The sequence below is a fragment of the Accipiter gentilis genome, chromosome 5 (genome assembly GCF_929443795.1).
Source record: "Accipiter gentilis chromosome 5, bAccGen1.1, whole genome shotgun sequence".
Lineage (NCBI taxonomy): Eukaryota > Metazoa > Chordata > Aves > Accipitriformes > Accipitridae > Astur > Astur gentilis.
Window position 1 is genome coordinate 27278089 of NC_064884.1, and position 71353 is coordinate 27349441.

Below are 71353 nucleotides of genomic sequence, written 5' to 3' on the forward strand. Positions count from 1 at the left end.
ACTGGTTTAACTGCATGAATTTGAAAATGGACAGGCATGAACAAGACCCAGAAATGTCTGTACTGCACTTTTGAAAACCCGTAGTGTGGTAGTGAGGACCCGAAAAATAAGCCTGACTTTCCTCCATAGTACCGTCGCTCCCTCTGACTGCTGTAGGAGCACACTGTACTGGCACAGTGAAAGGTATTTATTTCAGACAGGCTTTTGAGTCATTGAGTCAGTAGTGTGAGGGCACAAACCATGGGAACTTCATCATAGTGCCTTAACCTTGCCCCTGGCCTTTGGAACCAAGTAGACACCTCACAAGTCTTAGCAGTTAAGTAGTTAATCATCAGCTGTGGCTGTGACTCTTAGCTAAGTTGTTTCAGCAGAAGTTTGTAAAACAAAAATACATAACCAACAGGCTTCAAAATGGTTGTCACACATTTATTGTTCACACTTTTCTGGTTGGAGTACTCCTGGGAGATGCCCTGTAGGGTATGTTTCTGTTTAATGTATTTATCAATGATCTGAATGCAGGAGTTGAATGCACCATTAACAAGCTTGCTGATAATACCAAACTGGGAGGTGCTGTTGACTCTTGAGGCATGAGAGGCCTTGCAGAGGGTTCTAGATAGATTGGAGCATTGGGCAATGATTAATGGGATGAAATTTAACAAGTGGAGTAATGCTGGGCACAAGTATAAACTGGGAGAGGAGTGGCTGGAGAGCAGCCCTGCAGAAAGGGATCTGGGGGTGCTGGTTGATGGCAGGCTCAATAGGAGCCAGCAGTGTGCCCTGGGAGCCAAGAGGGCAAACCGCATCCTGGGGTGCATCAAACACAGCTAACCAGCTGGTCAAAAGAGATGATTATCCCACTGTATTCAGCATTGGTGTGGCTTCACCTCGAGTACAGTGTGCATTCCCGGGCCTCACAATTTAAGAAGGATGTGAAGGTCCTTGAATGTGTCCAGAGGAGGGCAACCACCAAAGCTGGTGAGAGGGCTGGAAGGCATGTCCTATGAGGAGTGGCTGAGGTCTCTGGGTTTGTCTGGTTTGGAGAAAAGGAGGCTGAGGGGTGACCTCGTTGCTCCCTACAGCTTCCTGAGGAAGGGAAGGGGAGAGAGGGAGGTGTTGATCTCTTCTCCCTGGGATCCAGTGATAGGACACATGGGAATGGCTCAAAGCTGCACCAGGGGAGGTTTAGACTGGACATCAGGAAGCATTTCTTTACTGAGGGTGGTCAAACGCTGGAACAGGCTTCCTAGAGAGGTGGTCGATGCCCCAGGCCTGTCAGTGTTTAAGAGGCGTTTGGACAATGCCCTTAATAACATGCTTTAACTTTTGGCCAGGCAGTTGGACTAGATGATTGTTGTAGGTCACTTCCAACTGAAATATTCTATTCTATTCTATTCTATTCTATTCTATTCTGTTCTATAGCAGCTTCTCAGTGGTAGGTTGGTATGACAAGACAAAATGTCTTTACAAGACTGACTTACGCTTAACCTTTAAGGATTAGAAAAGACTTTTGCTTGTTTTGTTTTCTCTGGTTGAATGTAACACGCACATGGGTGTGCTTTAACCAAGTTCTTGTGGTGCTGCATTTTTCTTCTTACTAATCCTTGTAACATTTTGCCTGGCAAGTAGGAACAGTACATAGAGAAAGTTCATACACCTGTGTAAATGTTATTGTTAACAATTACTGCTCTGCTGAGGACTTGGAAAGATTTGCCAAAGCCTCAGGAGTAGAACTTTATCAAGTGTAGGAACCTCAGCTTATGGGGGGGTAGGGCCCAAGTAGCTGATGCTGTGTCACACATGCCATTAGAGCTGCAGCTGCAGGGGGGTGAGGATTTTGCATTCCCAGCGGAGCCGGATGAACCCACCTGTTTGCCAGCGGTTGCTCCTCTACTCAGCTGGCAGAGCTGCCTACGTAGGCACAGCCCGAGCAAAGCCAGGTCAAAATGATCTGGTTTGCTTGAGCACTTTCTTAACTGAATCTAAAGCTGCCTGATATATTTTCACCAGGCTGGATTAGGAAATGATCACACAAGCTGGTACACTGGCAAAATCGGTGAGGGGTTAAGCTATGGTGGAGTTCATGGTAAAGTACTGGGAAGACTGGGGGATGAATGGGGAGCGGCGGCTGCTTCACTTGAATAGCAGCAGCTAAAGCAGGCAGGGAGCTCACTGCTGCAGTTAAGCATGTATGTGGGCTCTCTTGTCATGAAATAGGGGTGTCCCATGTCATCTCAACAGAAGAAGAGCTGAGTTTGTTCAGCCTGGAGAAGGCTCAGGTGGAATGAACTGTTGTCTTCAACTAATGATGGGACGCCTTGGAAGACAGTGGTGCACAGCAGCAAGGCAAGAGGCCGAGGGCATGGGCTGCACCAAAGAAGATTAGACGGAAGGAAAAAAATTCACTGTGAAGGTAATCAAACATGGAAACAAGCACCCAGAGATGTGCTATCTCTATCCGTGGAAATATTCAAAACTGACAGGACCTGAGCAACCTGATGTAACTTCAAAATTGGTCCTGCTTCTGTTAGGAAGGGGAGGTGACCTCTAGAGGTCCCTACCAACATAAAATATTCTATTATTATAATTTTTTTATGGCATTTTAAATTAGATGAAAGCAATTAATCTTACAGAGAAGTAAATGTTGCTTGCACTCAAAATAACTCGCCACCACATTCACTATCCGACTTTTACATGCAGGAAGATGAGGCAGACAGATCATTCATTTGTCTGAGACACAGGGTCCCAAGAGCAGGGATTATAACGCAAGAATTGCAGGGGTTTCAGGTACACAACCTGGTGTCCACGTTGTATGTCTCCCTCTGCTATCTACCAGTGCTGACGGGATTCTCCAGGGTGCAGCAAGGATCCCAGCTCCTCCCTGGGAGAGAAGGGCACCAAGCAGAGCAGCAATGTGGCAGCATGTCCCTGCAGCTGTGGTGTTACAAAGCTTGCACCATTAAAATGCCTTACCACAGCTCTGCAGGTCTATGTGCTTCATAGCTATAATAGAACATGCTACAGCATATGATATGTTACATTAATATATAATGAAGATGTTAGTATGGTATATGTTAATTTACTGGTAACTGCGGATGAAGCTGTGTTCCATCAAGAATCTCTGTTGGTATGTGTATAATAGAGATGTAGAAACAGATAATAGCATAAACTGAAGATGTGGAAGGCCTGGGTGGGTTAATGGCAGCCACTGCTCTGCACACACAAGGTAAATGTGATCTTTTATAGAAGGAAAAGTTCACTCTTCTTTCTGGGGTGCCAGCTGAACATACCATGCTGTTGTGTACCATGCTTGTAAATTGCAGTTATTTTAATCTATATTTTAAAGTGTTGTGGGTGTATTTAATGATGCAGAAAATGATAGGTGAAGAGGAATGGGTCGACCGAGGCAGGTGCAGAGAACCGCTGCTGAGTAAGATACCTCTTGAGGTGGGAGGTCCGTCTCTTCCTGACCCTATGGCAAGCTGCCATTTCTGTTGTCAAGTCATTTCTGAACAGACTTTCTAGACGTGCAGAGTAGCACCAGTCAAAAGTGTGGTTTTGCGCAGTGGTCTGGCAGTCTAGCAATGGTCTACAAGCACAAGCTTAAAACCAAAACTGTTGCCAGTTAACGTAATTCAGATGTGACCCTGAGTTTCAGGAGATAACACTGCATTACCAATCCACAAAAAAACGCTGCTTCTAATAAAAATGGCACGGACCACACTGTTTTTTTTCCTTTCTTTGAAACAAATGCCTCATTTTCTTTACATTACATTCAGCGTCTGGTGTACTAGAAAGATGGGTCTTTTGTGTTGTGGGGTGCTGTAGTCTATTTAATAGCATGTTGTAGTACAATAAGCAAAGAAAGAAAGAAACTCAGTACATTCATATTGCTGAAGGAATTTGCTAATTAGGATCTACCAGAATGAGTGGGAGCAGAGAAATGATCCTTGAAATCTGAGCAGTCACCTTGCTGCTGGCACATGACCTGTTCTCATGTGTGAGAACCCAGGGTGTCCGTACAGAGGTGCGAGAGCTTTCATTTTCTTTGTGAGCAGAAGTTGTAATGCACAGTTCCAAACACTGGAGCTGGTCATTATCATTGTGTGTTGGATATTGAGTCTTCCCTGTCTTTTGTGTAGAGGGTCAGACTGAGATTTAAAATACAACTTTTCAATTTCTGTTTTCAGTCCAGGAGATATCTGCTAAAATAGTCAATGGAAAGACTACCATTAACTCTGAGAACAGCATTATGCTCCAGAGTTAACGTCCAAATGTGTGGATTCCTTTATGAGCAAAGGACGGGTGAAGTTCAGTTAGCAGTTATTGTGACCAGAATTCAGGTCATAGTTTCGTGAGATACTGTCAAAAAAACCCCCAACTGGATCACTACAATGATCTGAGTTAAAATTAGCTTGTCTTGGTGGTGGTGGTAGGGTATTTTTAACCTGAATCATTTGAGTGACCCAGTTCAAGTGTAGCCGCACAGCAGCATGCTGGTGAGGGCAGTGGGTGCAGCGCATGGGTGGGAGCGATGCCCTTAACAGGGGTACGGGAAGAAGCTGTAAGTCATGTTACTGCTAGAGCCGTCATTTTATTTTTAATTCTGTGGAAACTGGTGGAAACACCTGGGAAGAGAAAGCTGAGTAACATGATGACTAGCACAACTTGACTCTCCCCTTGGGACTTGCTCAAGGTTTTTTTCCGTGTACTGTTGCAGTGACACTGGAGGTGTTCAGCTTGTGACTTTGATTTTCAGAAACTGAACTAGCTGGCAGTTTGTAAGCTGAAGCTTTCTGGTGTTAACCATAGGGCACCGGGACCACCTAAACTGAGAAAACAGAAATTCCAGAAAACCAATGAATCTCAGCAAATGCTGACTTTAAAAAAGCTGTTGCTTTTTTTGTTGTTTTTTTTTTAGTAATACCGTCCAAAGGGATGGATTGAAAAGAGGACCGTGTATCACGGTGCTCAACTTTAACATTGCTGACACCTGGTAAATGAAGGAACAATAAAGCTAGGAGGGAACTTGAAAGGTTCCCTGTCTGGGTGAGGTCTGGTGTGGTCCATGTGCCTGAGTCGCACCACCCAGCTCTCCCAGCCCTGTTATTTTGGTAAAGTACCGGGCCCTGTGTCCACAGCACGCCTCACTGAGCTGGCACGTGGTGATGGGACCACAGAGATCTCTCCAGTCCCCTGGTGCCTAGACCATAACCCTTTCTTTAAGAGGTCCCTGGTGCTGTATAGCACACCTTTTCCCTCTGGGCTGCAAAGGCAGATGTTGCCACAGCCTGCCAATCAAGGTAGGTTTTTTGGCCTAGAAAACTGCCCAGCTTTGCAAACTGGAAGTGATGTGAAATAAGAGTGATCTGCCAGAGGAGCACTTCACAGCCTGAGTGTTACTGATGTGCAGGGGCACATGGATGCTCAAAAGCCTTCAGCTCCTCTCAGCTTCCGCACTGAGTGAAACACTAGCACCCCAACCCCGTAATAAGCCAGTTTTGGGAGCCACGCCAGCAAAAAAAATATTATTTTTTTCTTTTGCAAGATTGGTTTTCTGTCAGGTTAAACCCCAAGCCAGCCCACAGCTGGGTCAGAGGGGTGCCAGCACCCAAACAGGAGAGGAGGCTGTGATATCCAGCAGAAGCGAGCCAAGGAGGACTTCTTCGGTGTTAGCTAGTCTTTAAGAAATAACAAATACCCTGCTGCTCACAACAGTCATCCACCTGGTCCTGTATTCTGTCTCTGGCTGTGGCAATAGGAAGATCACACTTCAGGTAGCGCTGCAATTAAGTAGTAAGTGAGCAGGATTTTGGTACATCTGAGCTGACCTAGTAGCTTGCCGCAGCCACAAGGAGTGTTCCCACTTTAACCATCGGCACTCTAACATGCTGGAAAAAAATCCTTTTCTCCTTAGTTGGATTACTTTTCTGTTGGGCCAGTGAGTTAGATCAGTTCATGAGGGAGCCTGACAAGCGCTGGAGCAGGGGCAGAGGAGGGTCTGCAGAGCTGTAAGCTGGTGAGAGGAGCAGGACCTGCCCTGTTGTGGAGACAAGGAAGCTGTTGCAACAGCTTAAACGGTATTGTCAGCCCTGACCTAGATCTCATGTGAAATGAAACCTGAATCTAATCATATTTTGTTCTATTTTTAACAAGGACTATCCAGCAAGCTGCAGCAAGCAGAGTAGGTTTAGACCCGTCATTGGCTGGGAGAAGTGTGAGAAAGAGCAAATTGCTGCAGGAAGTAGGTAAAGTGGTTGAAGAAAGGCTGCTCTGCCTTTCACCCTTTCTGAGGAGAGGATGTGAGCTGGAGCACTGCAGCACTTGGTGTTTGAACGAGCTGCAAAGTGGAGGCCACGGCCACTTGTGGTCACTAAAGATTGCTTTTTTGGCACTTTTCCTAAAAGTAGCTTCATTAAATGCAATGTGTTGGCCAAATTCTAATTGAGTAAATCCATTCTGTCTCTCTCAGGGCCCCTGAAGTATCGGCTGGGTAAAACGTTCACTTCATAGGAACAGAGGACTGGCTAATGGCCCAGTAGTTCAGCCCCTTGGATGGGATTCTCATTGGACATCAGTGTGTGGAGCTCAGCTGGCTCCGAAGGAGCTACTCTCATTTACACCTGCAAAGAGCTGGACCTTTATTTTCTGCTGGTGGCAGCGCCAGAATTATCAGGGCAAGGTACAAAACAATAAGCAATTAGGGAATAAACTGGTCATTGAAAAGGTTTCTTTCTATTACCAGACAGTTAATGGTTAGATTCTGCTCTGAAGGTTTGTACCCAGTGAAAGCCTCTGCCCTAACTCTCTGTATTTCAGCAGTGTATTGCTGTTGTGTTACAGAACTTATTTTCTTGATCAGTGAACATGGGCTATTTTCTTCATCTCTTCTTTGTCTCATGGCTCATGGCCACAAGGTGCAACATCTTAGCCCAACTTTAGAATCCTTTTTTGTGCTGAGCATAGAGAGTTTTGTTAAGGCTGCCTTTCTCTCAGGCTGGATTGCAAGTATTTCATCTGCAACTCGAAGCTGAAGCCTACGAACTTTGTCAGAGACAGACTTGCACTTTAGCCTCTCCCTTTTTTTCTTTTAAGCATATAACTATTTTCAATGGGATAAACAGAGAAAGTGTAACATCAAATCAGAGATTCATGGGGGAAAAAAAATAAAAAAGAAAGCTAGGATCCAAATACAGGGAAACGTAAAGCTTTTCCCAGTCTTCCACTCAGGGCCACAAGCAGCTGTGACAGGGACAGAGGATGATGTGGTTGTTGCCTCCTTATGGAACTTCCTTATGGGACACAGAGCACAAGCCTCATTAAGCAACACGAATGGGCGTATGTGCACACCTTCATCACATCCTCAGGGTAAATCCAGGACTGCCCTAGCCTGGATGATGCATGACTTCAGTTGCTCTGTCTGGGCATGTTTATATTATGTAGCTCCCTTGAATAGGGGCAAAGACCAAAGAGCATTCCCTTTAGACCCTTGACCATACACATGTGATTTAGATATTGTAAAATACACTATTCTGGGCTCATTGAACCATTACCTCTTTGGGCTCTTCACGTGCCCTTTCTTTCAGATGATCTCCAAATACAAGGAGTGTGGAAGCTACTTTGCTGCTGTTGAAAATTGCTCACAAATGACATATACTCTGGCATCTTTCTTTGCCACCCCTCTCCCAAGGTCAGGACCGAAACGTAAGAACCTCCGCCACTCCTCGCCGCGCTGGCAGAGGGGGAGCTGGCCCATGGTTTGTTCAGCTGTCTGTGGCCCACAAGCAATTACCACTTGACTCGCTGCGTTGGGTCAAGTGTGATGAGCGGCCAGGGCTGCAGGGTGACCTGAGCTGTCAGCCATGGGAAGCTGTGAGCCGGTGGCGACTGTGGATGTTGACATTTCTGGGTTTCCCTGGGGTCTGAGCACTGGCCCAGCACCGTCCTGCCACAGCCACAACCATCATCTCCTCCTGCATCTTTGAAAGGGATGCGATAAGTCTTTTCTAAGTAGAAAAACCAGCATTGCACGGTAGTGAACCATGTTAGTGCAAAAAATTCAGGGGAAGGGGACCTCGCCAGCACAGCAAACACCCTTTCTCCATGTCTGCCCTTCCCTGTCCTCCCAACTCCCTCATCCAGCTGGCATGTGCTGCATTGCTGGGGAGGCTGACTCGAGGGCAGGGTTATCTCTGTTCCTTATGCTTGCCCCTTGGCTCAGCAAAGGCCATGGGTGAACGTTAGTATGAACAGCAATGCAGGGGTAGTCTGCGGGCCTGGGAGAGGAACAAGTCCTGCTGCTATTTCCTAACAAAGTAAAAAGAAAAGTCTAAATTCAATACTGATGAGTACAATGATGTTCATTGCAAAGAGAGAGGGGCAGTGTGAATCCGGAGACTACTGCATATGTGGTTGATTGCAATCTGATTGAGAAAGTGAATTTAAAGATGACATTAATAGTGAAACCTATAACGAAAGCTTCACTGTATTTTACCATACGTCCCTGTTCTGGGTCACTTGCAGTATTGCTGCAGTTCTGTCATCTGGATTGTATATTCCATGCCTGTGTCTACTTCTGTTCAGTTTTGTGGGAAAAGTTAAGCTGAAACAGGTCAGCTGTTTCTTACTAATCACTCATCAACAAGATTTATCATTACTGTGGTCTGCCACGGGATTCAGAAATTAGGTGAGAGGGTCATGTTAGCATCATGGATGTGATTAAAGCTGTCATCAGGAAAATCCCCTCACATTCAGATAAACTCAGGGTTATTGAAAAATGTTGTATTTTACATATTCAGCAAGGGAGGTGTTAAATTCTTGAGGTGACAAAGGTCAGACATGCAGAAATGGTAAATATTTTTGTTCTTTCCTTGCAACTTTTGCAAATAAAGGCTGTTGCTGGTTTGGAAGCAGCGCAGCAATGGATTGTTTTAGTAAGGAGGATATAGCTACCATGACCACCTTTCCTCACCCCCAAATCTATGCCTGGTGGTATGGGAATAACTGTGAAATAAAAGCAAGACTGAAGGAAGAAACCACAGCACGCACCAGGATTGATGAGACTGGCAGTATCAGTAGGACAATGATGATAAGGATGAACAGCAAGGAAGACGCATGTCTCACTGCTACTTACTGCCTCCGAATGACCACAGAAGCATAGTGGATTTCTGTGTCTTGAGTGTGGAGGTACCTGAGGGAAGTGCAGCAGAGCTGACGTACAGACTGCAGTCCCAAAGGTTTTTCACAAGGACACTGCTACCATGCAGAGGCAGTTTTGTATTGGGTACCAGTACAAGAAGAGAGCAAGAGGAGGCCAGCAATTAATGTTGAAGAGGAATGAGAGAAAGTAGGTTAAAACAGAGAAATCTGTGATGGTGATGGTGGTTTAAATCGCCAGTCTGATGCAAGGGGTGAAAAACAGGTGCATGGTTAAAATTTATGGATTTTCTGCCTCTACTGAGGGTACTCCAGTGTCCCACAGCTATATAGGCCAGGAGGTTACACATAAACCATCCCCATAGTTTGACTCTAAATGCTCTATCCAGTCCGGGACCAGCCAGAATTTTCCCTGCAATTTTTTTCTCCCAACTCTTGCAAACACTTGAGGCCAAATCCTGGAGCTAAAAGCCATCAGGATCACTCTCCTGTGCTTTCAGTGTTGTATGTATGCACTGAGAATGAGGAGGAAACTGCTGGGATAAAATGCAGTTGGTAGATGGTATGGAAGAAGAGAAGCAACAGGTATGTATGTGGGTAGAAACTCACAGAGTAATAGGAGATGCAAGTATGTGAGTGCCTTTTTAGATGCAAGAATTAAAAGGGTCAAAACAAGGAAGGTGTAATAGAGTGGGACTGATTTTCCCAGAAGGCTGTGTAATTATTCATGAGGGATTATGCTGTAAGAATCAATCATGACTATGTAGGAAGATTTTGTCTGTAGGATGCTTGTCTCCCTGCTTGCTGAAGTTGGAAGGTATGAGGCAACAATTATATAATTAAAGATGTGACCATAATGATTATGCAAAATGGAACCAGTTAAAGTTGCAAGGCCATGTCAACCATTATTATTATGTAATTGAATATTTGAATGTATAAGAAAATTTCAACAATTAAAGGCATTCTAAGGGCCTACTTGAAGAAAAAGAAGTTGGTTTCATGCAGGTAATTACTAAAATGGAAACAGAATCCAACAAGACCAAGAAAGAAAAAAAAAACATTAACAGGTATATAAATTGCATTAATTTTAAAAGTCATCCTAACAACAAACAAAACTCATAATAGAAACTATATTTCTACAGACTTAAGTCAATGGAAACTAAAAAAAGTAAACCAGGTGAGTATAACTCTTTATCTTAGGATAAGGTTTTGTTATAGGTTAGCATTTTCACAGGCACATAACCGGCTTGGTTTGCAGAGATGGCCATTCGCTTAGGGCTTGGAATCTGAATGTTTGATGGATTCATCTTGCCTAATTTAGACACCTAATAAAAGACATTTTAAATTTAAGCTAGCTGTCTTAGGCTGGCTCTAGAATCAGTGAAGAGAAATGGCATCTTCAGAGACAAAGGAATTTCTCCTGTCTTGGATGCCAGTCTTACCATGAGATGACTTGTCCTTGAAAGATGCCTATTCTTCTCTACTGCTTGTAAAAGGAGCTTAAGGTAACTAAGACTGAATGATCTACTTTCAGGTGATTAAAGACATGAAATAAATCCCGTCAGTCTTGGTATCTAACACAAGGCATCCACATTTGAAAACTGTAGCTGTAATAGCTACTGGTAAGGCCATATCAAAACAAACTGTTGCAAATCACGCTCTGTATGCTGCAATGGTTAGCTCTCGAAAAGGCTGGAGCAAGCAGTGCAGACACAGACATACTTAACCCGTGTGCGGGCCATGTTGGCAGTAAGCAAATATTCAAACCCCACTTCTGGAGGGTGGTGCGCTGGAAGGACTCTGTGACCACAGTCTCCCACGGTCCGCCCAAGATGCTGTCTTTTCTCTCGGTTCACCTGTATTTCATCTCTGGCTGGAGTAAGTCCCTCTGTCTTTAGGTGCTTCTTGGGATTCGTCTACAAACAGGGGTTGGTTTGTTTGTAACATTTCCCTTTCCAGCCTCTGGACATGTTGTTTAATTGCCCATTTCAAATTCTTAAGCTATCCAGCTCAGATTCCAGAAGGCCTAGACTGAATTCGGAGGAAGGGCATGAGAAACAAGAAATGTGCCGACAGGATTTTTTTTAACCTTCTTCCAAAAAAGCCTTCTTAATCTCCTTGCTTGAGACCATACAGCAGTCTGGGTAGGTACCCTCTCCCACCCAATTCCTTCTTCATCTTTGTCCTTGGTGCCAGAATCAACCAGTTTCTGACAAGGTGGCTACATCATTAAGCAGCGGAGTGCTGGCAGGCAGACAAGAAAAGCTGGTTAGGCAAGAGAGGGGATGAGGATGTAGCGAGTCCTGAAAGGTGTCTGTGAGAGGGATTCCTGCTTTCCTGGTACCTGTTTGCATCTGGGCTCTTTACTTGTGCTCCACTCCAATGAACAGGGCGACGGGCGAGTGCGCTCACCCTTCTGGGAGCATCAGCACATGCAGCAGGGCCAGGAGGAGGCTGTGGCGAAGAGGTTCGTGTGGCTGTGACGGGGAGAGATGGCACCGGTCAGAAGCATGATCTCAGGGGTATCTTCTGGAATGCGTCCTGGTACCTTCCAGTGTAGCTCCACTCTGCTTTCTGCTCCTGGCCTAGAAGCTGGGATCTGCAACCAACTGCTGAATTTCCGACCTCATTTGTGAGCTGGAAACAGCTGTCAGCCCCTCTGTTGGGCTCCTGATCCCAAATAGCATGACAAACTAGCAGGTTTCTGTTGGATGCAGAAAGAGAGTTGTGACCCCTACCTTGGGAATTGCCATCAGTTCAGAAATTGCTGCTGTTTTCAATCAGTTTATGAGGAATCTAGAAAAGATCTCCCCTCCCCTGCAGTTCTGTTGAAAACAAAACCTCTTTTGGAACATGAAGCAGAAAAGACCAATTCAAGGTAAGGCTAAGAGCTTGTGGGTGTTCAGGCCACAGTGCTGAGTGGTAGTTTACTTGTACAAAAATTCACCTTTTGTTATTGCACCTCTGCTTGGATATGGCTGACCACATCGATGGTTTCACTGTTTTACTTTGTAATTACAGATTCACCTCATTTTTTAAAAGCACTATGTGTCCAGGTAGGCCATCTTTTATGCAATGTCATAACAAATAGATACAATTAATTATGAGTCTTTAAATATATGTATGTGAATTGCAATGATTTTTGAAACATGAAACTTCAACACTTTAAAATTATTTTGCTGAATGAGATGACTCATTATGCCTGGGAAAAAAAGATCCTGTAATTTTGTTGTATTTTCCTTTCATTAGGAAAATATTATGCTTCAAGCAGATGAAGGACAGCAAAATTTGCAGCCCCATTATTACTGGAGAGTGGTAGCAAAGAGAAGTGCATTACATTTACCTACAGATATGCGAGTGTGTTTTAGCACCCACTTTTTGTTTCTTTAAAAAAAAAAAAAGTATCAATTTAGAGGACAAAGTAGAGCTGTGGTTTGTGGAAGACAAGCCTGGACACACCAGTGTCTTCAATCCACTGCTTCCATGTCTGTGTCCCCTGTTTGCTCTGCAGATTGACCTTGGACAGACAGCTCCGCTGGTTCACTCACACATTCTGCAGTTTTTGGTGGACTTTTTGTAGGTACTGGCATATTCCCAAGAGGAGCGGGCATGTTTTGTGTGGGTGCTGGCACGTTTTCCGGGGTTGCTGGCAAGCTTTCAATGGGTTTTGGCATATTCCCAGTGGGTACTGGCACGCTCTCGGGATGTATTGGCGAATTTTCTGTGGGTGTTGGCTCCCTTTCTGGGAGTGCGGCCATGGTTTTGGTGGGCTTTGGCACGTTCTCGGTGGGTGTTGTTGTATTTTCAGTGGGCACTGGCGTGGTCCCAGTGGGTGCTGGCGTGTGTTCACTGGGTGTTGGTGTGCTTGTGCTGGGCTGCTCACAGTGATTCCCGGCCTCTGACCGTGGGGTGAGAGGGGAGGGGAGCTCTGGCACCGGGACGGCACTACATGTTTGAGCGTCACAGGTCTCTGGATTGCTGCTGTTGCTTGGGAGGGACTCCTCTGCCTTGTGGGATACCCTGAAAGCTTCAGCCAGCTCCTTCAGCATCCTCTCATCAGTAGCGCGCAGGTCAATGCTCGACTGCTCAGAGGAGGAAGGGCTGGTATCAGCGTCATCTTCTTCTTCTAAGATGCCATTTCCATTCACCTCTTCAGGGAATTGTGCTTGCTTTATTTTTTTGTACAATTCATTCCTCTCTTCCTGCAGAGCCCGGCAAAGGTTCTCTAGCCTCTGGATTTTCAGCACGAAGCACTCATATTCCTTGGACCTCATGGCTTTCTGTGATCAAAGACATCAGACGAAGGTGCCAAGTGAGTTTGGGTGCATGCAATTCATTGGTGGAACTGGCAATTTGGAAAAAATTTGAGATCTAGGCAGCACTCACAGGACTCTGCCAGGTAGCTGGCTTTAACCAACTGTTCTACAACAAATATGGTCCTTTGTACAGAAGCTTTGAGAGGAAATTCACCCCTGTTACTGCAGTGTATTAGCATTCTCCATACAGATACAGATCAATTTCACTCAAAAATATTTGCAGGATTAGCTGTTGATGATCTGTAGAGATGGAAGAACATAGTCGATGTGTGTACAGAAGTCTGCCTGGACTTCTGGTGGGTGTGAATTTGGGGGAAAACAAGCTGTATTCTAATTTTTGCTTATTTTGCTTCTAAGTTCTGCGAGACCAGCCTGAATTGGAACATTTTCTTGCTTCTACACCCAGAGAGGAAACAAGAGATACAGAAACCCATAGAAATGCCAATAGCACAGAGCTACAAAGCTAACCAGAAAGACCTGGTCCGAGTTCAGTGTAACTTTGGGGTGAAATTTCAGGCAGCCGCTTATCTTATTTGAACGCGTTCCAACACGCTTATGAGTTTCCTCTGCAATGCCCCTGTGACAGCATATTTAAAACTATGGTGAGCCACAGTACTTGCTTTTGGCTCTTAGAGTTTGCCTACACAGGAAGTTAATGAAAGGCGTGAATTTAAAGTTCATTAGCTAGAGCACATTAATTCCCTGGGTGGAGGCTCTTATGCAGAAAGAAAGTAGCATGAAGTGAACTAATGCCAATTTGCTTCTGTGTGAGAGCATTAACAATCACACATTTTTAGAGCACTTAAAATTCACAGTTACATAATTCAGTTTCTCGTGGATGTAATGAATGTCTCTGCACAATCTAAAAGCCCCAGCAGTCGGGATTGTATTTTTTCTTTAAAGATATCTAATTATCAAGGTAGTTTGAAAAAAGGACCCTTAGATTCAAGAACAAATTTTTCATTGACTTCTGGCAGTTTCAGGTCATCTCATCTCCTAGTTAAAGCTTTATGTGGGGAAAGAGGTGCATCCTGAGAAGAAAGGTTGCTCACCTCTTCAATCATGTCCAGTAACGCTCTGTTACAGTTCTCAAACCTGGATTTCCATGTAGCAGTATCCTTTTCCAACTTCTTCATTTTCTTTGTCATCTATAGAAGCAGGAGGAAAAGCTGAATCACAACAGGAATTCCATGCTGCAGATGAAATTAGGGCAGCCCTTTTATTCAGGTCTTTGGCTGTCCTCATAACTCTGCTACCAGCAGCTGTAGTGGCTGTGCTAAGTAATAATTTATGTTAAGAGATGGATTTAGTTTTAAGTAGCTGCCACATAACTTTCAGCCTCCAGCCTGTAGTCCTAAAGTAGAACCAGTTGATTATGTGGTTAAAAGTATAGCCATCTCCCAGAGTACAAACTGTCACAAAAACAAAAGGCAAAGAAAAGGTGGCATTATTCTGTTTGTCCCTTTACCAGACCACAGCGTTAGATTGCTGGGAAATTAAAGAAGGGCTTGTATCTTCTGAGCCGGCACTGCCAAGGAAGTTCCCTCTGGATTAGTCACCTCTACACTACCTCCAAAACACACCACTAGCTAAATAGCACCGTCTTTCCCTTTGGTTTTCTGCAGACTGAACTCTCTGTGAAGATCATTAGAAGTTGCCTGCATCAGGGCACCAGGATTTTGGGCCTTGGTGGCAGAGCAGAACATCGTTTATTATGAAAGTGGGTACAACATGTGGGTGTGTTTGGTTTTTGACTCCCATTCATTAAAGGAAATAAGTACACCAGCTGCAAAGAAACAGTCACTTGGGCTTAATGGTGGGATGGTGTTGGTGGGCTTCAGCTCTGCCTACGCGCTCCGGTGGGAAGATGTGTAGCCTGTGTCAACCTTTCTGTAGCACTGACAGTCACCCATGAGGCTCTGGGCACTCCTGGAGACACAGGCTGACAAATCCTGCTCCAGACTCCCCCTTTGGTATCTCTGAGGGGTTTATCTCCGGCCTCCACATTAGGCATATTCACTATTAGGTAAAATGTTTATTCTTGCAGGCAATTTCAGTTTTAGCTGAGAGTGTGAAATGTTCAGCTTGCAGTGCTGAAGTCTAAGCTGCTGTCAGCAGTGGCCGAGTGTGCCCCAGATCTTATTTGGATGTTGATGAGATTGTTCTCCAAAATGTGCAGAAATGGTCCCATCCCAGATAAAATTATTGCAGTGAGAAATATAAAAATCTAAAAGGGAAGTCTCAAGCACTGAGTTCAGGTATGAGCTGCTACTCACTTTTTCCATCTCCTGTTTGAACGTGGCAAACACTTCATTGCTTTTGGTCAATGTTTTCTGAAATTCTTCAAACCTTTCGGAGTAGAGAGTGATCTGCAGTAACAGAGAAAAAAGCCCACAGTAATTTCAGAATCTCGGGGATGGTGAACTTCTACTTTGGTAGAAGATAATAAAATAAGTACTGTGTCTGGATACGGAAATTAGCTTCTGTTTTGAGACCATGAAGCACAAACCTTAGGGAACTGAAACTCTCTGCATCTTTTTAAGACTGCAAACTTTTATGATTCTTCTGTTGCAGAAAGGTAAACTGAGGAAGACTAGAAAGACCCAGGCCGGTGATTTTAAAAAGACCTGGGAATTATAGGTGCCCTATTATCCTGAATGTTGCAGCTATGGTGTCTCTACACAGGGTGGCCAGAAGCAAAAGAATTCCCTAGGAGTGGAGAGTTGTGAAAACATTTCCCTTGGTAACTCTGTGGAGACTTCAAGAGGGCAGCATTAAAGTCTGCGAAGTTTTCCAGTCCCTGCCTTTCCTCACAAGCCCTGTATGCTTCTTTTTTTTTTGTACAATTATGGCTGACATCTACAGGAAAGGACTCCTAGGATGACCTACAGAATGGAAAACGATAATGTGACCCCTGGGCCATGTCCATGGGCAGGGACTAACCTGTGCTGGTCCGACCACTGATGCTGCGCAGGACCAGGCAGTGGGATCAACTCAAGGCGAGAGCCAGCGTGGTCAGAGCTGTGCCTGAGCTTTAAGCCTTGCTTCACCACGCAGACATTGCCCAACTCCACCTTCAACCTGAGGGAGTAAGCTCTGGCAGGCTTTAGCAGAGGAGCTCAGTACAGCCTGGCTGCCCAGCTGGTTACTTGCCTTCTTGATTACCGAACAAGCCAGGCTGGGAGCTGGGTCCTACCCCGGCTATGCTGCTTCTGATGTCTGAGCGAGCTGGGGTGGGGAGAGGCATCCCCACATCACGCTGCAGCCACAGTTTCCCCTCTTCCATCTTTCCAGTCCCCACGCGGTGGCTCAGGCTGTTGCCAGGAGCTGCACCAGGCAGCACTTGTGCTTCACTGGACTGCACCGTTGAAGAGGAGCATTTCTGGTCCCTTCCTATGTTGTCTGGCTTGCAGGGTAGCCCCAGCACTGAGCGAAGCCCACTCTTCATCTCACACCGCTGTGACCCTGCACTGGATTCCTTCAAGCTGCATCCCTACACCGTGGCTTGAGCGAGCTGAGAGGGCACCTTGTCAGCTCTGTTTTGTAGCCTGCGTGTGGACTGCAGCTGCGGGCAAAGCAAGCAAAGGCGGAGAAAATAAACCCCTGCCAGCCTTTTCTGCCAGTTTCACTTCACTTTGTGAAGCAGAGCAGAAAAAAGATCTGTTGCGATGTGCCAGCATTTAGGACTGTTGGGGCTCCATATTTTGCTATCAGTTTACACCTGGTAGCCACCTGAAAGTTCACCTGTGGCTGTATTTTGTCAGTAAACCATATTTTTATATCTAAAATCTGTGGATTTTTTTTTTTTTTTAAAGAAGTTCTAAAGATCTGAGGTTAGTTTTCCCATAAGATTTTCTTGTTTTCTGCTTTTTCCATTTTCTTCTGTGTAGGAAAATCACTTTCAAAGCTCCAAAATCATGCAGAACACTATATAAAGCATGGTTATCTGCTCTTTGCAAAAGAAGACCAGCTCCAACTCATCCACTTCCTTCTGGTGCCAGAGCACCCTCAGCAGTGTTTAGGTGATCAGACATTTAATCTGTCCAGCCTGACAGCTCTCGTTAGAAAAAGAGTCACTGGTGTAATATGCAGTGGCTGAGGCAGGGTGGGCGCAGAGCAACGGGATGTTCAAGAACAGCCTGCAGTATTCAGGCATCTGGCTGGAGGCTAGCTTCCCTCTCCGCACTGGCGGAGAGCTGACTAAATGATTAGCTAGGAACTTTTATTTTGTGTGGTGCCAGCAAACTCACCCCCTCCCCTGATACTACTCTTCAGTTACTGAGGAAAAGACAATTCAGAAAATGTCGCTAATAGTGCGCTGGGTTTAATTCTGATTTTGAAATCAGATATGGTTATATTATGTTTCATGTTCATTCTGGCTAATTGATATTATGCCCCTTGTCACGGCCATAACTGCAGTGTACTGTGGATGTGCCCCGGCTAAGTTTAAACTAGGTAGTTACGGTCTCAGTGGCTGTGAATACGGCACTGGCTGCAGCCCTTCCCTGCTGAGCTGGGTGAAGGCCTGGGAGGTTAATCCATGCAGAGCTCTGCGGTGCCAATATCGGAGCTAGCTGACATGGAGCTCGTGTGTGTGTGTATTTATACTAGGCTGTAGCCAGAGCTGTGACCTATGCATAAACAGAAACTCACAGAGGTTTGTTTCAGCAGCCCGAGTGCCACAGTGTAAGCGGGACAATGATACCAACTGACTCATTGGGAATAGACATCATGGCTCTAAGGAGAAATGCCTGAGCATCCCAAAGCCAGGCAAGAGAGCAGGGATGGAAGCCAGCAAACTGGGGGTCCTAGCCCAGAGCCATTGTCTTAAAAAAACTCACTTCAATTCTCTGTCTCTGCTTTTCCCTTCCAACATTTGCCTATTGTTTAATTAGATTAAAAACCCTTCAGGTCCGAACAGGGCAAGCTCTGATCTCAGCTGGGGCCCTAGGCAGTACCATAGCACCAAGCATAGCTCCTGCAATTTAAGTTGTTGGGGATCGAGTGCGCCCTCAGCAAGTTTGCCGACAACATGAAGCTGTGTGGTGCAGTCAACACGCTGGAGGGAAGGGATGCCATCCAGAGGGACCTGGACAGGCTTGAGAGGTGGGCCCATGCACACCTTGTGAAGTTCAACAAGGCCAAGTGCAAGGTCCTGCACATGGCTTGGGGCAATCCCAAGGACAAATACAGGCTGGGCGATGAGTGGACTGAGAGCAGTCCTGAGGAGAAGGACTTGGGGATATTAGTGGATGAAAGACTGAATATGAGCCAGCAATGTGTGCTTGCAACCCAGAAAGCCAACCGTATCCTGGGCTGCATCAAGAGAAGCGTGACCAGCAGGTCGAGGGAGGTGATTCTGCCCCTCTACTCTGCTCTCATGAGACCCCACCTGGAGCACTGCATTCAGCTCTGGGGATCCCATCATAAGAAGGACATGGACCTGTTGGAGCAAGTCCAGAGGAGGGCCATGAAGATGATCAGAGGGCTGGAGCACCTCTCCTATGAAGAGTTGAGGTTGTTCAGCCTGGAGAGGAGAAGGCTCTGGGAACACCTTACAGCAGCCTTCCAGTACCTAAAGGGGGCCTACAAGAAAGCTGGAGAGGGACTTTATACAAGGGCATGTAGTAATAGGACAAGGGATAATGGCTTTAAATGGAAAGAGGGTAGATTTCGATTAGATGTAAGGAAGAAGTTCTTTACTGTGAGGGTGGTGAGGCACTGGAAGAGGTTGCCCACAGAGGTTGTGGATGCCCCTTCCCTGGAAGTGTTCAAGGCCAGGTTGGATGGGGCTTTCAGCAACCTGGTCTAGTGGAAGCTGGCCCTGCCCATGGCAGGGGAGTTGGAACTAGATGATATTTAGGGCCCATTCCAAACCACTCTATGATTCTACAAAATTTGAATAATAACTGAATGTTTCCATAGTGCCTGGGAACAGGCTGTGAGAGCTGTCTCTCACTAGGAGCATGCACTTGTGCTCCTCAGTCAGGGAGATGAGGACCCTCTTGCTGCCACCCACCCAGTGCCCCTGACAGCGTGGGCAGGGAGAGGGGAGGCAGCGCTGCTGCCAGGTGAGAACTTGGAAGTGCAAGGCTTTGGGAAGTGGGGGCATCTCAGCATTGCCATGCCGCGAGGGTGCTACAGCAAGGATACCCCTTCGGCCCTGTCACGTTCTTCTCAATTGCCATAGTGCAGTGATTGCACTACACCGGCTACTGAAAATTAAAGGCCTCAGCTGACTTTCGTCTTCTCGCTTTGTTTCAAAGCACAAAGCTAAAAAAGTCCACCTAAGCAATATGCCTGGGGAGGATGTGCAGTGTCCTGGGAAGCACCACTGTGGTTTGGGTGTATTCCCTCAGGTGGTGCCCGATCCCTGTCACCATATGAAGGGCTGGATTTGGCCATCTCAGACACACTGTGCTGCCCAGAGAAAGGGTGACATGAAGCTGATTCCTGATTCCCCTTCTGGCTCAAGGAAGCAGTGGGTGTTCATCACCTCCTCTAAAATGGAGTGGTATCTCACCCACTATAGCAGGCAGTGAGGGCTATATTATGGCTTCTCCTTATCTCATTGACCAATGTCTTCTTATAATTTCCATGCAGGTGTTCCTCTGTTAATATCTATTTGTTCTTTTGTGCTGTTTGCATCAAAGGCCTCTTTATGCTCTTTCTGTTCTGCACTTGCACAACACCTTGCACGATGCCATCTGGTCCATGAGGGAGGCCCTTCAGTGCTACCATACTGGAAATAATAATAATAACAATAACAATAATAATAATAGTAATAATAATGTCATTATTCCCAGTAATTCCAAATGGAGGCTGCTGTGTAAGTGACAGAGCTCTCACACTTGAGCAGAACATCTAATGGCGTGTTTCATTCCAGCAAGTGGATCGCTTAATTTTTGTCTACACAAGTCTGCAAGGGGCACATGTATTATCAATGCCTTTACAGACTTGTTTGACTGGATTTTTCTAAAAACAATTTTACCATTTCAAATGTATGCTTAATATATTCTAGCTTTTATCAATACCTTCAGTTTCATTAAACTGGCTACAGAGGTCTGCCTGCATACAAAACTCTTTCTGGCTGAACATAAAAGTTTAATTAAAACCACCCTGAGAAAATTGGGAGCAGGTTTGCAGTCAGGATAGACTCAGCTGGAGGCCTTTGAGGTTTGATTGCAGAACCTGTCAAACTGGTATCAGCAGCAGTTTATGTGATATTCTTCAGTGCTCTACCAGCTTATCTTAGCCTTTGAAAAAACACATGAAGGACCAAACCCCTCTTAGCGTGTTTCTAGGTTATCAGTTTAACACTAGCCTTTCTTGACTGCTCAACAGGTAGGAATTAGACTATCTACAAAGGTGGAGCTGGAACAACTGTGACTAAGGGCTAGGAGGGGGCTTCCTAAAGGGTGAGGAGACGGGCAGCTGCAGAGGCGCTGAAGGACTGACACCCCTCTTCCCCGCAAAGCTCTGTTGGGGGGACCTTTCTCACAGACAGGTCAAAGAAGATAAACCTACATGGCTGTTTCAGTAAGTCTAGGAAAATATACTGATGCTGTCTCTTTTCAATGTGAAAGTCCAGCATGTCATCTAGTGTTCTCACTTGTATTCAAGGTCGACCGTTACTTGGCTCTCGAAGTGTAGTATATACTGCCTGTTTCTTGTTTTTACTGCCTTTCATTCCAGTGTGACTCTTAGTGTAACTTTGACAAGTAATTTTGTTTTATTGAATGTTTCAAATTCCAACTAAACACTGAAATCCTTGAGACCCCTTTGTATAAGCCCTTAGTAGGCAGAATTCCTGCTAAAGTTAATGAAAACGCTGCCTCCACACCCCAGTCCAGAAAAGCACATGCGCACATCAGCTCCAGTGTGGTAAACATGTTTCATGATACGTGTGTACTCCAGTGCTTTGCTGGATTAGAAACCTGCTTGAAGGGTAGTTATAGTGAATAATCAAGCCAAGGCACACACATTGTAGTGTGGCTGAGTACTGTAAACACTCATAAATTATAGCACCATAGAATGATTTGGGTCAAAAGGGGCCTTTAAAGATCATTTAGTCTAACCCCCCTGCCATGGGCAGGGACATCTTTCACTAGATGAGGTCGCTCAAAGCCCCATCCAACCTGACCTTGAACACTTCCAGGGATGGGGCATCCACAGCTTCTCTGGGCAACCTCTTGCAGTGCCTCACCACCCTCACAGTAAAGAATTTCTTCCTTATATCTAATCTAAATCTACCCTCTTTCAGTTTAAAGCCATTACCCCTTGTCCTATTACTACAGGCCCTGGTAAAAAAGTCTCTCACTATCTGTATTATAAGCCCCCTTTAAATATTGAAAGGCTGCAGTAAGGTGTCCCCAGAGCCTTCTCTTCTCCAGATGAAACAACTCACATACCACAGTATGATTTGCAGTATGGGCGTTACCTTACAGTTGTCTTGAAAATAACCTGTTTCCTTTGCAATAGTCTATGGGATGTAGAATGAGGCTAGAAGGAATACATAGCAAGTGGTTTGGATACTTTACCTGGAACATGCCTCATGGGCTAAAAACTGGGAAACAAAGGCACACCATGCAATCACCTCTCCTACTTCACCTGTGCCTGCAGGACAGTCTCTTGTTCCTTTAACATTTTGGCCTGGAGCTTCCATTCTGCAGCTTGGTTCAGGAGCTGTTTTGGGCAACAGAGAGAAAATTGTTAGGTCCCTAGTTTATCAGTTGGAAATCCTCATCCTCCAGCTACATATGCTTCTGCCACTGCTACCTTGATGAGGATTGATCTAACTTTCAGATGAATGTAGTTAGAGGAGTTAGGCAAGCGAGAGTATTTAGTGCTATCCTGAGATGTTGAACAGGGCATTTGGTTTCCAAAGGCATATTTGAATAGGAGTTCAAAACCTACTTGGAATGAAGTGTGCAGTACAGTGGACTCTAAAAAGTGTGGTATTTAACCACATCTTCATCAGACTTCTAGGGGGTGGATATGATACGTTCTGGCACTTTCCTTTTGGCACAGCTCTGGCCAAATTCCTGCTCTCCAATGAAAGGCAAACTCCCTTTTGCATTAATGACCAGGACTTGTCATATAGACATGGTCACAGTCAGACGTGCCTCAAAAAATCTGCGAGTTTTCAGAAAGGGAAAGCATAGTAAATGTCATACATTTACTGGTGTCTGTTATCTTTGGGCTCCATTTGCATTGACATGCCTTCAGTGGAGAATCCCAGCTAAGGGTGATAAATGTCTCACTTAGATCAAGCAGGCAGCCCAGGAAGAGCTCGACTGCAGTTGCGTCCCTGGCTGCTCGTGGGAAGATGTGATTCCCTACTTCAAGGTATTTGGCAAAATGACATTCTGATGTGCAGGCTGCAGATGGGAGAGTCAGTTGAGGCTGAATGAATTGTAGGAATGAGGTGTACAGAGGCTTTTCCAGACTGCAGTTCTGAATCAGCACTTCCAAAGTACGTAGTAATATTCTAGCAATTGGTTTAATCTGAAAGCAGGAAACATTTACTGAAGTGTTAAAGAAATGTGCCTATCGCCTACCAAACATTTATAAAGCATTTTACTGGCTAGGCCAAATGTGTTTTAGAAAAAGAATACTAATGATAGCTTGAGAAATGAGATATAAACAAGTTAGTTTACAGGACTTCCTTCTGTTGGATTAAATTGTACTGTTTAAAATAGCACAGTTGGGCTCTAAAAATATACTGAAAATAAAAGTACTGTGTAAGTCAATAGATCCCAATCTCATATTGGAGGTGAAAGGTGAGTACAACCACATGCAGAAAATGTATTTGAGCCCTAGTAAAAACTTTTATTCTACCCATTTTGTTGGAAATAACACATGTAAACTACTTGGATATCACCTGGCAAGAGCTGAGGATGTACCCTACAAATGCTGACTGAACAACATAATGAATTTCCTCCCTTTCTCTAGCTATTTGTGGCACAAAGACTATCTGAATTAGAATTGTTGCCCATATATATATATATATATATAAGGTCTAGAAAAATATTTCTTCCATCAATTTGGCCTTTTGATATGGACCCATTGAATTTTTACCATCTACAATTTCCTAGACAAGAATGTTTTACAGCTCAAGTATGCATTGTATGAAGAAATACCACATTCTGTTTGTTTTATACTTGCCTCTTAATATTTATTTTGAGAATTTAATTTGATGTTTGGTTCAATGGAGATAAGTCAAATTCTTGACTTGAGATCTTGTTGGCTAAAATTTCAGATAGGTTGTGTCACAGCAAGTAAAAAGAGATGGTATGAGTAGGCCTAGGTTAGATGAGCCTCAGTTCATGCATTTGTTTTCTTGGGAGAGAGTATGTTTTACACACACAAATATAATTAATTTTTTTTTAAGTTAGGATGAAATCTGGGTTTTTAAGTTTCACGTTTCTTTGATATCTAATGAAAAGTGCTTTGAAAACCTTCAGAGCTACCCAGTCTCTAGGCCAGCCATTACTTCCAAGAACTGGGCTTTTATCTGTACTGCTTAAACCTCAGCTAGGGTTACCTTCGTACCCAGTGTGCCTCGGACAATGAAAAGGTCCCACCTCCTGCACCATGTCTTCTGCCACAGCACAAGAGATGGACAGAAAAGGCAAAGAAAAGTTGCTTCTTTTGCCTGGTAATGAAATCCTTCTTCTCTCCTATTGACCCACATAGCTTCTGCAGCCAGTAAAAATCCAAGTGTTAACACACTCTTCTGTAATGGAAGCAAGCCACAGAGAGGCTTGCTCAAATTAGCATGTGCTCTTATGCAGCCTGAGGTCATCGGCAAACACCAAGCTGGGAGAAAACGAATCAGGAGAACTGATACATTTATTAATAGGCTATGAAGTGGTAACAAGGAGGCTGAAGTACGAAGAAATGAATAAATATTGCATGTGGTGTTTACAAAGCAGCACTTCAGTGAAGTGTGGTGATGTTATACTATATTATTAGAGCTGTGATAGCTGCTGGAGGCCCAGACAGTCACATCATGCTCAGGACTAAAACCAGCCAGTCCCCAAGAACATACATTCCCATTTAATGACATCGAGCTAGGGACTGGCTTAATGAAAATTAACCTTCCCTTTTTGCTGCCAGACTCTGCAAATTCCAATTATGGAGAAAGCTGATCAATACCTTCCAGTCATGTACTTGAAAGCCACGGAGGCTTTAAACTGCAGTTAATTTCACATCAAAGTTTGTATTACAAGCGCTAAAAATGTATGATATAGGGAGGAAGTCCTAGTAGTGCTGACCAGTTATTGGATGATAGTAAAATTGCATCCTTACGTAAAGTTGACCCTTTGGGAAGGCTACATAGTATGAACCATAGCTCTTTATATAGGGAATTACATTCTTAGTTGCATGTGTAAGCAATGAGATGACCTGCCTACTGAGATGTGATGTACAGAGGCTGCAGGAGGGGACATCTCTCCTTCTCTGAGGTAAAGAAGATTTATATAGGGGCAAAGATTTCTACGTGGAAGAACTGCGTAGGGAGACATCAAAGTGAGCCTTCAAGAAGTAATCAAATAGATAAAAGAATACAAACAAAAAATTCATTTAAAGACATTTTCAAAATCCTGCAGCAATTGTCATGCAGAGGGATATAAAATAATGGTATAGAAAGAATTGATATATAGTTCTGAAACGCTTTCCCTCAAATGACAGGATGCTGAAATGCCGTGAGGCTCTGACTTTGCACATTACTGAGCTGGAGAGAGATACAGCTAAAGGAGAGGACTCCATCAAAACCACCTTGATTTCTTACATACATATATATACATTACTCCCACAGACACTAGCACAATAGCTGGGCAGGTGGGACTAAGTGCTTAGCAATATGACTGAGGTGGGAGACAAGTGTAGGCCAGCACTCTGGGTGCTGGGCTACCTGTGATAAATCATGACATGCTAATTGTGCCTTGACTCATTGCATGGCTTTTGGCCAGTCACTTCAGTTCTTCAGCTAGATCTACCTTGCTCTGAGGTGACGTTGGCCATACATCACCAGCCTACCTCAAAGGCAGGGTTTTTAAGCTTTAGTTTGGACAGTGTGAAAAACATTCTTTGTACATGGTGCATATCATTATACACCCACTACTTAAAGGCTTTGTAGCTTGTTTTCGAACCTGTTATTTCATAGGTGCTAGTCATACACACAGCAAAGGCACAAAGAAAATCTCCCACTTCCAAATGTGGATGGTGATGACTTTCATTGCTTTAGAAGAAATAAAAATAACAAAACTGTGCATACGAGTTCTGGATAAAATACACAAAGAAGGTTTGACTAGGAACAGGGCCAGTGAGAGGCAACAGGCAGCCCCAAAACTCATGTTCTGTGAGGCACAGCAAGAAAGGTCATTGACATAACGCTTTGTATGTCTCTTTTCCACAGAGCTAATGCACTGTCTTTTGCATCTTTTTCTTTTTATTTTTCTTTTTTTTTTCCCCCCAGTATCTGAAATCTGGTACTCAGTAGCAAAACTCCCAGTGACTGCAGTAAAGGAAGCCCAAATTTGCTTTGTCATTGTAAGGGATTTCTTGGAAATGTTTCCTGGGGTTTGAATCTGCAAAGAATCAACTGTCATGAATGAAATTTGGGGTTTTGGCTTTACATAGGCCCCATAGTGAAATGGAGGACTCGGCTGGACCACAGATTGTCATGCAGTGACATGCAGATCTGCACATGGAGAAGCCCCAGCTCCTCTTCCCCCTCAGTCTTTAGCTGGGAGTAAAGCTGAGCAGGACTGGGTGTCCCAGCCACAACATCAGTGCAGAGAAAGAGGGTAAATGCTCTTATGGGCAATTTTTGGTAAGAGATATTTGCTGTGTTTCCCTTGTCCTCTATCCACAGGGCTTAGAGCCCTGCATTTTCATCCATATTTTATGATACTTTGGCCATGCTTGTGCTAATGCATCTCTTTCCAGATATGGGGAGGGGAGGAATATCCTCTCTTTAGAGCTCTCTCATGCTGCTCCCGAGTTAGCTGGAGGACTGGTGAGAACTAAAGCTTTCTTCCAGCAGATGAGAGTCACTCCCACCAAGGAGTCTCAGCTGCTGTCACCGCTGAGAAGAAGGGCTAGGTGTCAGCGTTGAACTCTGATCCTTTGTAGATGTCAGGATTGCTGCAAAAGTTCCAGGCAGCCTGAGAACACTAATTTTGGTCTGACTGAGTCGCAAAATGTGGGAGACCAGGGAGGGATGCTCTCCTCCTGTCCCAGCTGCGCCTGTGAGGGACATCCTGCCTGGAGCTGCTCTCCCCTGTCCCCCTGCTAGAGGTGTCCCCTCTGCCAGGTAGGGAGGACGGCAGATGAGGCTGCTAAACGGACCCAGACCCTTCCTGCCTGAAAGAGGCTCTAGCAGACCGATGCGGGGAGGGGAATCTCTGCCAAACAGAAGGGCAGGCTCCGTCACGGCAAGCAGCTCCTGTGGCCGCCTCCTCTGGCAAAACCAGACCCACAGAGGGACATCTGGGGAGGCTCAGAACCTGGGGAGATACCGGCCTTCAGCCATCTCACTTTAATCTCCTGTTCTTGGTCTCTCTGATTGTTTAAACGTGCTCATTTATCACGTGGGGAGATGGAGTATCAAATATCAGAGCCGTTTGAAAACTAATGGCATCACCTGACCCAACGTCACGTTGAATCAACTGTGTGGTAACGGTGAGCTGGCTAGAGCAGTCTGTGCTCTAACCTACCTCTCTGCAGTTTGCTTCAAAAACTGTAAATGCCAATGAAAGCAGCCTTTCAGAGGCTGTTCCTTTACATCGAGCATTGACAGTAGCAATAAAAACGTCTCTGCTACCGCATCCCAGCTTGGACCTGAAGAACCGATATATTAGTGAAATACCATGCAGGGCCCGTTTTGGCCCAAAGTTAGATAAAAGACAGACAGATTAGAAGGATAGGTACGTATTCCTTTTCTTTCTGATGTCGCTCCTCAGCTTCCTTCATCATTTCCTGAGACTGCTCCAACTTGGCATCCACCAGTTTCTGTTGAAGTTCTCTGTGCTTAAATATTTTATCAAGGTGCTGTAAAAAAATAAATTCCGCTGAATGTGCAGGTTTAATTATGTATACAGACCTTCATGCTCATGCATGTACAGCTATCTACGGGAACGCTCGTAAGACAAAAATATTGCAAAATAGGAAGGCTCCCAACCTATCGCGATTACTAAAAAGCTACAGCACTGATAAGAACAAACTGTGCCAGAATTTGCATGGGAAGGGAAACCTGTTTACATTATTTATTTTGATTTATTGTAGGAAAAAAAAAAAAAAAAGCCTTAGCATCTTTGCTAGTTCTACCATCTATATATGAAGTCATCAGTATAATCTAATATAACTGAAGATCAAATAATTGCACATCAATAATAAATATGCAGGGGGGGGACACACACTTTTTTTTGAGCTGTTAAGTGGCCAGTGGATCTAAGCCGCTGTGTGGATAAATGCGTAAAGACACATTGCACCTGCACCTGCAGTACTTGGGAGCATGTGCACAGCTCATGCCACGCTCTGTAAATACAAGCCCTGTACATCTCCTTCGCTCTGCTCGCCCATGCACAGCGTGGGCTTGGAGGGCCTGGGTGAAAGTAGATGAGTGGGGATGTGGAGGAGATCAGACCAGATGAACCAGAGGCCTCCTCTGGCCTGCAAAACGTCTGGCTCCATGGTGACCTTCAGGAGGTAAATGTTGCTGATAGCCCTCTTCACTCTTGATTCATTTAGATAAAATTTACAGGACCAAATATTCTGAGAGCATCCCTCTGCTTTACATTTTCTTCTCATAGAAACCACCAGACAGAAACGTACATTTCCTTCATTCAGCGTAAGACTTCATACATGATGCAACAGATTTGGAAATGCACGTCTCGTATCGGGCATTCCAGATTGTAAGGACAGATTACTTATGTTTTATTCAGTATGATAATGTTGTCTGATTGCACTGAGGCTCACAGTAAACGTATTTAGAAACAATAAAAAGACCCATTGTGATATTTGTTAGTGTTTGTCATAAAACAGAAAAAAAAGGTAGTTTGGGATTTTACTGGAGGGATTCTTTTGTGTCAGGATTTTCTGACCAACTCTAATGTTTCCAGAAAGAATAATTTCCCATCTGTCTATTATCTGCTAGGTCTTACGGTGAGCATCGTGCCTGCAAAGAAGAATCTATGCCAACGCAAAGGGCCTCCTTTATCTTTTCTGCTTCTGGGGAAGAGTCAAAGCATTTGCATCGGAGCCCTTCCCAGCAACCTATGTCTGGAGGGAGCAAAAGCACATTTGGTGTCTCCAGCGAGGCGGGCTGTCCAAAAAGATGGGAGCTGGGACGTGCTCGGTGGCGACTCGGGGGGAAGCAGGAAAGGGGTGCTGGGGGAGGTCCCCGGGGATTTGGGGGAGCTCTGAAGGGGCCGGGGGGCAGCTTAGCAGGCGGCTGGCCCGCCTGGCTGCCCGGGTGCCTCGGTCCCTCTCCCCACGGCAGCGAGGCCGCCGTGGGTGCCGCAGGCAGGGTGCTGGCCTGCGCAGCTCCCTGGCCCGCAGAATTTGCCACGCGGGGTCCGGCGGGCTCGCTGCGTGCCTAGTCCCGCTCAGACGGCGAAACGTGGTGGGGGCTACCCTCGTTACCTCCACGAGACACCCGAACGATAGCCGGCCGGGAGGACAGGCCGGCAACGCTTTCTGCTTTCCCCTGGGTTTGCTGCCCGTCCCCACGGGCAGCCGGGGCATTGCTCCCACCTCTTCCCGCAGCTCGTACTGGTCGATGATGCTTTTCAGCTTCTCCGCCAGCTCCGTGTTCTCCTGGCAGAGCTTCATGTTCCTCTCGCTTTGCTGCTCGATCTGAGCCTGGATTTCACTCAGCGTGCCCTGGAAATGATTAGTTATTTCTTTCCTCTTCTCATCTTCCTCCCGTGCCCGCTGAATTGTCTCCTCCTGTTGTTAAATGGGAGAGAACGCAGTCGTGTAAGAAAGACGCATAATAAGCGGTTCCAGAAAGATACTGTTTCAGAGTAGCATAAGGCTTCCCTTTGAAGGATTATATGTGTTTGCATTCCTCTTTGGAGATTTTCTTGCTTTCATTTGCTCCAGCATTTGGCATGATTCTAAATTTACAGAGCGAATTACATAGTGGTCTTGAAAAAATTAGGGAACTAAGAATTTGCATTTATAAAGATGGATGTAGAGCAGAGTTTCAGATCAAAGCAAGCCTGGAAAAGGGGACATACATGCAAGTCTTGATTCATGATACCGCAGCACAGCTTTTGCTTTGGAAGAAGATATTTAGTGGAAGTAGTTAAAAGCTCTTTTATTGAAATTCTGTTTGATTGAATTAAAAAATCACCCTTTAAAATGCCTCCTTTTAACTACGAATCCTCAAATCAAATTTATGGTGTTTGGGTTTTTCATTTTTAACCACCACTTTCTGTAGAATCCCTCCCAATTCCTCAATTTTCCTTCCCTAACTTTTTAACTGACACCAACATTTGCACTAATTTGTTAGGCTGTGGAATCAAGGAAAGCTTGTGGGCTGCTTCTTACAGAAACACAGCAGAGAATCAGAAATTTGCCTGGGGAAAAATCAATGGATTTATTTATTTATTTATTTATTTTACCAATTATTGAAATTCTGTTTTGGATTTGTTTACATAAAAGACAATGCAAAAAGAATATGGATTCATTGCTTTGGATCCAGAAATATGGACTATTTTTATTCCCTACTCGTTTGCTTCCAGGGCAGTCTGCCCTTCTGGGGAATGTAATCCTGGCGTACAGTGGCTAGGACCTTATCTGCCGTAGTTACAAATCATGCCAGAATCACATTAAGAACCCACTCCACAGCATGCAAATGACATACTCTAATAAGGTTTCAACTAGCATAGTCATCTACATAAGAATCTCTGATAACACTGCATATGGATATTTTCTATAAATATACTTGAATAAAGCCTTAGCTGACTCTGAGGTATAATTTAAATCATAAGTGACATAAAAGGTGTTGATTCAGGCCCTACTCTTAAAGTAAGGCGAATACCAAATGACCCAATTTCTACTTGGCATGCACAGCACAATCCTGATCTTGGACAACTGCTGTTCATGGTAGGGGACGTTTGTCCTTTTGCTGACCGGGGAGTGATAGAGGTGACAATGCCTTGGATGACGGGAGGAAAGTATTGGAGCCATTAGTGCTAATAATAATGTAGTACACAGAAATCACCATGAAGCCCTGCTGTGCTCTGCGGTTCACACACGAACACACGTGTGTATTCACAAATAGAGTAAAACAAAATGTGAGCCCACAAGGACTCTCACTGCTAAGAGGAAGAAAGAATTTCAGATGCAGGTGGGGAAAATTACGTGGGGGGGGTCCTGGTTCAGTACCTGGATTGGAAACTGGACACACGACAAATGTGCAGCAGGGTGAAAGAAAAGCAATCTAATTGTTGGTGGGGCTTTTTCATTTATGAGAATGATTTTGATTTAGCCTGAAACATTCTGCTTGGCCAAAAACTGAGCTGTGTTCTGTTTGCAGTTACTTTTTGTTTAACTCTTTTCAGTACAATATTGAAACAGAAATGCTGTTCCAAAGTAGAGTTAAAAATGCTACTCAGAAGGTGTTTTAAATCAACTGCTTTAGCATTCCCAAAATGAAATATTTAATTTTCTTTTGAAAGCAGATGTTTTCAAACAATGTTGTCCTTTTTATTTTTGTTTGAGACTTTGCCAAATTTAACTTGAATTCCTAGTTAGTTTTAACCAAGTCAGAATTCCATTTTACCTCTAATATACTGTTTAAAAAACTGCTCATGCCTCTTAGTTCTCCATTCTATAGGTGCAGCCCTGAGCAGGGAGTGACCAAGTGCTTTCACCTCGAGAAGTCAAAGACAGAGTGACAAATCGAACTTGCATGTCTGGAGTCCTATTTCTATGGCTTCAAAACATCCTTCCTCAAAAATACTTCATTGTTTCAGTGGACCAAATGGTGCTATAATGTGTCCCTGCGGTGATTTAAAGCTCTCTGGAGCAATAAATCCAGCTGAATATAAAACAAAAAAATAGGTGGATTACGCGTACGTCACACCGAACAGTTCTGTTACAAGGTGAAACAAGACATCCTGAGAGTAGCAATCATGCAAATGTAAAAAAAACCCCAACCAACCCACGCATGTGTTACTCAGAGGATCTTATTTCCTGCTCATCCTCTCCTCTGAGGTAGAATAATTATAAAGAACACAGAGACGATACAAAGATTCATGGTTAAAGACACTGAGCCAGGAAGCATTTAGTTGCAGGGCACAGTATTTCTCTCAACCTCTCCTGCTTTGGAGAGAAAGGTATTTGAGGAGGATATTTGCTGGGGAGGGCTGGGGTGTGTCCCAGAGAGCTCCTCAGAGTCCCTCATAAAATGGCAGTGATTTGTTAAATCCTTGAGATCCCAGTTCTAGACTAACGATAGGTGTGGGTGCGAGGAGCTGGCTGAGCAGAAAAGCGACTCTGGCTACAGCACTGTGCAAAGACCTGCAGGCATTGCCTCATCCCTGTGCCAAGGAACAAAACCCTCTGTGCCTCAGTGCCCCTGTGCGCTGGCACAGTCTGGCAAACCCCAAATCATCGGCACCACCCAGGTTTTGTTATCACAAGGCTACAGCCCCAAATCTTTGCTTATACCTGTCCCTGTAAGCTGCGAAAATGCACTTTTTTCCAACAGGTTCCTTAGTCCTTCCCATTTCAAGACCCTGTAGTGTAAAGTAAGATCCTTAAGTTTTCCCCCAAATTGGAGGCTTGAAGACTGACTTCTGTTTTGTGTTACTGCGGTTGCAGCTGAAGCAGCTGTGCGGAGTCCAGAGCTCCCGGCTTGCTTGGCTGTAGGGAGCAGAGCAGAGGGTGTTTGGGGTAGTAACTTCTCAGCATCATCATGGTGAATTCATAACATGCAAACCATGCTTGGCCTTGTCAGCTGGTTTGTTCTGTGCTTATTCTTTTAATAGTTTTAAATTAAGTGTTCAGTGTTAAGTATTCTTAGTGAGAAAAATAAAGCATTGTAAATTCTTTTTAGATTTCCACTTGTGGGAGACTAAACTCCAGCCATAATCTACTGTTCCCTTCCCTCTGCCCTTTCTTAATCTTTGTGCTCGATATCTACCCTATCGAAGATTCATTCTTGTGTCCTACTGCAATACTGCTACCACTCTTGTTTTACTGCCAAAAATGTAAGAACACATTGAGTAAAACCTTGTAAAATTAAGACAAGGATATTTTGCAGTCTGGGATTTATCACTGGAATGTGAGATAATTTGCAAATTAAAGGGCAGAATTGTCTCTGATCCTCATTCCTCTCTGGGGCAACCCAAGAAGACTGCTGGTCTGCTGAAGTCTTATCAGCTGAGACGATATGAGCGTGGACTCCTCAATTTCAATGAACCTTTCTCTACATTCCCAGGCACCACAGTCTGAGCCAGTTTGGAGCTGAGCCCTTAATCGAAGCTGTTGACTTTTGTGACATTTGTATGAAAGTCATTTCTCAATGTCCGGTAGCAGGAAGGACGAGGGACCTGAGATGTTCATGTCACTACAAGATGCTAAGTAGCCACCAACCTGTCAGATAATTGGCAGAACACGAACACCATGCAGAGAAATGAGTTGCTGTTGGTCTTAGCAGAACTACTCCCTATTGCAGTGGGAACGCATTCTGCTATTTCACAAACATTTATTCCACTTTTCTTGGAGACAAAATTAAACATCTGTTTTCTGCTATGAAGTGTAACTTCAAGGAAATAATCTGAATAGCTGGACTGTAAGTAAGTCAGATTTTGAGGCCAGTATCCAATACTAACCAGAAATTTTTCTTCTCTGATCTGCCCTGCGGATTTTCAGCACAGCTTCGCATTGCATATTCATCACCTCTTGGCTGCACCGAACTCCAGTTAATGGGAATTCCACACACCAGATGAGCGAAGATGACATTTACATGACGTGATGTGCATATAATGTACCACATGGCAAGTCAGAGGAGGTTCATGATCTGGACAGGCCAGGTTTCTCCTTTGCCGTTGAAATGACACAATCTCCTACAATTTTTATTTTCCACGCTTTGGAACATAAGCAGAAGTGCTAATCCCAAGTGCTAAAAAATTATGAATCAGCTTCTCTGTCCTGCCAAAACCAAAATAAAAATTACTTAGGCAGGAGATTTTAAAATTAACATTTGATGGATTCTCCTGTTTTGGGCCCTCTCAGTACAGTCACAAGTGAAAAAAATTGCACTCATTTGAATAAACAAAAGATGAGATTCTGGAGATTCACAGATCTCGAGGAGCTAAAGCTTAAAGGCAAATATGCCAAGAATTATGTTAAAATTCTTAGAGAGGCAAAACCAGATAAAGATATTGAATGCCTTTGCTTATTAATTTAATCCTCATTCATTCTGCATACTATCCTATTTAACTTTGGGGTTTTTTTTAAACTGAAAGCACAGGAACCAGAGGAAAGCTAGTATTCAGGGTTTCTTAAAAGATCTCCAAATTCTTAGAAAGAAGTGGCCAAAATTTGAACACTTCTTCCTACTACAAGGTCGGCACAGGTACCTTTCCTGGCTCACCTGGCATAGGTACAGGACAAAAACCAGAACTGAGTCTGAAATTGATAGGTTTATTTAGGGGACCTAATCCCAAAGTAAAACAGTTCAACAAGTGGAAAGATGTTGGAAAGAGACTTCCCCGAACGTAAAGATGAAATGTGTAATGAAGTATTTATATGCAAAGAGAAAGGAAAAATCATGCTTTCTAGTAGTGAGATTAATAAGCATGTGGTAGCTGCAAAATTGTGTGAGGAATTCAACAAAACCTGTTCCAGATATGTTTTCCCAATATGATTAGTTTTCCTCTATACCCCAGTTTCTACTGATTTGTTCCACGGATATGATTTGCTTGGTTTAGAAATCTCAGTTAAGTCTATGCAAAGCACTATACACTGTACTCTTAAATCACTTTAAAATTGGCTTGTATTTCTGGTGAAAGATTTTGCCCAATGACAGTCCGGTAAATAATAGAATCACAGAATCACAGAATCACAGAATAGTTTGGGTTGGAAGGTACCTTAAAGATTATCTAGTTCCACCCCCCCTGCCATGGGCAGGGCCAGCTTCCACTAGACCAGGTTGCTCAAAGCCCCATCTAACCTGGCCTTGAACACTTCCAAGGAAGTGTGGATCAATATCGAGGTATAGCTTAGGTCTGGCACAAATGACAGGCACAAATTTAATTGTCACTACCAGTTTTGTGCTACTATAACTGAGCACACAGAGATTTGCTTCTAGTTTTCCTAACTATCTGTTAAACTGCTTTTGTCCTTCTACTAGTGTACAATTTGAGTGTACATGTGGCCATTGCCCCCCCCAGCTATATTCTTACCAATGTACAATGCAAGTCAGAGCTAGACCCTGAAGGTCTGCTCCTGAGCTGGTGGAAATGAATGAAAATCTGTTACAGTTAAGAAAGGTTATATCAGGTGAAATTCTTGCTGCTGACAATTCATGTGTGTAATTCTATACAAAACTATATCCCCATAAAGAAGGATTTTGAATAGATCAAAGCAGAGGCTTTTTGTGTAATAACAACACCACCATCACTAACATGTACTCAGAAAAAAAGAAAGATCACAACAGAAATATACTTCTTGAACCTAAAAGTTTTCAAGAAGCATAACCATATTATAGATTTCACATTTAAATGGCGTGAGGCACCAAGCAATAGGCAGACATGGCATATGGATCCCAGCCTTTTGGCACTCCTGAAAATTTCCTTTTTGAACTGATTCTCATAATCCCAACAACTTCCACAAACAGTGTTGCCATTCTTCCTGTCTTGAGGTTTGATGTCTTGAGGCAAATGTCCTGATTGACTAACCCTCACAGATCACTTGAAAATGCCCAAGTGCCCAAATTACATGAAAATGCCCACCAGCCTTCTGTGAGCCCCCTGGAGCAAAGCTGGTGTTCCTATTATTCTGTCCATACACATGCATTTGCATCTGCAGTCTCAGGGACCTGGACCAGACCTTAGCACCTCTGCTTTTCCCTGCGCTGGGCTCCCTGATAACACAGGGAGGGCTTACAGCTAATGTGGGCAAACTCAGTGTCGAAAAGTGCTTGGATACTTCCAAATGAGGAATAAAGGGGTCTTGGTGTAAATGGGCCTCAAGACAAGACTGTATATATAATTATATATTGCACATGGAGATGCAAACATGTCTTCAATTTGGTACTACAGCAAGATGGGAAGGCATCAGCATCTTCTCCCCCCCCGCCACTGCCAGGTACCTTGATAAGGCCACCACTGACCTTGAGGTTTTTGTTGTGCCTCTGGAGCTCCCGGCACAGGCTCTCAAGCTTGCTGCGAGCGAGGATGGCTCGGCTGTGCTCGCTCTGCAGCTGGTCCTTCTCCTTGGTGATCTGGGCCTGCCTCTTCTGCAGGTACTTGAGCTTTTTCTGCTCGGCACGATGTTCTTCGAGCTGTGTGGGGAACAGGGATTAAAATGAAACAAAGAGGGACAGGAAAGAAAAGAAAATGAGCTCTTTTGGTTTTGGGAAAGTCTTCACACTTTCTTAACCTCAAAATGTTCTGTATTTATCAGTACTAATGGGAGAGGAGTGAGCAACCTGGAGGGTGTCCTAAGCCTGCTCGCTGCAACAGTCCCAAGTGCGCTGTAGTGTGGGTGGGTGAACGTAATTTTTAATACTCGTCACACCATTTCAGCCCTTCCTTCTTTGGTTTGAATTTATTTGAAGGACATCTGTGAGGTTTTTATTTTTGTTTCAACGTTAGGAACTGGAGCAGCCGGTAGTGCTTTAAGCAGTGAGATTTCTCCAGATCATGAGATAATGTAATAGTCGCTCATTCTGTTTTGCAGCTTCCTGAAAAAGAAACGGCTTCCTAGATAACCAGGAACCTGCTGGAAAAAAACAACAGCAGAAGAGGTGCTGGAGAGCAGGGATGCCATCTGTGTGTGGGCTTTGCTGCTGATGGAGAAGAATGCTCTTCAGGGAAGAGCTCCCCAAAATGACGCATGGGCACCTCCTCTTACCAGGCTCCTCTTGCTCGTGGATGCACATGGGACCGTCCGTCAGTTGCATTTTTGGAGGGCCTATCGTCAACAAGGGTGGGTTATGGTGAATCAAACCTCTTTAGGGCTCTTTGGCTCCATGTAATTAATGAAGAAAACATGAACAGTCCCTGAGGCTCACTTGGGAACCTGCTGTTCTGTGGGTACATGGCTCCTGCCTTCCCCAGAGGGCTGGTGGGGAGAAGGGTGTATTTGGAGAGGGAATGAGGGGCAGCAACAGAATTGCAATAGCAGTCCCCACACAGACTTGTCATATCTTCTGACATGTGCCTATTACCAGCTGTTTTGGAAAAATTTCCTGCACTGCAAATTAAACAGTAACGACAAAGAAGCATATCACCTCTGAAGCTTTTAAAGATTTCATCTCCTGTTCCAACACAAGAGCAGCCCTCCTCGCTGTATCACAGGCATGCATACATTGAGAGATATTTCTGAAGTCCAGATGTTTGCTGGTTGAAAAACAGCAGCACATGAGCTGCAATGTGCAAACCCTAATAGTAACTGTTGCTATTAAAATTACATTATCTAATAATACAGTACCTCTAGTATTAATCATTAACCCCAATATGACTGGGAAGGTCTGTGAGTGCAGGGGAATGATGTGCAGCTCAAACAAGACAATTAACAGGCATCATATTTTACACTTTGTCTGCCTGAGGATCTGTTTTCTGCAGATGTTCAGTAATTTATGCTTACAGTACAGAGCTCTGTGTATTATCAATCAAATCACAGCTAGGCGTACCACAAAACAATGCAATCACCAGCTTGGAGTGTATTTACAGCTTATGCCCAACTTTCAGTATGTGTATTGTGTGTTTTTTACTCTTGTAGATCAGAATAGGAGCTTTTGCATCTAATCAAGCTGCACTAGCTGAAATCGTTTTTCTGGTATTGTAGGGAAAAAATAGCCCCTCTGTAAATAAGGCTGAGATTTGTTTTCCTTTATAAGCTTGATTTTGGCCCCTTCCCCTTCCCTTTTAAAAACACAAAAAAGGTTCTTTTTGCTTCACATTTTGCATGTGCAGCCTGTGCTGAGCAGATAATGATTTATCCAAATTTTAGATGATTCCCTCAAGCTGTGCTTGAGATAGGGGGCTTAGAAAAAACCAGGTCTTAATCGTGATATGAGAAGTCTTCCAAGCATTTTTTTGCTCTTTTTTTTCCTTAAAAATGACTTGCACTATAAACTTATATTTCAAAGTTCTCAGGAACGTCTAAGACATGGTGTTACTTTTGCACTGAAGAAGGGAATTCACTGGTAAATAGGAACGGCAAAAGGGCCGCCAATGATAATTTTTTTAAGAATAATTAATGAATTATTAGCTATAATAGAAGGAATTCTGATTTTGGAAGGCTGACCTAGAGACATAAACTCTCAGTTTAGGAAAATAAGTTTTATCTCGACCCCATCTTGCTTCCCCATCCCAGCAGGTATGGCTTCCTTCAAACCAGCCCGTGCTCTTCCCTGATGCCTTCCATTTTCTGGTGTACCCGTCGCTATAGACTGTGCCAGGGCACGAGCTAACAGTTAAGTAGCATATAGCTGGGGGGCTGTGGGGAAGCACTGGTGCTGCGTAGGGTCCCCGAGGACAGGCAACCCGTTAAGCCACAGCCCACAGCAGCACTATCTAGCGCAGCTGAAGCCATTGCCAGCCCCCGGGTCAGCCTGGCACACGGCTGCGCCTTCCCCTGAGCGGTGCTGCAACAAGCGCTTGTGTCAGCACACAGTTCACCAGACCAGGGAGCTGATCTGGCTGGAAAACAACACAGCAAAGGCAAAAAGTGACCTCAGGTGTGTGATGGGGATGGACACGAGGGAGCAGAGAGTGGTAACTACTACAGCCCACTGCTGACAAGTTATTAATCACACTACACCCCTCAGCTGTGCTGAGTGAGCAGTGTGAGGCTTTCTCCAACAAGCTTTTAGTTGTATTTAGTAAATGATTTATTTTAGTGACATTGCACAGAATGTCAAAACTGAATGCTCTGAATTTATGTTTTAGCACCTTTCTCCTGCATGGGTTACTGGCAATATGGCCCCTGTTTTATACAGTGCTCCAATGATGTTTGAATGCAGGGGAGGGTACGTGATAGAGGAAGAAGATGACCTATTTCAGTTAATCCGTGGGCATGAAGTCCCTTAAAGCATGAGCTAAACCATAAACAGCCTGAGCCCAATTTATGAAATCAGAGAATTTTACATGAAAAAAAAGAAAAGCTGAACTTCACATTATGATGAGACATGGACACATCTGTGCATAAACCCAATTATAAAGTCAATGTTCTGCTTGGCACATTTTTCAGTGCTCTGCAAGCTGTAAAATGCTGCAGCCTTTTCATTTGTAAGATTTCCACAGCTTGTGGCCATAGAGTCCTTTAACTACTTAGAAGAAAATATTTGATCTGAAAATAACTCCTCTTAAGTGTGGAAAGAACAGAGTCAAGGTAGGTGGCATAGTTACAGGGGTGACATTATGGTGGCAGGGTCTTTGACTCTTCACTGTGTTGTGGTTTCTCTCACGATTAGCCTCAGTTCTCTATTTTTCTGATGTTCTGCTTCCTAACATTTTATCCTAAGCCTTGTATTATTTTCATTTTGATTACATCACTGATTGTATTGGGTCTGGCTGAGATGGAGTTAATTCTCCCCATAGCAGCCCTCGTAGTGCTGTGCTCTGCATTGGTAGCTAGAAAGGTGTTGATAACACACCAGTGATTTGGCTACTGCTGAGCAGTGCTGGCACAGCTTCAAGGCCGTCTCTCCAACATTTTTGCCCCCCTCAATGGCAGGCTGGGGCTGGGCAAGATCTTGGGAGGGCACATAACCCCTGCTTCCCAGGAAGTGGCCAGGCATCACCTGCTGATGGGAAGTAGAGAATAACATCATTTGGTTTTCTTTGCTTTCGTGCATGACCTTTGCTTTCACTTGATTAAACTGTCCTTATCTTGACCACGAGCCTTTTGTTATATTTTCTCCCCCCCTGTCCAGCTGAGGAGGGGGAGTGATAGAGCGGCTTTGGTGGGCACCTGGCACCCAGCCAGGGTCAACCCACCACACTGATATGTAATTTAAAGCAATACCTGCATATAGAGGTATGAAAAACTCCTTGCAGAAGGTGAAGGCAGGAGCCTAGACACTAGTCTCCAGTGTGGATCGGTTTGGTAGATTTGCCTTTAAGTACAAATATTCTGCCTCATCAACTTTTTAACCCCAAGTCCAGCTTGTTTTCCTTACTTTTTTGCTTTTTTACTCCTTCCCACCCATAAATGGTTATTTGACCCTCACAATTACTTTGGGATTCACTTAACAGGGCAGACACTACTACTATATGAGGTTTGACCATGCTGCATGGCATATGTTTTTTATCCCTTCCTGCATATACAGTTTGCACAGAAAAGAACCAATGCTGTACTAACCAGCTCAGCATACTTCTTAAATAAAAGGTCCAGCTTCTCCTCTGGAGTATTCAGCTTGTTCAAACTTTGCATCAGTAGGGTGGCTTCCTTCCCTTAAAAAACAAAGAAGCAGAGATTTGATGGTAGAGGTAGTTTGTAGCTGATGTACTGTTATGAAATTGGTTGTTTGATGCATGGATCTGTAAAAACTCAGGGAGAAATGAGGCATTTTGGAAGGAAGGGAATAGTTTTTGCTATGAATGTTTTGGGTTTTCTTCTCCCCATAAGAACAAACATGCTTGATTTTTCCTCCATTTCAGACCTCAGTAATGTGCTGTCTTCTAGGAAAAGCATTGGCTGTGAAATGCTTTTGTCCTGTATAGTCTGATTTTCATTTAATGTTTTTGCAACATGACTGGGTCACGTATATGGCACATTTGACTGAAATAGGATGGAAAGTGCCTGGACCCCAAAGACTCAGAAACCAGATCTCTTTGCAGGCAAAAACTGATCAAAGCTGGCATACTCAGCTCCTGTGCTGCTCAACCTGCACAAGACATAAGAAAATTTAAGTTAGGTATGGAGACTATGTTGTGGGTGGAAACAATCAGAGAACAGGGGGTACTGCCAGCCAGGTCAGGGCTACGTAATAGTGATAAATCAGTTCTCTGACTTCATGAAGAGACTACGGATACAGAGACAGTCTAGTAACTATCTGGGTGTGCATATCTAAATCGCTGCATAGCCAGTTATGTATTGCTTCTCTTCTGATAACTCTTGGTATTAACTTCAGCCCTGAGTATGAGCTGGAGCTTGAACACTGCTTGTTCATCAAATACAAAATGTCCCTGGTGACCCTGGAGATAAGGATGGCGGTGGTGCCAGGGGCTTGGCTGTGCTTTTCCAAATGCTCCTCTTGCCCAAGGCTCTTTCCCAAATTTGCTTTCTGCTTTAGGCTGGACTTTTTCTACTTCTAGTGCAGTCCAGGAGTACTGCCTGGGGAGAAAATCCTCTATTTCACACTAAGTTCCCTCTACAGCACCAGTATAAAGAAGTTGAAGAGAGCTCAAATCAAATCCTGGAGTGAAAACTGTTGCAAGTGCAACTGGAGAACTGTGCTTTGGTAGTGTTTTCACTGATCTTGGAGAGGTACCAATAACTGCACCAAAGCCAAGGCAATAGAAACTGAGGAACTTTCTTTCTCCTGGACGTTCAAGAAATTTGGGGAAAAGTCCCCGGTCTGTCCTATGCTTAGTCCGTTGCCTGTGAGAACGTCCTGCAGTGATTTTTCTATAGGATTCGTCTGTGGCTGGGTTTGGGTTCTCACGAAGAAGGGCTTGAAGATTGGCCCGAGTTAAATGTAGGAAGGGAAATAAATTACATGCTTACTAGATTGGGATGTAACTACATTGCTCTCTAGTGGCTGTCCAGCAGAAAGGACATACTTTACAAAAACTCGCTGAGCCTTGTTTCTAGCTCTGCTAACGGAGCCCTGCCGCGGCCAAAGTGCTCTCTAAGCACTGTGCTTAGAAAGAATAAGTGTATTGGCTTATTTCATATAGTCCATCGCGAGGCTGGAGGTCTGCTAGATGAAAAATAACCTGGGTATGATGGAGAATTTGTTCTGCAGATTCCCATGCCGCATAATAGCACCATTAGCACTGTTAGGACCACTGAGAAGTCATACCTGAGGAAGCAGGGGAAGAGAAAATTTACTGAGGCACAAACGCGAGGCCAGGTTTTCCTTTGTCTACGAAGCAACTTTCTGCAGTGTGTTGTCAGGCTCACAGCTTCGGCTAACTAGTTTGGGTGGCCCAATAGTACATCAGAACTGTGTGATATAATCCTAGATTTCTGTCTTTTTAAAAGGACTAATATCTGATACAGCCTATATGTGTCTGTCAGGTAATTGCTGAAAATAATTATCAATTAGAGAAAAGTTATATTGCAGTTTTCAGTGGTAACTAGAGGTTACCTCCACGGCAGAGGCTTAACACAGGAAAGAGCAAGGACCAGGGAGGTTTTACTTCTGTTAGCAGAAGCGCTGCGTTAAAGTACATAAGTACTTGCCTAGTCCTTTCAGGATTTTCTTCTCCAGCTTTTGCTCCTTGCTGCAGCTGGGCTCCTTTGCTCTGGAAGCATCCCCAGGAGCCAGCTTCTCTTTCTCACTCTCCTCATTCGCATCCTCATACTCGGCATCCTCCACGCTGCCCGGCTCTCCCTTTTCAGGTCTGTCGGTTCCCGTAGCGGCACTTTCCTTCTCCATCAGGCTCGTGGCAGACCCATAGGTTTTAATAATGTCTTCCAGCTGCCGGCTCAGCTCCTCCGAGATGTCGCACACGGCTGCTTCGGGCCGGGGGCTCGGCTGCTCCGTGGGGGCTGTAGCAGGGGGCTGGGAGCTGGGGGCGGCTTTCTCCCCGCTCTGCCCCTGTACGTCCTGCCCGCTCGAGGTGGGAGACTGGTCATTCTCCATACTTGGTGTGGTACCTGACAGCAAACAAATGGAGGGTTAATTTAAAAGCACATGAAATTAGTCTTCTAGCTGTTAGGGAAGCTCGGCCAGCACATGAGTGATTTTGTGTGGAATTTGGGACGGCAGCCCGTCCGTTGGCTCTGGCTTGATAAATATGTCGCACTTAAACAAACAACCAAGGTGATTTGCCTGCAGGGAGAAAAGCAAATTATATACCTTCCAAGAGGAAAAGCCTGCCCAAAGCTAGTACTTAAAAATCAAAACCTCGTATTCCCATTGCCAGCGATAACACACGAAATGACACCCAAGTCATTTATACAATTTCCCTCCCTGAACATACTATTTGCTACATGTTTACTTTTCTTGACCTGTTTACCTGCAATGCTGGTTACTGATATGGGCAGCTTCACTTCAGAGCTGCATCAATTTCATTTCCTATTTCTCCCCCGTTGGCACATCTTAAGTCAATAATCGTGAAAAAGGAATATTTTAAATGAAATCTGTGCACAGAAAATTGCACTGTGCTCTTGGAGGGCCCAGCATGGTGCTTGATCTACAAGAGGCCTGGCTTGGCACTGTCACAATAATGGAAAAGAATAAGATAAACAGCTATAAACCACTCTTCTCTTGTACTTGCTGCTTGCTGCTGACAGCTTGTTTGACAAAATACGAAATACGGAATAAATCACAGAGAAGAAAAACCGACCAGGCGTAACATGGGTTGATAGTCTGTGTGGTTTTCTAGGGTGAATTTCAGCTAATTTGTTGCCAATTTGCAAAGGGAGGCTTCTGTTTTCCCATGTCATTGAGCGGCTGCACGCAGCCAGGTGAATACAGAGCCTCCAACGTATCTGTGTTCCTCCGGAGACGGCTCCAGCTTCCCCAGGACCTGGCAATGAGGGTGCCAGTGAGAGCATCCTGGGCACCTGCTCCCAGCTCCTGCAAGGTGTAGGCCGGCAGAAACAGCATCTCTGACTGCATGAGGCTGGAAAACTCAGTGTAGAAAGGCTCCTTCTTTCTCAGAGGGCCAGCAGAGCTGCTGTCACCACTGCATTGCCCTCAGGAGGTAGTGCAGAGGCACGGGTTGCACAGCTGGGTCTCGCCCTGCAACTAGCATCCCTTTAATGATACGATTTACAGTGGTGCCAGTGGGGAATGAAGAAAGGAAGAAGATTGCTTTCTTCATTCTGTCCCAGTGTCTGAGGTGGTTGCTTTCTTATTTTTTAAAAGACAACTTGTTTTGAAAACGTGGAGCTAACTGGGAAGCATTTTCTTCCCTGTTCAGTTGGCCGTTAACGTCTATCTTCTATGTTGTCTAAATTCCTACAGCTTTCAAAATCATAAACTAACTTGGCCAAGGGCGGTATATGATAAGAGAGATGTAATTTATTGTAATACATGACCCAGTGTTTGTTATTAAACTCTCCCCACTCACAGTGATGTTTGGAAGTACGGTGATGGCCATCGCTAAGGCAATGTTTTTCAAGATTTGATTGTCTAGCTATTTGACTGGGCTTACAGAGAAGATAGATAGTCAAATATTATGGTTTACCATCTCTCAAGCAAATAATTGAAAACTTTGAGTGAGCCTCAGGATGTGCTTGAAAACTGTTAGCTATAAATCCATGCCCCTGCAGTCCTCCCACAGGTACAATTCGCCAGCAGGAACAGTTTGGGAAGGTAGCTGGACCTGGTCTCACAGACCCTGTTGGACAGATGCATCCCATTCTTTCCTTCCTGCTTGTGGCATGGTCATTATATCACTGCACAGTGATTGTAAAATTATATCTGTCTGATTGTATGTCATATTTAGTTTATTTTACATTGAAGGATTAGTCTACATGTGCAATTTACTTAAATAATTCTAGATAGCATGAATTTTAGGCTGCAGTTTATGATCTTGTTTTAACTAGAGTTAATTGACTGCCAATTAATTCAAGGTCAGTAAGATTATTGTAAATGCTAAGCCAGAAGCTCCACAAAATACGTGTTTATCTCTGACATGTTCAGACTAGTGTTTACAATTGTATTAATTAATTTGAGCTAATTGGCAATTGGCGATCAATCAGCTAGAAAACCCAGGATCACCAATGCTTGTCTAGACAGAACAAAAGTCTCACAAAGTATATCCCCAATTTAAACTAGCTATTTTTGTGATACATTGATCACAGAAGGAGAACAGGATCACTAAATGCTCCATTTCCAAATATGAAATTCTCTTCCAACTATCTCCCCCTCTTTGTAAGATGGCACAAATTGACGCGGTTCTCACTGCACCCTGACTCTCTCTCTTGGCTGCCTCCCAACTCCCAGCTGCATCGCTCATGGAGCGGCACCATCCAGCTAAAGGCTTCCTCCTACGTGAATCATGAAGCATGCCTGCAAACACAGTAGGCTTTAAATCCACAGCGGCGATCGATTTATGCACGGTGTTTCTCAGTAACAAGGGAAAAACATGGGTGAATGAAAGAGAAACTAGATGTTTGGAATCAAGGGCATGAGATATTTAAAAGCTGGCCTTGCAGGAAATCTTCCCTAACATACATTCCTGGCTAGGAAGGGATTAGTTATAATCAGTCTCTGAAACCATGGCAATTCACATCTGCTGAGGTTCAGGCCACCATCCTGGAACAGTGAGGAGGCAGGAACCACAGAAATACTCAGTGATGAACCTTTAACCCAAGGTGCACACCTGCTGGGTCATACTGGGGTTTGTATTTACACACACAAATAAGTATTTCAATGTTTTATTCCATTCTCCTTCAGGCTAAACCAGAGGTCTGATAACTACTTTCAAGCACAAACAAAATGCCTGTTAAGCCGTCTGTACTTTGTTTTTCATAACAGCTTCCACAATGTCATGGAGTTTATATTTAGGGAGACAGGGCAGCTATCATCTGCTGAGAGCAGCCCACTTACAGCCTTTGATGCTGGGAGATTTTACTGCAGTTGGCCGCAGTCCTCCCCGTGCTCCAGCCTGTTTAACCTTGATGTACATCAGGAATTCTTCCTTATCAGGCCATAAAAGACTTTTGGCGCCAATCTCAGCAAGACCAAAAGTGTTTACATTATACACTATCTTAGACACAGTAAAGCCTAAAAATTAGGTGGCTGAGCACAGAAGAGGAATTCCTTGGCTCCTTAAGGAATTTTAGACTTGCCCAATTTTAGACTATCCACCTCCTGAGGTCTGCAACTCCTACTACCATTACTGTTGCCTCCAGACACCTGAATTTCCAACACGGCCTTATCCTGTTTTATGGCGAGGGGGAGGACTGACCAGTTATCTGACTGAGTCTGAGCATTGCATCTTGTTTACTCTTTTCCTCCTCCGCTCCCAAATCCCAGACCTGTTCTACAGTCCCGAGGTCAGTATCTTTTGTGGCCCTGGTGTTTTGGAAGGAAGTTTGATCCCAGACACCTTTGGTTGCTGCCTACAGGTAGTCACTCTGGTCCTCCTCTCCTCCAGTGGGAAACATCCCTGAGAGCCAGAGGGTGTTCCTGCCTCCCCACTGCGGGAGCGGCTCCTCTCCATTCTCCTCCTTCCTCCGTTAAAAACTTGGGATAAGCCGGGAGAGCAATGCAGCAACCTGGGGCACGGGTGACCTCCAGTCACAGGTGGGAGGTGACAGACGCCGGTCCCAGGCTGATGCCTTTCTGTAGGAGGACTCGTGGCCATGCCTGCCGTCCCACAGTGAGGTTGGTGCTTGGGGCAGCAGCAGTCGGCGGTTGGCCCCGAAGGCACAAAACAGGGCTGAGCACACAGCACAGCCACAGCTGCACTTAGAGGCAACAGAAAAAGGTGTGCTGCTAAGCTCAGTCTGGTAAAGTGCTGAGTTTGTTTGTCTCTGACCACTTCCCTTACCATTTCACATTTATGGCACGATTTGCCTTCACTGTGCTTTGCAATCAGCCAGTACCTCCGAAGTAAAAGGTCAGTCGGCAAGAGCCAGCGCCTGATTTAGCAGAGCTGCAATAGCCATCCCTCTGCTGCTGGGAAAACCATCCCCGGTGCTGGGCTGCGTCAGCCTGCCTCTCGCACCGCTGGAGCGGACACTGCTGCCAAGGCACTGTCCTGGCAGGAACAAAGCACAAAACAGACGTCGTCTTCTTAGCTTCTCTTGCAGACTGTCTTGCATGCTGTAGCAGAGTTTTGTTTATCTTTTTTAAACAGAGCGCTTCCCCTTCCTTCTCACGGGAATTGCTTCCTCCTTCCCTTCTTGCAGCTTGAACTCCTGGAGGGTTTACAAACTGGTCTATATTTAGCTCTTGCCTCCCCATCTATCCAGCAGAAGGACACATGGCACCTGCTCTGCAGCCAGGAGTTATTTTAAGCGCTTCTAAAATGGGTAATAGTATTTAGCACTTTATGCTCAAAATTCACATACACACACACAATTCTCTAAAACAAAGTGTTCCATACGCTTACACCAGCCAGCATATGCTGATAAACTCTGAATTTTTACCTCAGCATAACACCAGATTGATCATAACACCTCAAAGCAGCACACATTAAACTCTGGAATGGCCCACATTACTGTAGCTCCAATTACCCTCCAGAAAAATACAAGTGCCTTGTTATAGCCTAGACACTGTCCTGTGTATTACTTCAGAAAGCAGTGATAAAATCAGCTTTATCAACTACATGCTACATTTTCACAGCTTTATGATTTATGCACAGTTTTCTAGTACAAAACTGAACAAAGGTTTGGAGGCTTCACGGCAGGTTTCCATACAAGCATGGAAAGAACCAAACTCAGAGACTTTCTGAAGTCTCATGTGGCACCTGAGTCTCGATCACTTATTGTTGTAGCAAACCAGCCATGGCCCCTAGTCTTACTTAAAGGCAAGCTCTACCAAAGTCAGCTGAAATCTTTTTGATCACTCTTTAGAGAAGCATTTCTTACTTTCACCAATAGCCTTAGATACTCACCTGTTTTCCTCACACATCACACAGTGCCCAGGCTTTTAAGGCTATTCCTAGAAAACGTGGGCTGACAGTCCCAAAGGGAAGTACTTAGAATAAAACCCTTGCACCATGCCACCAAGCAGTGACAGCAAGGAAACTGTTCATCAGACTTACCAGAGCAAAGAGAAGAGCTGAGCAGAGAAAAAAAGTCAGGCAGAAAGCTCAGACAAGGGCACGCCAGCAGCAGGACACTGGTACTGTAATCCTGCCACCGAGGGAAGAGGGACGGGAAGACTAAGCGACGGGGGAAGGACAGAATGACACAGCAGGAGCAAACACGGCGGAGACTGAATGCGCGCTTTGCAGGGGACAGGCTCTGATAGGCGAGCAGGGAGGCTGCCTGCTAGCTGGCAGTGTAAGCCAGCTATGTTGGCTATTCCCTGCTCTGACAGAGATAGCATGAGAGATTAAAGACTCGGGCCCTCAGAAAGAGAAAATAAAGGAGGGATTCATACACGGCTCTACCCTTGAAAGTTAGGGCTTAATCCTTCAACGGCTTGACACTTTGCACTGCATGAAATTTGTCTGTATTGACTATGGGTTGGTCAAACTTGGTCTAAGTTTTCTGTCTGCACCAGAAAGACTGGGATGGCTTTCCATAATTTCAGCTCGCAGCTGTGACTGCCCTTTGCAACCTGGGATTTGGGCAGGATTTGTTAAAACCCAGACTGATTCTTAATCATAGACTCACTGTCTGAAAGGGACCACAGGAGGTCTTTAGTTCAACCTCTTGCTCAAAGCAAGCTCACGCTGTGCGCTTAGACCTGGTCTCTCAGGACTTTATATTAGTCTTAAAAACCTCCGGGGATGGAGACTGCATGACCTCTCTGGGAAGTCCGTTCTCCTGCCCAACTGTCCTCGCGGTGGAAAAATTTCTCCTTATACCTAGCCTGAACTTCCCCTGTTTCAGCTTGTGCCCATTGTCTCCTGTTCTCCCACCTTACACCCCTACGAAGAGCCAGTCTCTGTCTTCTTGATAATCTCCTCATAGGTACTGTGGGGCTGCAGTTAGGGGCTCTCAAAGCTGTCTCTTCTCCAGGCTGAACATCCCACTTCACCCAACCTCTCCTCATGGGACAAGTGCCGCAGCCCCAGCCACCGTGGTGCCCCTCCAGTGAATTGACCAGCTTCTCCTACGGGGGCAGCAATGCTAATGGAGATGGCTGGTATAGCTGTCCCCCTGATCCCAGTAGCTCCCAAACAAATGTTCTTGTCGCTGCCAAGGTAACCTCTCTGACCTACTTTTTGCACGTTACTGTACCGGCTCACGTTGGCCCAAAGTCGTTTATACAAACAAGCAGAGCGCTCCCCAGGGAGCTCAGCTGAACGCTGTTTATCCAGCAACCAGCATCTCCCACTTCTGTGACCCACCAGCCACTCAGGCAGCATCTTGAGATGCCAGATGGCCTGAGGACCATCTGCTGCCCACTCCCTAGAGAGAGATGTAGGTCAGTTTAATGCACAAATATGCAAACGACTGAGAAGTGATAGGCTGGTAGCGGAAGTGGCAGCCAGTGCTATAAGAAGGGAAACAGGACTTTGGCTCCAGTGAAAAATAATAATGCTTAGAACAACATTAGGAGGAAAAACACATATATGGTACAATGTTTTGGAGTAAGCCCTCAAATGGACCCGTTGTTGCATGGCACTAGAGCATCCAGAAATGTTTTGCACCGGATTTACGAGAGATATATGAAAAAACAGTACTGGGCAGTTCAGTATCAAGAAGTACTGGCTCAGAAATAGTCCGTAAGTTAGAGCATCCCAGACTTTCACTGGAGAGGACTAAAGGTCCTACAATATTTGTGAAGATATCTGTGTCTGTGGGGCGGAAAGAACATATGTGGTGTGGTTTCTCATTAATCTTATTTATCTACTTGGAAAAGGCAGCTCATACTCTCTGTGGATGCATAGGCATTGTGGCTTAACAAAAAATCAGTTCTCCAAATCTTCTTCAGACACTGTCTGAAGTGTCTCGGTAGTGCTCCTAAGAAAGTCACAGATTTAAGGATAATGAAAGGCAGTTTGCAAGGTGGGGGGCTGCTTCTGTGAATCTTTTGGAGGGGTTTGGAAACTGGCTGGACGTGTTTTGAGAGAAGATAAAGCTCTGGGGTTGTTTGTGACAGGGCAGAGCGAGCCAGCAGAATATCAGGGAAGATAAGAGTGCTTGTGTGGGCTCCTTGTGCTCCTCCTGTTTTGACTGGAGAATTCTCCTGTTCCAGTCCCCTGTTCATTTTTCTTTTGAAATAAAATCAGCTCCAGGGTTTCTGAGATCAAAACGCACAACTGAGCTACCAAGGAGCTAAGCAACAGCCGAGTTGCAGAAAGTTACTCCAGCATATCCTCACTCCTTGGCAAACACAAGGCAAGACACGTTCAGCTTTGCCTTCTTTCACTGGGGCTAAAGCTATTATGTGTTAGCTCATTTTTGCAACAGACTGACAGCATGCACGCAGACTCTTATTGCAGCTCAAATGACATGCGAGGATTCACTAGGCGGTGGAAACCTGGTCATGTCCTTGAGACATGAGAACGTACTGATAACAGGAAATGAGCTGGGGTCGTCATTGTAAAAACTAGCTACAAGAAATGCAGAGCTACATGTTCTGAATTGCTCCTAAATATGCGAGTAAAGAAAACAGTCTCTGGTACAGTCAGGGAACACAAAGGAGCAGATAAAAGCAGTGTTCCTGAGTACGTGGGCAGTATGCGTGTGTAGCTCCAAAAGATTAAAAGGGGCTGGATTTTGGCCTGTGAATTGAAACAACCACCTTAAGAATGGAAAAGGAAACTCAGACTGAGAAATTCAGAGCAGTGTGTTGAAACTGCCATGCCGGCAATTTACATGCTGAGGACAACCGACCAACTGGCATTGGGACTCTGCACGCTGGGATGGTTGCATCTGGCAAGCTGAGGAGAGAGCTGGCTGAAAACACTCTCTGAAACCTGCACTGCTTCTGAGGTTTCTGCTTTTGCAATGCTCTGGGCATTTCATGTCCCTGTTTAGGGGAAGAGAAAGAAAAGCTTTCTCTAATCCATGAGAAAAAAGGAGAAATGCACCTTCCTCATATTAAAGCTAGACCAATCTGAGACTTTGCTGTTACAAGGCTGAATTTATTTTTCAGTTGTGTTCAGTTGTGAGCTTGATTGCATATCCATAACCCTACACTCTCCTTGTTGTGCAGTGGCATTTCAGCTGAGGTCATTGGTATTGTTACACAGAAATTGCCTGTTTCTGGATTAAACATAATCATAGGCAGCATACATCTACTGAAGACATAGGCTTTGCAGGGGAAAAAAACCCCAAACTAGTCAGTAAATTTCTACCTATATTTATGACCTGCTCTATATGATATTCAATGAATTCAGTCTTACCAAGTGGAAGGATAAGTTCATCATTAAGTCAATGCTATTGAAGCTTTTGGGTTTTCTTCCTATCTTTTTCTGACGTATTTTTTCCCTTTCTTTCCCCAGGCCATTTCCCTCAACTGCAACATTCAGCTCTCACCTGCTGATGCTCTCCCCCCTCCCTCAAGTGCTAATGTCATTGGCATTGAAACAGTTACTTACAGGGTTTTAGTGTATTCTTTTTGTGTGCCATGGGAAGGTTTAGGCGAAAGACCGATGGTTCAGGTTTAGAGTCTGTCTCTCAAATGCTCAAGGGCTTTAAAAAATGCAGACTGTCTGAAGGCAATACTGTGTTGGTTAAAAGCACTTTAAAAAGTTTTGAGGGTTTCTTTTTCACCACAAGCAAATGCAAGCCTTAATTCTTCTTCCACCCAAGTGGAAGCTTAATTTCTCCAGAAGCCCTAATATCCCCTGGAAGCCATACAGACTGATTTCGCCTGCAGGCCAGTGTCTTGGCAGAAGGTGAAGAGGATGGGGAGGGTCTCCTGCCTTCTGCACTGTCCAGAAAAGAGCTGTCTGCACCCCTCTGCAAATTGTAGCGGCTCTTCTCTGTGAGACCCTGCTTGCCAGCGGCACAAGAAAATCTGGAGACAACCAATCCTGGTCCCATCACACACGGGGATGCAGACTGAAGTGGACTGCCATAGTCTGCCACTTCAGTGCCAGATCTGTATCAGTGAGAGCATCATTTTTTGATTCTAGCACAGAACCCCCACTAAGAACCCGCAGGAGTACTTCACGACTTTCCTGCTGAACAGGTTTTGGTTAATTTTTGGAAAGATACAAGTCTTTCGAATTATATTGTACCTGGGCAGAACCAATTCCTTTCATACCATTACCTCAGTCAATTATATTGGAAATAAAATTGATCCATTCTGTTTAAATATGTACCATCATATACTTATGCCATTATATAATGATATATTATACTTACAACATGATAATATATAGTAGCAAGCAGACATGTAGGGTATATAACGAAAGTATGCATGTATGAAGAATTTAGAAATGCTTGTAACGCAAAATGTATAATTAGAATTTAGAAAGAACCCTCATAAATGTCTTGAGACACAGAAGCACAGTGAGCTATAAGCAGTAGTCTAGAAGTCAGAAGCTTGCTGAGTCCGGCAGCGTTTCCCTGCAGTGGGCAGCTACAGCTGAACCAGTGTTGGGAGATTCCTATGAGGTCCCAATGCAAAGTCTGTCAAGACTGATCTCCACTGGGTTTAATTTACTTCAATAGAAATGTCGTAAACATCTGGGCCAATCAGACATTTTGCATGGTGACCTCTGGGGAATCATTTCTCTTTTGCTTAGTCCTTTGTCAGTGAAAAAAAAAAGGGGGGAAAAAAATAACATATTTGCATTTATTTGCATACACAAAGCAGGTGTTCCGCACTGCATCAATTTTCTACAGACTTCCTAGCTCCAAATCAATCTCAAAAGGGTTGGGAGGTTATGATTTGCCTTCTAATAAGATTTTATGGCCTGAAGGTTTTGTCATATACCTAAGGTTTGCCAGCTTTTTTTCTTCTACAGCTCAAAGATCCTGGCTACAAATGGCAGTTAATAATGCAGCCAAATTAGCTGACACAGAAAATCCCAATAGGCAACAGACTTAACTATTTTAAGCAAATAATTTAATTCTTAATCTACATCAGTAAGAATATAATTTCTGAATTTTAGCAAGGAAACCATTCTAAGAATCTGGAGGAATTCCCTACGGTTTGCTACTGAACAGTTTTTGATTTATTCTTGGAAAGATTCAAGTCTTTTGAAACCTTAAGAGCAAGCAAAATCAATTATCAGGGTTTCAATTTTCTCCAGGCAATTTCCACCGCTTCAGCTTGCCCAAGAGATAGACTCTTCATAAATACATTATGCTATGTGCTATTTGAAGAATTTGGCAAAGCGGAGAATAGCTTCACTTGAAAAATCACACATAAGGTAAAGGAATCCCTCAGGTGAGGCATGCAGTCACACCTGAATGCATCTCTGCAGTTTGGAAACAACTCTTCTCCAATATATACAGGTAATTTATTGGGAAGGAAAAGAACAGTATTAGCTGTTCCCAGTTATTCTGGTACTGCAGTGAAGTTACTGTTGATTTACACCATTATAAGTGAACATAAAATCTAGCATGAAACTTCAAAAAGGTACTGAATCCTGAAACAGTCTATTTTTTAAGCTAATTTAACTTTAAAATGATGCTCCTCTAGCTAAAAATGATCTTCTATCAACAGACTGTGGGAACAGAGTTGGGCCAAGTCAACCGTCAACCCTGGACGTTTTGTGAACCTGCCAGGAGAAATCTCTGGGCCCAGTTCATATGTGATCATGCTGTAAATCACATATCAGGCGTAATTTGGAAGTCTTTTAAATGCCAGTGGTACATTGGTCAAGGGTGAGCTGTAGAGATTATCTATTCCAGTAAGATAATGTAAACTGACTTGCTTTGTATGATATAGCTTTTTGTCTTTCTTTCCCTTTTCTAGCACCTTCCATTTGCTAGTAATGTTCACTTGCATCAGTTTCATTATCTATATGCAATATTTTTTTTTAGATTGCTGCTAGAGCTGGCTTGTAAAAATTAGAAATGGAAAAGACTTATTAAAGGCTCAGTCCTGCAGCTGCTCCGTGTGTGGAACTGCCATTGATTTCCCAAGCAGCACCTGCTGGTGAGCAGCACAGAGAATAAAGCAAATTAGAAATTGAAGGCTAGCTCTCTCAGCTCTACGGGCTGTACATGGGCGGTAAAGCATCTTGTAATTGGAGCCAAACATCTTTCTCTGGAAAGGACAAGGTCCAAATTCTGCTGACAATCATAAGTAAGCTGAGGGGGCGGGGGGCTGAGCAACACTGAGGTTATGACTAACCTGTCTAAGACTACAGGAGGGAAGAATAGGGACTGACACAATGGGAACGGCGCAGGTGGAGGTAACACTTAAACAACGCTTGAAAATGAGGGGGAGATTTGTGCTTAAAGATAAAGACATGTAGAAAGAAGGGGGGAAATAAGAGAGACAGTGATAGTGAAATAAGTCCTAATGAGAACCTTATTCTATAGGATAATGACAGGGTGGCTGATGAACCCTTAGTTCAGAAGGAACCGCGCGGCGATCTGCAGAGCTGGCAGCACTACTGTGTGATGTCTAAAACTGCTGCTGATGTAAACACCAATGACCTATTTTAAGACATGCGTGGAAAGAGAATCGCTACATGGAAAACGCAAAAGGATGCAAAAGGTATACTGGCATTAGCAGATCAAAACTGTGAAATGGTGTTAATTGGATTTTTTTATAAGGGTTTTCAAGCTGTCTAGGTAGAGTGACCTTATTAAACATAACAATGTTAGTGGGACCAAATGAGTAAAGAAGAAAATAAAACCCAGAGATGAAAGGATGAATAAAGAAAAGATCAGGTGAGAGTGACTTTCATATTTTACTAAGCTGAAAGACAAATATGACAGGTGGCACCAATGTCACCAGTTTGTTAGAACACAGTAAATCTTCCTTTTGTGTACATAAAAAGCCTATGCAAGCCATATTTATTGTGAAAGGCAAATGGGTCTCTAATTTAGATCCTGGAGTTGAATAGGAGTATACAGACAGATATATGCACAGTATTTAGATTTAGGTATCTTCAGATGTGTCTCCAAAACTCTACTACTACTGCTACTACTACGAATTTAAAAAGCGTTTTTCCTCTAATAGCACTCTAAAAGAGAGGATGGGTTAGATTGCAGTGCTTCTCAATAGCCTCAGAGCAGTTACATAATTTGGAGACTCCCAAACCAGGTGGAGAATGGGGAACTGATGAACCAGGGAAAAATCAACTATTTAGCATCCTCCTTGAGATCAGAGAGAACAATTCTAGTTCACTTGGATGCTCTGAAATCATCATCAGTCAATCTGTAATATTGTCTGTGTTCCTACAGCATTGCAAGATACATCACTAGTTACTGTTTACCTATTAATGATTTTTTTTTCTTTGGCTATTAGTTCTGTTTTCTGAGCCCAAAATGTATTTTACTACAAATCATGGTTATCTGTGGTTAAAATATCTAAATCAAACTTTTAGAATTAAAGATGTGGGAACAAACTTCTGTGGCAGTGATTTCCAGTTGTGTAGTAGCTTGTATGCAAGGATCTAATATAATCTATTAAGCAAGATCAACATCAAGAAGCAATGAACTGCAAAAAGCACATTGTACTCATTATTTGAAAGGGTAAACTGAGACATAAAGTGTTACATGTTAATACATAATAAATAATGACATGCCCAATGTCATGCAGATGGGAACAAGATGTGCTTAGATTCTTTTCTACTTTAATTGTGGCGTGCTTCCTTTATACGAGGACCAGAGTTGCATGATTAGAGAAAAGGGGAGGTCCACCTCACAAAAATGTTCAGTGTCTTGATGTGCTTTATGTGCCTTCACTTTCTACAGAGGGTTTGCGTCTGTTGTGAAATTAATAGGACCTGTCTAGTCAGCTTGAATAAAGATGGATTAAAAAACACACTGCTTTGCACAAAGGAGGGCTAAGTCAGGTAAATTATACGACTGGAGGGCTTAAATGTTAGCCAGTATAAAGTCATCTTCCCTATACAAAGGAACTGTACTTTACATGACCATGGAAAACTGAAAATCTGATTTTCATTAAATTCATAAGACATCTGTGAGATCTCTGAGCCATTTCAGGGGTTGTGACTATGACAACCCACACAGGACAATGTAAATAAAATCCCTGGGCTGTCATATTGCTATTCTAATGACTAATAAATGTTACCTTTTCTCAGTTTGTTTTCTTTTTTTCTCATCATTTGGTCTCTCACCTGCCTTCCCTGTGTTGTAAGACAGCCAGTGGGTAAGTCCCCCAGAGCCACTGTTCTGTTGCATGCTTGTACTCTCCTGGCACAGCAGGCTCCTGCTCTCTGGTTGCCCCTCCAGGCTCTTCGGTGTTATCTTCTGTGTGGTAGTCTTTTCTCACTAGGAGATCAGCTAGCAGAGTGGGCAGGAAGGATAGCTGCTACTTGTAAGACTGTGGACTGTTGCACCAACCAGAGAATGGGAAAAATAAAATCTGTCTTTAGTCCTGTTCTTCTTTCCCATTTATCTGCCAAACAATCACAAAAATGAAAACGCTATTGGAGGACACACTGAGCAATAAGTCCCCCAGAAACCTCCTATGTGCCAGTCAGTGGCAAACACGGAGAAGATACAGTTTGTTTAAACCTGACTTGCTCTGTCTTCTCTTTCCTTTTATGTCGCCAGCAATTGGTTGACTAGCTGGGTCCTTGTGAGGCTTTATCAGTTTCAAAGTCCTGTTCTGTCATCCCGTTCCCTTCCAGACTGTCAGGTGTCAGGGATACCCACAGGTCATCAATCTTCCAGGTAACCTTCATCAAAAAGTGGAAGAAGGGAAAAATGCAGCATTTCAGCACAATCATCCATCTCCGACAAAACCGCTGAGGAACCATGAACCCAGTAACTGCTGGCACAAGCAGGCATAAGCTGGCAAGTTACCTTTCTAAAGGCAACTATGAACCTCCCTCGATAACAATGGATGCTTTACTGGCAGCCTGAATTGGTTGGGCCATTAAATACTATATACATCTATTTCTTCCCTGTTTTGGGAGAATAACCAGAAAGAGAAAAGTGTCTATGCCCCTAAGATGTGACAAACATGAAAGTGTACTCAGCATGCGTGTACTTAGGTTTCCTTAAAAAGTAACATGCAATTTCCTCACAATGAAAGAGGCTGGCAAAAGCCACTGACCAAAAGCAGTTTGGAGCTCTTCATTTTTATGGGGGAGGAAAGAAAGTTAGGAAAATGTTAGTCAATCAGATTTAGCAGAAAACATCTAATTCAGCTTTCCATCTACCTTCCTTTCCTTTTCAGTAGTTAAAGGCCACCTACTACCAGGGTGATGCAAAAAGATCCCCCCAAACTAAGAAAGAAGACATTTTCAGGTTATTTCACCTTATGCTGAGGAAAAAAAGTCATCAGAAAGTCCCACTAAATCATTATTAGAATGATTATAACAGTACCAATAAGCTAATGTCAGAGGAAAATACGGATGAGAAAATACCCTAATCCATTCCTGGCCTAAACACCACATTAAGAATATACTCAAATACGTGGTGTTATATTTGAATTAAGTTAATAAGGACCTCGGATAGGCTTCTGGTCATCATAGTGATTGTGAATTCTGCCTTCATCCAATCTGAAATTATCGTTGTAACACGAGGTGTTGGAGTTACAGAGGATGGTGCACGTCTGCACCTGCAGTGTTGTGCTCATGCAGCGCTTTAACTTGGCCAAGCAGGGACTCCAGCAACACCACTCCAGAGTCTCAAGAAGGACTTACAAGACCTGAGACTGATTTACACCACTATCATGTAACCTGGCCAAGCAGTGTATAGTCCTCCTAAAATGAATAATGTGTTCAGAGCACTTCTAGGCCCGCTGACACTGGTGGGGTGACTTAGGAGAAAACTAGAACTGCATTAGACTCAGAATATGCAATGCAGTTTTGGCATAAAGTACTGCCTGCACTCTGAAAGGGACCCCAAGGGTATGGCTATAGAGGGTTAGCCATCAGTCAAACGTTGATTTTTGACTTGGACACCACTGTCCAAGCAGTTACCTAGGTCAGAACTAGACCCAGAGAACCATTGACCTAGATTCTGATGATTAATCTTATCTGGGAAAATCACAGGCAGATAATAATATTAATTCCAGTTTATCTTCACGATTTATAAATCAAGATTGCTGCCTTTTGAAAGCTAACTATAAAAAACCCCAACAAAATGGAGAATGGACCTCCTGAATTTGGCTTACACACCAGGTCTTTTCTTGTTTTGCCTTATCTCCAATCAAAGCGATGAGGATACCATTCAGGGCAAAGCTGTTATGTATAGAAAGAGCTAAAGAGATCTGAAGGTTAGGCAAAGAAGCAAAGTATTCTTCCTTTCTTCCTTAGGCCAAATTACTAACTGAGAGTTCAGCTTTGGAATTTAGAAGTGCTTTGCTTCACTGGTTTCTGTGGAGCCAACCTCCTCTTAAACACAGTCCTTGAAATAGAGCCTCGGGGAAAAACGCACAACCAAACCCAGGTCCCCTAGTAGAGAACTCCATCGCTTGCGATATCTACATGTAAAATGAACAATGTCAAAAAAGACTCCTGGACTAGAAGTCCTGGACTAGAGGAACCAGAGTAAAGAGTCACTGTGCATGTTAACCTAATTTTTGGGATGGCATTGTGGAATTTCCGAGACGTAATTCTTGCATGAGGTAAAGGCTCTACTCCATAAGCATCCATCACTGTTCACTCTGACTACCTTTCATTCGGTTAGAACGTATACAATAAATCAAATTAAAAGGCTGCTCTTTTAAAGATTTTAATCAATAAGAAAGGCAAGGCTTCAGCTACACCTAGTGGGCAAGCTCTCAGTACTGCAGCCTTTCTGCAGCCTTTTATCTGTCATGTGAAGTTCCTCCTGCTCTGTTTCAGTACATAACCCATTAATTGAAACTAAGCACCTCCAAGTAAGTATCAACAATGTAAACAGCTCCTTTCAAAAATCTGTGTGATTACCTGCGCACTGCTGTCTTTCACGTAAAGCGCTTGATTAAAAGGTTGGGCAAGAGGACCCCGTCTCAAAAGGCGAGAGCTAAGAAAGAGAAGAAGAAGCAGCCATGCAATGGGATGGCGGGCTGCCCTGCAGCAGGTCCCTGTCTGTGAAGCCGGGGAAGGGGCGAGATGCCCGTCAGAGGTTGCTCTTGTCCTTACAGGGCAAAGTCACACACAAGGTGACTTGTGACAGACCAGCTGTCACCCTCCCCTACCATCCTGGGGCACGGCTGCAATAAACCACCGCCCCGGCTGACCGCGCATCCCAAAGCAAACACGCTACCGCCTCAAATGCTCGCAACGGCTTATTTTTGCCCTGATTAAACTGAAGTGAGGACATGAGAAAGCACAGGGCCTGTAGTGCTTCCTGGCCACCGAAAGAGAATCCCACCAGATGAGGCTGCGATACTGGATTACAGGAGATTTAAAAAGAGAGAAGGTGGTTTTTAGAAGCAGGACTGAGCACAGGCTTCAAGTCCATGTTTTGGCTACAGCGGCTTCCAGCATGGTGGCTGACTGGGAATGGGACTGCTCCCTACTCGTCTTCCAGGAGCAAAGACACGGATCCAGTGTCCGTCCTCAAAGGCAGAGGACACAGGACTGCAGGCTTCATCGGCTCCATCCGACAGCAGCTTTGCTCACTTATCTCTGCCAGAGCAAATTCAGGTTTATGTTGTCAATAATGGTCTGTGAAGAAGATTAACACGTCACATTTTCTCAAATTCTCCCCTTCTCCAGTGTGCAATGTTGTGCCCCGTCAGACATGACAAGAAAAACCAAGCTGTCCCCATCACTCCACAGACAGACACCTCTTTATAGTTTGTGGGTTAGGGCTGACGGGTTTTCAGACCTATCCCTAAAACCTTCTCAGTGATGATCATAACTAATTCTTTTTTGCCTACTACTTAGAAAGGTTTTATATTAATCTCCGTACCTGTGTTCATACCTTGCCCTTCATCACCCTGTCAGATCACACGCTAGCCTTAGTGCAGCCTGCTGATAAACAACCCAAAAGCAACCCAAAATATCACTATATAATGCTTATAATCCTATAAGCAACCCAAAATATAACTGTATAGCTTCTGTACAAAGCAGATGTGTGCAGAGGCTTGGTGTCACTTCCTATCATGGAAAATCCCAGGAATCCATTCCTGTCTTCAAATACATACTTTACTGCATACAAGGTTGATGGAGGACATACAGCTGTACAAGGTTTGTAAAGATAGTATCAATTATTAGACCAAATAATGTAGCTGGAAGAAAAGAGAAGATTTTGAGTAACAAGTCTTTAAATACTTATCCTGGCAGAGAGAGAGACTGAAATCTGAAATTCTCTGTGTTCATTCTGTTTGAATAGCAGCAGGTAAGACACTTTTACAGACTTTCAGAAACTCCACCCTCTTCTGCACAGTGCACTAGCATTAGCTAAGCAGGCTGCAGTAGAAAACTCACAGTGCAATTGCTAGGAGGCTCGGGCAAAACTGCACACAAGTAGGTGCACCTTCAGCATCTTACTGGGGTGAGCATCTGCTAAATATTTAGCTTTTGAGCTTAAGAAATGCTGTGTACTCACACTAGTAACTTCAGCCATGGTTTTTGGAGCGTGACAATTCTGAAAGTGTCTTTTATTTTACTTTATTGCTGCTAAAATAGGGAGCATCTTGCCAAATGAACACGCCAATAGACAGAGATAACAAAATGTCCCGGTGAAAGAAAAAGGTGAGAAGAGTGGTCAGCATTTTGCAAAGCCTGATAAGCTGGAGAATCTTTTGTTTATTTTCAATATGGTAAATATGTTTCTTCCAAAATCCGTTGCAGCCTTGTGATCAAATTGACCCCCTGTAATTTTTTTAAGAGGAGGAAGGGCACAGCAGATGGAGAGGGAGTGCAATACCTGATCCATCTCTATTAAAAAAATGGTATTGCAAATTTCTTTCTAAAAGGAGGCAAAGAGAGTAACAAGAGAGCCTACCACAACAGTGGCTCATCTGTTCAGTCATGTGAGGTATCTCATTATTGTTGCAGTTACCGAGACGCGGCTTTATCCTGTGTGCGAGCACAATAGTGCCACCATATTGAAATGTGTAAATATATTTTCAGAAACTATGTAAAACACCTCCTCTGTACTGACAAAATGATGCACTTAGAATACATGAAACCCTGAGAAAATGCTGCTGCCTTGGGTTCCAAATTCCTTTGATTCCTCATTTTAGTTTTATTGCACATGCAGTGTTATCTGACAAATATATTTGCCTGACTATCTAAAAAATACTTTGTCTTATCATTTAAATAGCTCCTGCCAATGTTACTTAGTCCTTGTTCACACTGTTATCCCTATGAGTGATGATACAGAAATAGACCAGGTTAAGGTCAGTGTGTGTAGCCCAGATCTGTAACACTGGCAATTCTTATTCCTGTCTGTGGTAGCCCCGCACAGAGTATTTTGGAAGAAACGAGGGCTTCAGAAAGGATAGTTGTACGGTCAGGGACAAGAACTGCTTTTTCCGACTTCATTTCCCTCCCCTCCATGCCCACGCCCACCCTGATTTTGCTGAGGTTTCTAATACGAGGGGCTATCAGTCCCTTGGGTACCAGCTCACAGGTTAAGCCCTGCTGTGCCACACAGCCAGGAGGGAGCGGAGACCGAGGGCAGGAGCAACAGGAGGCCCCTATACCGAGATGTTGATGCAGAAGCTAGCCATGCCCTGAAGAAGTATTACGATGCGGCTCCGCAGACACATGCCGTGGCCTTTGGCCAAACACGAGTGATCTGCCGGGCTTCATATCCAACTTATCTAGCAGATCTGGAGTGTGGAAAACATCTCCTAGGGGAAAAAGAAAAAAAAAAAAAAAAAAAGCAAGCAAAATAAAGGAACAAATGAAAGGAACTCCGCAAATCCAGATGTTGGAATTTTCCGATCCCCCTAGCAAGACAAGATAAGCAGGGGATAATCCTCGTTTATATAACTTTTTTCCCCCCTTTTTTTAAAACAAAACCTGAGACCAACAGGCATGTTTTCCCAAGGTTTGTTCGGTTCTTCTCTAAACCCCCGCCGAGAAATTTCGGGAGGCCCCGCACCCCTCGGGCCGCAGTGCCGTGCCGTGCCGTGCCGTGCCGTGCCCCGTGCCCCTGTGCCGGGGGTGCCGGGCAGCGCCGCCGCCCGCGGGCACCGCTGTCCCGCAGGACCCGCCGGGGCGCCTCGGGCAGGGCTGCGGCGGGCACCGGCGCCGCGAGGGCACACGGCCGGCTCCCCTCGCTGCGGGCCGCGGCGAGGACCGAGCTGCCCGGCTCGGGGGGCGGCTCCCGGCCCCGCGGGTCCCCTCGTCCGCCGCCCCCTCCCCGCGCCCGGCGGCGGCTGCGCGGAGCCCGGCAGCGCCCGCGGGAGGGCGGCGGCAGGGAGGGCGGCCGCCCACGCGGGGGCGCCGTGGCGCCGCCGGCCGCTCCGCGCAGGTGGCTGCGGCAGCCGCCTCGGGAGCCGCGCCGGGCCGGGCCGGGCCGGGCCGGGGCGGGCAGGGGGCCGCGCCGGGTAGTCCGGCCCGGCCGGGAGCGGGGCCGGGAGCCGCGGCGGGACTCGGGCCGGGCCGGGCCTCCCGCGGTGCCCCCGGCCCCGGCGTGCAGGGGCGGAGCCCCGCCGGTGAGGGGGCAGCTGTCCCCCTGCGGCCTCCCGCCCCAGCGCCCACCCGTGAATCCTTTATTCCCGGGGAAGAAAGGCAGAGGATTGCGTTAATCGGCACCTAGTCTTCCGCCGAGCGTGTCTTGCGCGGTGGGGCGGCTTAGGGCTGATCTCCCTGCCAAATAAAGCAGCGCGTCTATTTATGGCCGTGGCTTAAAGAGGAGCAGATCTCATGGACCATGTTGGAAGTTCTTGAAAAACAGCCAAAGTACAGAGGTCAAGTTTCCTGTACCGAGAGCAACTTAATGGGACGCGAGACTGCAACGTCCTCCGTGAGGATCTCGCGGTAGCTGGAAAACTGGGTCGCTGTGCATTTTTCGCTAATCGCTGGTTCAAATAATAAATTACTTCAGCGTATTTCTAAACAGCGTGGAGGCTAGAGAGGATCTACTTGAAGGCCTGTTACTGTTTCAGCCGTGGGAGCGTTGCCAAGGGGTGCACGTTGGGAGGATGAGGGTCAGACCCCCAATATTGCTTGGTGGATGATACTATGAATGAGAAAACAATGCAGTTGTGCTGTCCACTGGGATCTGACTCTTCAATAGAAATTAAGGGACGAGGTAGGCAATATGATTGTTTTGCAAATTTCCCCAGGGTCTACTTTTAAGAAATCGTAAAACTCCTTGACGATGCCTTGCTCAAAGCCAGTGCTTTCAGTAGCTGCTGTTGTTTAGAGGCAGCAGCTCTCAGGAGTTTTACAAGGAGTCGTACGCAAATAGACTCTACCAGCGTGCCCGTGAAACCGCCTATTCTTAGAAAAGCTTATATGGAAGGATTTAATGTTGACAGACTTAAGTAGTGATGTCTCAACTGTGAAGAATCTGTTGTTTAACCAACTTTACGAAGCAAAAGTACTCATCGTTAAAGCGAGAGTATTCCCTTTTGTTTTAGGAGATAGTGGAGGCTTTAAACATCTATGCAATTTGGTATGCACATAATTTGATGGTCTGTTTTATAAGAAGTTGATTAGAATCAGGAAAATCACCCTCCCAAACTCCAGCAGAAGAGGCCAATGCAACGTGTGCAGATCAAACAGCCTTAAAATGGAAAAAGGATTTATATAGTGGGAAGCTGGGCAATGGCTCTTAAAACTACAGCTGTATTCTTCTAAACACTCTTTTACGTTATTGGTGAGTTGGTAAGTTACGATTCACTGCCATTTAATGTTAAATTTACTGTCACAAAACATTAGTGATCACTGGCTGAAGCCAGAAGGTTGTTTTTTTTTAAATTCTTGGGTGCTGAGAGTTGTCTAAGAACAGGCTGTTACCACCTACAGGGAGCATTTTGTCCTCAGGTTTTCCCAGAAGTGTATGCTTCCTTCTTTCTACTTTTCCTAAGACTTTAATACAAGCATTATTTTTCTTTTACATTCACAAAACGTATTAGCTGCTGCATGTCTGTAAGGCAAAGAAGGCCAAGTATCACTTTTCTCACCAGCTGGGACAATTTCAGCAATAGTAATCAGTTTAATTTCCCAGCTTGATTCAAAACACTGCTATTTACACTCCCATTGCGTGGTGATATCCTCCCCTGTTTACGTGCCCAGGTTTAAAATTTAACTACATCCACCATGCTGTTTTTCTTCCTAATAAATTCAGAAGACGTGGCTGGAAAAGTAAGCAAGAAGAAAGCACGGTGGTATCACTCCTCTACCGAACTTGGGAAGCGTGGCTAAACGGGATTATGTGTTATTATTAGGGTCCTGATCCCACAGTCCTCACTGAGGTAGTAACTTGTGCGGGAGCTTTGCCAAAGGCTGAGTGGGGGCAGAAGGCTGCAACAGTTGGCAGTAAAGGAGAAAGATGTCAATTGCTTTATAATAATGGGCATTTTTCTCCCAAGTATTTAAAGTAAACCGGTATGGATTTGTCTCAGTGGCCTTAGTTGGTAGCAATTTCTGGGAGAGAGGGGTCAGAGATGTCCCACGAAGGAATATTTTAAGGGTATATGCCCCTTCTCCTAGGTCACTGGAAATGAAACACTATCGGTTCTGGTGCGACGCAGATCTGGATTGATGCAGCAATCTCCTGCGTTAAAACCCTGTGAGGTGAGAGGGCCGGGACGACACCCACCACCACCACCCTCCCTTCCCAAGTTACAAATACTTGCACGTTAAGCTCTCGGTCTTTTTACATCACTCTTCCGGGAGAGATAATAAATGTACAAAAGAACAAAGTCTACTATATAAATGAAAGCAGATTTATAAAATTACAAGTTTAATAGATAAATATAATAAATACTTTATGCATCATAACTCTGGACAACTACATTTAAAGCAAGTATGTTGGCAAGTCACAAAAAAGTTGCGCCTCGGCAACTTTATTTTTCATAAAACCACACTGACAGGCATATTACAATGTTACGTATGAGGCTGTATGCTGTAAGTATGTTCAAATCCCGCTTACCTACCGAGTTCACCATGACATATATATGGGTGTAGTGTACTTTCTATTTTGGAATGTCTTTTTGCACACCAACACGGTTGTACAGATAGATGTTCTACTTACCACGGACAGTGGGGAAGAGTTTTGAAGAAAAATACTGGTAAATGACTTCTAGAAAAACTAAAGCATTTCTTAACTTTTTATTGACATTGGCAAATTAAAATAGAATAAATTAACAATATTTTCTCAAAAAAATGTTTTGTACAAAAATACTGTCAAAATTTCCTGAAAAGCTTTCAACACAGTAGTATCTTTTCATGTACTGAATAAACTATATTAGCACAGTGTCAAAATGCTGAAGACAGAAACAAAATAAAAAAAAATAATCTGTGAAATGTTTGCCACTAGTCAACATTCCATCCACACCATATTATTGTCTGTACATATGGGGGAGGGGGAATGGGTAGCAGACTTAAGTAACAGTATTACTTTTCCTGATCTGGAAAGGTTTGGCCCACATCTGTTAAGCTTCCAGTTTAGCGTATTCAAGGAAAAAAAAAAAAAAAAAATTATTAGTCTGCACTGCAATGCATAGTTAAAAATTAAGCAAGATGGCAGCATTTGTGCAGTAGTATCTGCCCTTCAAAGTTCATGCAACCAACTAATGCAATTTTTTTTTTCCCTGTTCACTCAAAATTTGAATGCAGTTCAAGTCATTGGAAATTATCGTTTACAAAATCCACAAGATTAAGCAATTTGCCAAGATTAATATCTAACAGTTCAGCACTGTGGGAATTATGGGCACGTTACTGCGAGGAAATGAAACGAGCGAGGAGGGAAGGGGGGGGACCAACATAAAAAGGCAGAGTTCGCTAGAAATGATTACTACGGGAGGGGACGTGAATGTCAAAGCTACAAAAAAGTGGCAGCGATTTAAGGAGGAAAGAAAAAGAAAGAAAAAAAAGAAAAAAAAAAAAAAAAAGAATTTATACAAGCGCATAGTTGACTCTGCTTTCCAGATTCTCACCTTTTCAAGCCCTGAAAAGTGAGACACCGTGTCTAGGGGAATGTTTTCATTCGCACCGATAGAAAGTCCTTTGTTTGTTTTAAATGAATCAGCAGCTCACCCTGCTGGGCTGCTGTTTGCAAACGAAGTCTGTCATGAAGTCAAACTCGTTCTGTCCCAACCACAGCTCGGGAAGCTCCTTGATGCGATCCAGCCCCATTTCGATGACTAAGGACATGAGGACCTCCTCGTCGATGAAGTCAGTGTCTATGACATTGGGCGGCAGCATTGCCGCGGGGACGTGGGGGACGGCGGGCGGCAAGCCGCTGCCGCCGCCGCCGCCGCCGCCGCCGCCGCCGCCGCCGCCGTGCTTGGGGTTGCAGTCCCTGAAATGCTGCTGGCTGCTGCCGTTCAGCTGGTGGCTGCCGGGGTGCAAGTCCGGCATGTAGTGGCTGTGGGGGTAGGGGTGGTGGCTGAAGTACTGGTTGTTCAGCTTCTGGAGCTGCATGCTGGCGCTCAGCTGCCCTCCCGGGCTGGCGACGGGGGGGGCCATGAACTGGGAGCCGCTGAAGCGGGCGGGGGGCGGCATGCTGCCGGCCGGGTGCCCTCCGCTCACGCTCGCCGGCCCCATGGCGTGCCTCACGCCGCCGCTCGCGTTCATATTCCCAGCTCCGTAATGTATATGGTCGCCCATCAGGGCGCTGAAGGCGTGCTGCTGCGGCGGCTGCTGCTGCTGCTGGTGGTGGTGATGCGGGGTGGGAAACTGCCCCATGCCCATCCGATGCGCGGGGTGGTGGTGGAGCCCGCCGGAGCCGTCGGGGAATCGCCCGTGGTTCATGGCCATCATGTGGTCTGCCATCGCCCACCTGGAAAGTTAGCGTGGGAATACGTTAGGAAAAGGCACCCTCGGACACGCAGCCGCCCTCGCCCGGACCGGCTGCATCTGCCCGGCCCTGGCAGAAACGACTTCGCCGGTCCCGCCGTCCTCTCTTTCCCGGGGGGGGAGGGAGGGAGGGAGCGAGCGAGGGAGGGAGGCGGGCGGAAAAACCGACCCCAAATCTCCTACCGCGGCTCTGCCGTGGAGTACAAAGGGAAAAATAAAAGCGGAGCCTGCGGTACGAAAATCCCAGTCCCCTCCGCTAATCCGGCGAGCAACACACACGCCCTCCCCACTCCAACTTGTGCATACCTATCAGCGGAAAGTGTTGCATACGGCAACAGCCGCCTCCTCCCCGCACGTTCCGAAGGCGCCGAGCCCCCCGGCTTCGCCAGGGAAGGCAGCGGATTTCCACGGCGCTCTCGCTAACTTGCGGGGAACGAGCAAAGAATCGGGAAGTCCCACCTAGCCGCTGTCAGCAACTTTTGGAATTACGTCCCGATTATTTCGGCAAAAATACACGAATGCACGCACAGGGAGGTGAAGCCAGGCAGCTGAGGAACACCTTTCCTCGCGTGTTTCAACAGTCCCGTTTTTCCTGTTGCACACAAAAGGGACACCCGGCACCAGCTACGAGAACCGCCGCACTCACCTCCCGGCTTCTTTCTTCTTCTGCTTCAAAGGTGGCGGTGAAATCAGTCAGTAAAAGTCACCCAGCATAGAGAGGGCTTCCCCGGCTCTCTCCTCGGCGCTTACGTGACGGTGCTGTGATCGCTGCCGCAGCCCCGGAGCTGTTTTTCACTCCTCTGCGAGGCTCATCGGCACTTGCCAACAATGAGCTGTGTTTCTTACCCAGCTTTGGCCACAGCTAATATAGGATTTCAGAAGGGAGGAGCAAAACCCTTACAGGCAACCAGAAGTAAAACCTGGAGCAAGCGAGGGGAAAAAAAAAAAAAAAAAAAAAAAAGAAAGGGGGAAAAAAAACCCCACCACCCAACACCCAGCGCGCACACGCACAGGGGCACACGCGCGGAGGGAGACACGCGGGAAGGGGCCAGGCGGCTCTGCAAGGCATCCAGGCACCCCGCTCCCCCCGGCTGGGCGACACGTGTGTCCGTGGGTCGCTCGCGCCCCGCTCCGCGCCTCCCCCGGGAACAAAGCGGGGCTCCGCGGCGGGGCGGCAGGGAGCGAGCGGCCCCCCGCGCACCCCGCCGCCGCTCACCCGCCACCGGAGCGCACACGGCGGAGGGAGCCGCCCGCCGCCCACGGCCGCGGCCGGCCCCGCGCCCGGGCATCGCCGGGCTCCCTCGCGCCCCGTCCGCTCGTGTCGCTGCAGCGCGCCGGTCGCGGACACGCGGGGCGCGGGGGTGGGGTGGGCGCTGGGCGCGCCGGCAGCGCTGCCCGGGCAGGGCGAAGTCCCGACCCCCCGGTCCCGCAGCGGTGCAGGTGCCCGGCCCCGCCGGCGTGAGTCCCCCGGACCCGCGTGGGCGCCCCCGGGACCGGCCCCTCTCCCGGAGGCGAGATCCGAGATCCACCTTTTTCCACAGACACGGGCGCTGCATGCGGGAGGTGTGTGGGGGGGTGCCGGCACACTCTCCCCCCCGCCCCCCTCCTTCCATCCCTCGTGTTTGCCCCACAGCCACCCGCGGTGTGCAGGGTGAGTGCCCACCCACTCTTGCCCTTGGCCTGCTTGATGGGCTTTATTAGCGTTATTTATGATTGTTTTTCTTGGAATGGCAAAGAAGAACAGAACATGCGGCGCGCGGGTGGGTCCACCCTTTGCAAAGGTGACCACCCTGGCGGGGCAGGTCCCCTGTCAGTCCCCCGTGGCCGAGAGCACCCTGCCTTGCAGCACCGCCCCGGCAGGGCCACGCGTGTGCACACACCCCCACCCACCCCCCCCCCCCCCCCGCGCTCCTCCCCGAGACCAGCGCTTGCTGCCTCCTGCTCCAGATCATGGGCAGCCGTGCTGAAGTAGCTGGGAAGCGCCGAGGGGCCGGGAAAGGCCTGCCGCAGGGAATCGCCTATTTTCAACAGTGCCTGCACCTGGATTTCTGCTCCCGCTCTCAGCTTTCCCCCTTTCAGCTGCCCACAGGCACGCTGAGGGGGCAGCAGTAGGCAGGATACCCTCCCATGACACAAGGAATTGTGTGCTCCTCTTTTGAGGTCAAAGCGGCCATCATGTAGGCTGAGATGGGGTTCCTGCTCCTCCATGCACTCCACAAGGACACAGTGGTGCAGGAGGTCCTCCCTGGGGAGGCACAGGCGAGGGCAAATGGCATGCTTCAAGATGCTGTCCATGTGGCAGCCTCCTTGCCCCCTTTTGGGTGGGCCCTTACCTGGCTGCAGTGAACTATGAAGGTGAAACCAAAAGGAGGGTTAGCTCCACCTCATCACCCCCTGGGATGGAGGCAGAGCTGGGTTACTGGGTGCAGCGAGGTGGGGCGGATGAAAGGAGAAGGGCAATTCCCAGCACGGCTGGTGCAGTCCTTAGCAAAGCCATGCGGGCGGGCGGCAGTGGGTGGGCACGTACAAGACACCAGAAAAACACACGGCTGACACCCCAGCTGTGAGGGACAGCAGGGATGGAATCAAAGCCCTGAGGGGACAGGAAGCTTTACAAGTGCCAGAGTTTACCTTGAGGAAGTGACCTCATCTTGCAGCTCCTTTTCCTGCAGCAATTAAGTAGGGTGCCCACCAAGATTTCACCTTTTGGTCTTCAAATGCTTGTGAGTAGGTGGACGTCTGGGAGTTGCCATTGAATCAGGACCTCTAGTATGGCCAGGGATGGTCAGAAAAGTGACAGTACCTTTCTGGAGATTTTTTCCTTCCTGTGGTTGTGCAGGTTTTGCAGGGCAAAACAATGAATAATAAGAAGATCCTGTTCCATTTGGCAAGTAGTCAGCTGTGTATCATGACAAGTGGTTTGTTTAATGTCACATAACCATGGTGATACTGGTATGCCTTTTTGCTCTCCACTGCTTTAAGTTTGTGATCCTTTTTAAAGCCAAGCACACATCATATCACAGCCCTGCAAATGCCCTTTCCTATTTTCGGCTTTCAGATGCTGGAAGCTGCCAGCTTGCCAAAGTGACTTATGGAGAGTTGGCATGAGACTGCCAGAAGAAATAGTAGCAAAGTCACAGCCTCCATGGCACCTCACTCATACAAAACATATCTTCAGGTATTTACAGCCCATGTACAAAGAATCAGGCAGGACGGAGCTTTCTTCATCGGGGGTTGCAAGGGGGTCCAGATAAGGCTCAGCAGAGCGGTGCCAGACGAGCCAAGTTTGTCATTGTTTATGGCCATAGCAAAGCGGGAACACAATCAGTTGGTTGCTTTCCAGGAAATGGCTGGAAGACTGGTGACAGGCAGCTAGGGGAATGCAGGACAAAGCATGAGCCCATCACCACTGAGCTAGCAGGGAGCCCCGAGTCTCATCTGTTTGCCTCTCCTGATCTAAGCCACTTTATTTAAAGAAATCTTTTCACTCATATTCTTCAAAGTCTTCTGCATACCTGAGTTGGTTCTTCAGTCAAACAACAAGAAAGCAGGGCACTGCGCATCGGGAGAATGCTGGAGATGGCCAGGGGTGGGAATGAAAGCAGCAGGGTTCACAGAGTCGCTCCTCAGCGAAGACTCCGAATAGAGTTGAAAGCAGAATGTGACTGCTGTGCCCATCTAGGAGGAATCACTGAGAAATATCAAACACAAGAAGGGAAAAGATGGATCCTCATTTGGGTGTTAACATTTTGGATCGGAAGGTCAGGCAGGCACTGAGGCTGGATTGCGGATATGGCCCCACTCACTCCTTCCAGGCTGGAACGTCTGCAGAGTGTGGTGAAAGGAAGGAAAGGAAAATCAAAAAGGAGAATCCCAGATGGTGTTTTTCCAGGTATTTACTGGAAATGTTCAAGCCGGCTGAATACTTGTAGTTCCAGGGATGTGTCACTGGAACAAGATACACAGGGCAACGCATTTCAGGGGGACTTGGATCTCTAGTCCTTTTTTGGAACTCTGAAAATATAATCCCTAACTCTCCATGACTTGTCTGCCCCAGATCACTGCGGAGGTGAGTTTCTATGTGTTCCCTCCCACGCTGACACAAAGCAGTCAGGAAAACCCAGTTCAGGACATCTGCGAGGGTTATCTGATAGGAAATTTTATATTAGAATGATATCCTGGAAGGAATGCCCTTTCTGTAGAAATGATTAAGCCCTGCTATTGAGAAGACATGCCATGATTTTCTGGCTGCTCTCGCTTTTGACATCCTCACAGCTTCCTTCAATCCCACCCTTCCCCAGGGCACCTGGTGCTTGGGAGGGAAGAGGAAACTGTGGCGCAGGAGGTCCCCAGCTCTTTGCTTTACTAGCGCTGAGCTGGATATCTGCTGCTGGTTTCACTGCCCACCCTAAGGAAAAAACAATGAACATGACAAGTCTGTTCCAGATGGGCACTCGGGAAACAGAGAAATCTGTTTTGGTCTCTCAACATGCCTTTTTTTTTTCCCTGGAATTCCCTTTGTGAGAAGAACAGTGGGGTTTTTTGCCTATGGGGTGAAGACACAGGGGTTTTGACTAGAAGGGAGTTCCATTTTCTGACTTGCTTTACTGAGAGACCTATTATTCTTCTGTGATTGGGGGGGGGAGGGGGGGAGAGTGGACACAAGATGAGCCATGGGTCTGGGTATGAGATCCTCCGAGTATCCAGGTGGTAAGGAATTACCTTGGCAAATTTGGCTGTTTGAACAGCACCAAAGTCCAGACTATGGCAGAAAACATGGGATTAACTAGTTCGATACCAGGCACAAGCTTCCTAAAGCCATCACAGCTCTCCTCTGCCGGTCCAGACACCAGCCAGGCATTCCCCAGAGCTGAGCACCTGCTCTCCCATTTCAACAGTCTGCTCTCC

General features: G+C 45.4%; 2 protein-coding genes across 2 annotated transcripts; both read right to left on the reverse strand.

Moving 5' to 3' along the window:
- Positions 1-12435: 12435 nt before the first annotated feature.
- Positions 12436-42480, reverse strand: TXLNB (taxilin beta). Its single transcript, XM_049801602.1, has 9 exons — positions 42078-42480; positions 40029-40120; positions 35830-36000; positions 29232-29426; positions 27408-27527; positions 22080-22154; positions 15746-15838; positions 14522-14617; positions 12436-13433 (listed from the first exon to the last, which is right to left on the reverse strand). Exons 1-9 carry the CDS (start codon positions 42478-42480, stop codon positions 12621-12623), a joined length of 2058 nt encoding a protein of 685 aa, XP_049657559.1. The 3' UTR covers positions 12436-12620.
- A 21887-nt stretch (positions 42481-64367) lies between these two features.
- Positions 64368-67295, reverse strand: CITED2 (Cbp/p300 interacting transactivator with Glu/Asp rich carboxy-terminal domain 2). The gene is made up of 2 exons (XM_049801060.1): positions 67092-67295; positions 64368-66428 (listed from the first exon to the last, which is right to left on the reverse strand). The coding sequence occupies exon 2, from the start codon at positions 66419-66421 to the stop codon at positions 65672-65674; it is 750 nt and encodes a 249-aa protein (XP_049657017.1). The 5' UTR covers positions 66422-66428; positions 67092-67295; the 3' UTR covers positions 64368-65671.
- Positions 67296-71353: the final 4058 nt, after the last annotated feature.

What these genes read in the sequence shown, in the direction of transcription:
- TXLNB (XM_049801602.1), bottom strand. Translation starts at nt 42,480, where the DNA reads ATGGAGAATGACCAGTCTCCCACCTCGAGCGGGCAGGACGTACAGGGG. An exon ending in GGCACAACAAAAACCTCAAG is followed by an intron (nt 29,427 to 35,829) that starts GTCAGTGGTGGC and finishes ATTTAACAACAG; the next exon opens with GAGGAGACAATTCAGCGGGC. An exon ending in ATCAGAAAGAAAAGGAATAC is followed by an intron (nt 22,155 to 27,407) that starts GTACCTATCCTT and finishes TGCCCAAAACAG; the next exon opens with CTCCTGAACCAAGCTGCAGA.
- CITED2 (XM_049801060.1), bottom strand. Translation starts at nt 66,421, where the DNA reads ATGGCAGACCACATGATGGCCATGAACCACGGGCGATTCCCCGACGGC.